A 69,170-nucleotide genomic window follows, 5' to 3' on the forward strand; every position below is an offset into this window, starting at 1 on the left:
AAAATTTGTAGGACAGTGGCCTTGATGGCCAGTGTGGCAAATCAGCCATGATCCAGTTCTCAAATCATGAAGATGTAGTGGCTTTCAATGTGATTCTGTGGACTAAATAATTCAAACTCGCAGAAAATGTGCACAAAAACATTTACACATGAATTAATGATAGCATTTACTGAAGTCAAAGATAATTGATAATTTAAGACAGTTTTCTCTACAGATTTTTCCACATTGAATATGATTAAATTTACATTTATTTTTTATTACATAACACAATAAATGCTATTTGCAATCCTTAAAACAGGAACAAAGAAGCTGAGTGGCAAAGTGGAGCAATAAAATTATATTTTATATATTTTTCTACACCAGCCCTGTCGCCCTGTCCAGGGTGTACTCAGCCCCCCCCCCCCCCCCCACCCCCCCCCCACCCCCCCCCCCCCCACCCCCCCGTGACCCACGTTTGGATAAGCGGTATAGATAATGGATGGATGGATGGATATTTTTCTACACCGTTTCACTATGGGCATACCGTATGCCACTATGCATAGTAAATATAAGATAATATGTGCCTATGATTCACATCTTGCAAATACACCAGTCCCACTGTGCTTTATGTATCAGGCACCTTTAGGCGCCACCAGTTGTTCAAAGTGCCACTGTTGTCTGGGGTGATGGGTGCAAGCGCGTAGGAAGAGACCTCCTGTGCTGGTGTGGGTGTTGACCTCTCTTGTGCTGCTCTGCAGGTGCCCTCCTTCCATTACAGCCTCCAGACATAACTGAGACTGTTGGTGAACGAGTTGACCGCTCAGCTGAAGCACAGAACAGACGCTGCATTATCCAATCAGCCTGCATGACCATGTCAATCTCTTCAGATGCAGTATAAAACAAAATAGGTTTAGTTCTCTGCCTTGCCTTTATGAAGTTCCATTGGAGTCCACTGCTGGTGGTTGGTCTGTGGGTGGGGCAGGGAGAGAGAACCACCCTCTCTCCCCTGGCATCCAAACACAAAGCCCCCATTGGACCCCATCGCACTTCCCCCTCAAGGTTTAGATCACAGTGCTGCAATGGCAACAGAGATCGTCCGTGTCATTGTGTGTGTCTTTTCTACTTTCACCACTGAAAAATCTATAGTCATGGTTACCTGGCCGCCCGTCCCACTGCACGGTGCTATGTTCATGGGCCCACCTTGTGCTCCCTGCCCTCGAGGGTAGTCTGCACAGCTGCCAGTGCCCACATTATACAGCTTCAAACAGGCAAGAACGTGACACATCAGTTTGTCATGCCGCCATTGAGTAGTGTACGTCCTGTGTGTGTGTGTGTGTGTGTGTGTGTTTGTGTGTGTGTGCTACCTCGCCTGACAGTGCAGGTCTGTCCTGGGGGATGTAGAGCTGCGGATACACCGCAGTCAGGTACCAGTGGAAGTTCCTGCAGCCCAGACTCTTCTTCAGTCGCAGACGCTCTGTGATGTTAGGGCTCTCAGACTGCGCAGAACAGAGACGATTAGATTTCCTTTACACTCACCAACCAGTCTCTTGAACAGATCCCCCCACAACACAAACGCACACACACCTGCCTGATGAAATGAGCCAGAGTGTCTCTCCTGTAGAAAATCTTCCTGTAGGCATCCATCCAGGTGTCTGCAATGCGGATCTTGTTTCTCTGAAGCTGCTCCTGGTCTGGGAAGAGGTACGGCAGGTGGTGGTGATCGAGGTGGGCCACACGAGAGCAGGGAACTACCTCCATGGAGCCCCCGCATGACCACACCTAGGATAGCATGAATGATAAAAACAAGTTTACAACCCTGTGTTATTTATTTGATACCCTGCATAACACTTAGTGACAATGGTTTTGGGGAAAGAATTTTATTAGGGCTTTTTATTATCTGTCAAATAACTTGAAATATTTGTAGAAAATGTGTTAAAAGCGTACGATTTCTACAAGTATCTGAATTTAGCATGTTTTAATGGTCAGCTAAGTGGTTTTAAAACATTTCGCTCTCACACTTGTGTATGTGTCGACTGGCCAAGACATTCCCAGACCTTAAACCTGAGATTTCCATTTGCAAAAGGCATCATGTCCCAGCACAACATTCCTGAAGCCCTGACAGAAGGCAGCTGAATCACTCAGGGGTAAGCATCACTAAGATACCATATGTGTCTTCAGACGAAAAACAAAGACAATCTGTCATCTCTCTGTGCTGCGAGAGCGTGTGAACCAGAGGATTTAGCTGGAAAGTTGATAATAGATCACTTTTCCGTTACCCTGATTGAAAGCTCGATTTGTTCCGCGCCCCACAGCAGCATCCCTGGGTCGTAGCCTCCCACACTTTGGAAGAAATGTCTGTCGATGGCCACAACTCCGCCTCCTAATGCTGGAGTCCTGCCACAGTCAGAATCGGCATCACTTTTAAGAACAAAAATGTTAACTTTGCAGTGATACAGATCTAATTTACTGTAAAAGAGATCACAGCACATCCCACATTTCCCATGAACATAAAAGGACAAAAGTGTATTTAATTGCAGCTTCCTCTTTCGGTTTTCTCAACATTACTTCAAGTCTGCTGTTTTACATATATACCCATGTCATGAAAGCCAAGCTAAGATGATCTTGTCTTGTAAGCTCACCGTAAAGGTTGCACAGCAGAGTCTGGCTCCTTGTCTTGCAGTGGAAAGTTTGATTCCCAGTGGAAGTCAAGTCTCCAGTCAAACACTCCTCGAACCGGCCACTGGGTGGCATTGTACTGAAAGGTCTGCCAGTCTATTACATCCATGATGGGGGATACCACTTTGGTCCTGCAGAGCGACACCACATTCATCTAAACAGTCATTTTTATATTCAAATTAGTCTTTTTTATTGACATTTATCAGGTAGAGGGACCCAGTGAATGGTAAGTGTGGCACTGTCAGTCAAACATTTGGAAGAATAAGGACGTTAAAGATTCTTCACCAGCCTTCCCTGAATAAATTCTCACTTATTATTCAAAGTTAGTGCATAGTGAGATGGGTACCAAGAAAAGGAAAAATTGTTCCTCATCAATGTGTGCGTATGTATGTGTGTGTTTGTTTTCATTACAAATGCCCATCTTTGATTGTCTTACAGGTTATGTCACAGAGGCCAACTTGAGAAACATGCACAGTCCTTTGTTGGGGTGTGTTCTGGTCCACATATGCTATTTAAAATATTTCTACCGTGAGGCCATGTGTGATGTGATGATCAGAGGAAATGAAATGAAAAGAGAGGAAGAAATGGGAGAAGGGTCAAACATGTGGCTGAGAGAGTTGAGTAGTTGCAGATTCCAGGCTGGAGAGTTGAGCCTAATTACCTAGTCTAATTAGAACCGCGCTGCAGGCAGCCTGAGACACAAGACTAAAGCCAAATCATGAGAGCTGAGGCTTGGATACACACAGCACATGTATACCCCTTCTCTACTAATGAGTCAGGACAACTGATAAATCTGAGCCTCTCATCTTCTCACTTCTCACAAGCGGTTCTTTCAAATAGCAGAAGATAATGGAGAAACAAGCAGCCCGAGTTTGGGCACAACTGCTGGTTGGGTTGTCCCTGTGCAAATGCTTATGAACATCTTAATTATTCTTATTTTGCTGCTTGTTATTCTTATAAGTAATTGGAGTGAATACTACCTGTCCTGGGCCACTCTCTCCAGCAGTGGTTCCAGCCAGCCTTTCTGGCATTCACAGTGGGAGTCCATGAACACCAGCACCTCCCCTGCAGCCCTGGCAGCACCCAGAGTACGGCACCCCCCCACGCCCAGGCGCTTGTTGCTGCGAATCAAACGCACCCGATCCAGATGAGCCACATACTCACTCAGCACACTCTTCAGGTGACCTGAGAGACAAGAACATGTGGTCAGTACAGGATGGATGGATGGATGGATGGATGGATGGATGGGTGGATGGATGGATGGATGGATGGGTGGATGTGCCAGGTGGAGAGACGCACCGTGCTGGCTCAGGTCGTCCACCAGCAGAACCTCCTGCAGATGCTGTTTGGGTGCAGTATCGAGGACGCTGTGCACAGTGCGCAGGAGCGTGGACCAGGCTTCGTCATGGAAACAGATAACAACACTTGCAGACGGAAGCGACTGGCTGTACTCCTCCCCCAGACACCTGTCATGTTGGAGTCAAAGACACACTGTCAAAACAACAACAACTTCATCGACTTTGAAACAACCAAAATGGGATCCGTTTCTTTCCTGTCGTGCGTTTTGGCCACTGTGCCGAGCTCTCACCCAGGTTGGCGCGTCTCTGGCAGCCTGCGGTGCAGTGAAATCCTCTCGCTGACCACCTCGTTGAACCCGTACTTCAGCACTGTAGCCAGCTCCGCTTCCTTCTCCAAACCCTCCAGGTGTAGCCGCACTGCTTTGCCCATATCACCGTGCGTCGGAGGCGCTGGAGCCGTGGTGTCCTTATTTGCTCCGGGCAGTAGCACCTTGTAACTCCCCTTCTTCTGCGGCGGGCTCTTGGTGCCCTGCGTGGATGGCACGAATAAAAGCTGGTCTTCTTGCAGAGATTTTAGGGGGGCGAGATCCACCCCGAGCTCGAAGGCAGGGTCTCTGGAGTCCACGATGACCTCCAGGTCCACTGGACTGGAGAACCGCTGCAGGGGGCGGCGGGGAGGGCCTGGTTTCTGATGACTTTGACTTCTGTCGCGGTTGAAGAGGTTCGATAGCGCCAGTGTAACAAGAGCGAAGCCGAGGAGCAGCAGCCAGAGGCAGAGCATCCTCCTCCGGGCAGCTGTAGTTCTGCCCCACAGCCTCATACTGGAGAGTGCACAGCAGAAGGGGCGGGGGGGGGGGGTGCAGCGCTCAGAAGTTAGCCCAGTGCTGTCTTGGCTTCCACATTTTTGAGCATTGCCTTAACTTTGAAGTCGATTGCATTTCACCAAAGTGTTGAGAGTCGATAGGGAGTAGATCCAATAAACAGAAAATCGCACACATTCATCAGTCCTCTGAGGAGCAGAGCTGTATCCATGGAGCACCAGACCTGGGACACGAGTGACAAGACAAGGCAGGTTCAAGACAAACCCCCTACTTCAACAAATGGTGGAGGTGCGCAGACTTTGCTTCTCATCCAGCTCATCCCGCGGTCCTAAAGCCTGCGCAAATTTGAGCTCCCAAATAACCACTGTAAGATGCACCTGATACATCCACCTGCTCCTACATCTGCTCAGGGAGCTCATTGTCAAAGTAAACTTTCCAGCTCAGACAGTAACAGGGATTAAAACACCTCTTTAGACAAACCCTGATGTGAAAAAAAAAAAGAAATTCCAACTCCCCTGGGACGCACAAATTATCAGTCAGAGTGAACGAACTTTATTGTTTTTTATGGTGTTTTTGGTTGTTGCATTGCTATGAAAAGTCTATATAGGGATCTGGGTGTATCTGGGACTCATAGTGTCATTATCCCTCCAATGACTTGTACGGAATCCTAAAAATCCCAAAAAGTTATTGCAAGTGCTTTTAATGGAGTAATGGCATAGATCCATGTCAAAGCTCAGTATTTTCTCCCAGCAACATCAGTCGGTTATAAATAAGCTCACATTGCAGTGGAATGAGACCAATGGAATGACTGTTTTATTTTTTTTATTATTTTTTTTTTTTTCTCCTCCAGTTTGTGTGTGAGAGAGAGAGAGACTGCTCAGTGCAGGCGTCTCCCCGGTGCGTCACACATCAAAGATGCTCTCTCCGGCCAGCTGGCGGCGGGCCCCGTGGTCCCATGACCGTCTGTCAGTGCCGGGAAGCGGGGCGGTCGCAGCCTCGATCTCCCCGCTTCTCCGAGGAGATCTTGGCAGCCGAGGCTGCTGTTTTCAACTGAATAGAGACAAAGAGCTCCGTCCGCCCCAGTCTGAGACACTTTTTTTCTTTCTCTTTTCTTTTTTTTTTTTTTTTTTTTTTTTTTTTTTTTTTTTGACAAGTGGAAACTGTTTTTTTTCACGAACTTGTTTATCGTACCGCGTCAAATGATTTTTAGCACAACCTCCACAGCGAGTGGCACCAGCCTCAGATTGTAAACAAGAAGTTTAAGGGAAAATGCCCAACAGTCATCTAAGGATTTCAGTGGAAATCGCTAATAATTTCCTAATACATTTTCCAAGCGACCTCGGTGTGATGTTTTCTTTATGGGGAGGGCCAACAGGAGGTCAGACTGTACCCAATTTCCTCCACCACATCACTACAAATGAAGACCTTCTGCTTCAGCCTGCTGCACAACCTCTGCTCTGTGCTGACTGGAGCTGTCAAAGGCTACTGCATGCAACTTGGCAGGACAGCCTGTGGAGCTTTGAGGCCAGTTTGGCTGCAGTCAGAGACCAGTTCCCTGCCCTTGTGGTGGTGGTGGTTGTGCTGCTGCTGGTGGTGGTGGTGGTGGTGTGGACTGTCTGGCAGGCCTTGTGTCTGAGTGAGTGGGTGGGATGTGCAGATCCCTGCCTTCCTCCTATTATACACAAAAACACTCACCTCCCGTCTGCTCAGGATGACAGGGCAGAATGGATTCTCAGGATTATGATTACAGTACACAGAGGAGGGGGGGGAGGGGGACACCTGGAGAGACAGAGGGAGAAGTTGAAAGAGCAAAAGGAGGGGTTCAGAGGGCAGGAAAGAGAGCAAGATGAGGGTGTTGTAAAGAGGGTGGAAATGAAAGAGAGACATGAAAGAGAGAGAGGGAGAAAAGGAGAGAGAGAGAGAGAGAGAGAGAGAGAGAGAGAGAAATGACCGGCTCCTGACTCCTGTGTTCCTGTGGGAATATGTTTATAAGCCTCGAAGATTGAAAAGGAAAGAAGGTCTTCATGTATTTCCAGAGCTGCACACTGAACACTCCCATATGTTCCATCCTGCAGCCAAAACACACAGTGAATTGAAGTTTCCACTGCCAGCACATTTTCAGACACACACACATTAACACCAAAAGAACATGGACACACACACACACACACACACACAAACTAAAGAGGTCCAGGGTCCAGTCCACATTCCCGGGAATGTGCTTGCATTCCACCATCCGACTAGGAGCCAGAGCTGTAAATGAGAAGGCACGACAAGTACTCACACCCCCCCCCCCCCCCCCCCCCCCCCCCCCCCCCAGGCACACATACACACACAACAGAGAGAGGGAGAGAGAGAGGGAGAGAGAGAGAGAGAGAAAGAGAGAGAGAATTAAATAATAAAATAGAGACATTTGGCATGGTGCATTTTCGGGGCTGTTGTTCATTCATATTTCTGTTTTACAACCAGTGATGTGTGGAGTGTGGAGCAAAAGAGAGCAAGAAGAAAAGCACATACACACATACACACACGCACATATTCTACTAAAACGATTGATTAAGCTAAGTCAACTGACAGAATATTAATCTGCTATCAATAAATCCAACAAGTCACTGGTTCCAGCCTCTGAAGTGAATATTCACTGGGTTTTGTTGTCTTCTATGACAGTAAACTTAAGGTTTCGGGGTTTTGGGCTGTTCAACAAGTCTCCTTTTGGTAGAGAAATCGGTGATGGGAATTCTTCACTATTTTCTGAAATATTACAGAATTATATAGCCTATTGTAGACATGTTATAGAAGATGAGTCCATTAATCAATAAAATAATCAGCACATGAACTGATATGAACGTCACAGTTAGTTGCAGCCCTGTAGGATATGTTTGAAAGGACTGTACTGTGTGAAGCACCTGTCAATTTTATTTTGTATTCTTATTCTAAATGTGTGATCACTAATGTGTGAGTGAGTTTTGGCATTCATGATGGAGGGGCTTCAGCTTCTCTCAGCTTGACAGCAGGCTGTCTGAGAGGCTGCGGAGTGGTGCTGCCCTCTACTGGACAGTGGGCGGTGCTGATGTTCATTGATGTTTTTGTTTTTTTTCTCTATTTTATTCCATGTTTATTTGACAAAAAAAAAAAAAAAAAATCTGAATGCAGTGGCCTCGTATTATATCTATTGGGGCGCATTATGTGGCCTTCATCAGCGGATGTAGTTTGCTCGGTTGTCATGGAGATGGGATGGATGAACTAGAAGAAGCTCAACAGTGGATGTTGTGTTTCCCAGCAGGCTTCGCGGTTATTGATTTACATGACCAGCTCTTATTGAAACATAACTGCCCCTGATAGACCAACAGCAGTCACATTTCATACAACACATTTCGTTATTTGATCATTACAAAGTAGGCTACGGTTTAACGGTGTGGGTTTGATTTCCAAACATCTGGATCGATTAGATTAGGTGGGGACTTTATCAATCATTCATTATCGATGTAGCTATTATCATGATCATGATCACCAGCTTGGATTCTGAATAAGCTGGTAGGCTATATCTTTTAATAAGATGGACGTGTTTTGACTCGGGATTTGAATTTATTCGACTCTGAATATGAAGTTATCAAGTCGCTGTCTTTTGTTTCATAGTTTACAATTTTTTCTTTCATGATTTTGCCCTTACAGGAGGATCTAGCCTCTAGCTAAGAGGCAGCCGGCGTCTTTCTTCTGAATCCAACCTCCAGTATTGTGGACATTCAAAGCCTCCTCAGCTTCCACTTTGTAAATGTAATATCATCACATGTTTTGAAGCTACTGACTTTGTCCACATGGTTTCTCTCAGTTCCAGATGAAACCAATGCTTTCCTCGGCTTTTGATCAGAAATTGAAATGAGAGTAAATGTCACTTTGCAGTCTGGGAGCCCTTTGCTGCACTTTCCAAACTCTCTCTCTCTCTCTTGTGACAGCAGAAGAGCCGCTAAAAAAAAAAAAAAAAAAAAAAAAAAAAAAAAACAATCACATGTCGAGCTGTGCTGAAAACGGACTCAGCAGCGCTGCGTATCAGGCGCTTTCCTTCTGCTTTTTGCGGATGCCGCTGCGCTGTGGCGCAACCTGAGCTCCAGGTCTGTCTCCGCCGTGACACAGCTCCATGGGACACACACACACACACACACACACACACATCGAGATCATTCACTCGTGTGGTCAGCTGTAACACACACACGGACATCTAAGGTTATCGAGAATTGAACGAAAACATAACCCACAATCACACAATATCATTCTGTCATTTCAATATGTTGAACATGATTCGACAAATTCAGCCACACCTTTGTCTCTTTCATTCAACATCTGTCCACTGTCCAGCCTGAGAGTCTCCTCAAAATGAATCTAATTCCCTTTCTCAAAATCCAACAAAACAGCATTCATTTTTAGTTGCTCGAGTTTGAGAATTATATTGTAAATATTAACGTGGAGGAGAAAGTTGAGGGGAAATTACCGTTATCACATAACAGACATTATATCCACAATCTATTCTCACATTTTTTTTTAAAAACAGGCAAACAATAAATGGGTATGAAAATAGACAGGTAAACACGGGGAGGTGGTCATACAGCCTGAAGCTACACGCTGCACAGCCCCATAACTTTATGATTATTGAACGAGCAAACGAATTAAAAAAAAAAGCCTTGTTAATTTCTTATCAAGGACGGGTTCGGGCAAAAGGCTGCGGGGGGGGTGGGGAGGGGGCATGATGCGCAAGGGGCATAATGAGGGATGAGATGCGTCTTGTTAGGAAACATCACATGTTTGTGCGCTCAGCGGCCCCAGATTAAATTAGTGAGCATCAGGGCAGCCAGGGGAAGTACTGGGAGAGCTGGACGAGCAGAGAGTGGGACAAGCTGCGTCGGTGCAGAGATCCACTAGTTTGGGAGGTGGATAGGCAAGGCTACTTTAAAAAAATATTTTTTTTTATTTTTTTTGAAGATATAGTGATCACAGTTTTTTTTTTTTTTTTGTTTGTTTTTTTATTTCCTTCCCTGCTGAACAGTGGAAATGGAAGCCTTGCCATATATTTTTCTCTTGGCTTGTGCCTGCTTTGTTTATCAAGCTGATGGACGCAGAAGTAAGTGGTGCTGCTTTAAAGTTGGACACTCAGTTATCATAATAGTAACCGAGGTCTGCTAAGATAGGCTAGAGATATTAAATACAGCCTCGTATATTTACTAAATGTCTTTGGCTGAATTTGAACATGGAATAGGCTGCTGAAATCGCGGAGCTGCTGTGTGTTCCCATGTGTTCTGACTGAAAAATATATCGGGGCATTGTTATGTATGAATTGGGCCGTTTTTCTCAGAGTTTCTGTATCACCTGTCCTGTCACCAGCGCTCTGCAGTCAGAGTCCCATGAGCTTGATTAAGGCGTGCGCCCTGGCTGTCTTCCTCCGGCCACACTGACACTGAGCAGCGCACATTCACTCAGAAAAAATGGAAAAATCATCTACACAAAGGAAACCATTTGAGATTCATAATATTTATATATACAACACATCTAATTCTTCAAACGACCAACTAATTGTTCTTATAGTGATTTCCAACGGATTCAAAGGAGAGAGAAAAAGAAACTTTCAAAGACACATTTATGACACTTTATTCATTGAAAAAAAAAAAAAAAAACAAAGGTTCAACTGCATAATTAGTAGCCTATAGTGTGTAGTCTGCGTGTCTCATGACATGAGCTGATTGGCCGCAGATGTCTGTTTACACAAAGCTGCTCCGACGCGCTCCTTTAATTCAATTATTGACGGAATTTGTTGTTTTCCTCTGCCGTCCATATTTGATCGTTAAAGACATGTTTCAATGAAGAAGCGAGGCGGAAACAAAGGTAAGGGGCGAGCTTCAGAGAGCAAGTCAATTCGCAGATTAAATGAATTTGACAGGATCAAAAAAAGATTATAATAAACGCATATAAGCTCATGGCCAGGCACCATTATGTGCCCGGTATGAAAGATATTATCACCACCTCCAGAGAGCAGCTAGACTTGGTGCCCAGCCCTTTTTCATGAGTTTTGACTTTTTTTTTTTTTTTTTTTATCTCCAGTAATGGGTGTATTGTGTGCATCCATCAGCATCTTATTCAAATGGAGCTTTTACTGAAATATTTCATTTAAAACCATCTAAGGGAAACCCGATGTCGTCGTTATTATTTGACTTTGGACTTTAAAAAAATCTTTATGCCATCTAAAAAGATTTTTTTTTCAGATGGGTGTCATAGATTCACTGGATTTGATGTTTTTCTACACTGCCTGCCTGCCAGGTGATAGGCTACAGCAGAGATGCTTCAATGTCATAAGAGAAAAAAAATATTATAAAATGAGAAATCTATTATTCAAAGACTTGTACCATGTGAGCCACTATTGAGATCATTAGTGACATTTCAAAATAAACCTCAATTAAGCAGTAAATTACCTTGAATTATAATAAAGAAGAAATGAAGAATTTTCCTGTATTTTCTTCAAGAAGGAAGTTAAGGAAAATTTCCAGTATATACATATATTTGAGGATCCTGACGTTTCAGTTTACCTGGGAGTCTTAAACTGTGCTTTGGTCTCTGTCTCCAGCATACAGTGACATGTTCCCCCACAAGCATGCCATAACAGGAAAGTTTCCTTTTCCAATTCCACCAATCCCTGGCTGGGATCCTGACACAAACCCATGGGATGATTACCTCTACCCACCACTGAACCCAAAGCCAAAGGAGCTCATGCACCGAAGAGGTGAGCGGGGTCATTTTTCTTCACGAAAATATATTATCATGTTTTAAGTTGTTAACCTGGAACATCCACCTCCCTGCAGGGAAACCCAAGGTTCGTCTGACCAGTGACAGTCCAGCTCTAAACGGCTCTTGCATCTCCTTCACTGCCAAGCTGGAGTATCCTCCGTGTCAGAAGGAGGATGTCAGCGGGAACCTTGTCTGGGATGAGCACTGCGAGGACGGTATGGAGCTGGAGGCCTCAGGTGCTGCCAAAAAGCCAGGCCAGGCCACACCCCCCAAACACATCACATCACACCACCAAACACCATTGTACTTTATTAGACAGCTGCACAATGAACCACACAAAAACACTATCACAGGAGCAGAGTAATAAAAATAGGAACACAGACACAGTTGAAGGTGTTTTATTTGATTACTTGGCCACTTGGGGGCAGCAAAAAAAAAAAAGCTGTAAACACAACACTGGCAAAAAAAAATGACCTGATAAAGTTGATATGGTGAACATATCAACTTTGTAAGGTAATATATCAGAGAACAGACAGAGACCAACATTAGCTCTCATTTGGAGTCATGATTTTGGCCATCCCACTAATGTAAGTCCAATATTCTTTTTTGGTCTCCACCAATTTGTTGCTAACTTTGTCTGCTATTTGGTGCTGGGCAGGGAGTGCACAGTGGCTATATCACACACATCTTGCTAGGACAACTCACTGCTGGTGCTGGAAACAAGGCCAGTGAGACTGAACCAAAACAATAAAGCTGCAGCCTGTGTATCCGAAATAATGAGCTGAAAGAGGCTAAATTGGTCTGCAGAGCTGAGTGGAACTGCAAAGTTAGGAGATAATTACGTGTGGAATTAGTCACTATGAGCAACTGCTTTCACATTACATGTACTCCTCGACCCATTTTTAATATAAAAATATGAGTCAGAGCAGCTTTAAATTTTCTAGTTCTGGAGCAACACAAGCTTTAACTTTACTCTCTTTTCCTCTGTGCAGCCAATGGACAGGTTCGTTCCGGCTACGTGTACAACTGGACTTCTTGGTTGGACGACTATGGCTTTGGAAAGTGCACAGACATGACAAAATGCAATGTGTTCCCTGATGGGAAGCCCTTCCCTCAGAGCAATGACTGGAGACGCAAGAGCTACGTCTACGTGTGGCACACGATGGGTGAGAGACACAGGTTTACACAGCTGCACACATGCATACGCGTAGAGCAAAATAAGAAACTGTTTTTGTCTCCATTCGTATCCTCTGTTTGTCCTAGGCCAATACTATGAGACATGTGACGGCTCATCCTCCAGCGTGACCATCAACACCACCAACATCCCACTGGGGGCAGACGTCATGGAGGTCATGGTCTACAGGAAACGTGAGCGCAGGAAGTACAGTCCTCTCACCACTGACAACACCGTCTTCTACGTCACAGGTGGAGACAAATCTTTCGCACTCAGCTCATGCATCTTCATCTGTTTACGTTTCAGCCAAACAGACAGAGACAAACACAAGGAGAAACCCAGAGAATTCATTATTTATCATTCCCGTAGATAAGATCCCAGTGGCAGTCAACATCTCCCAGAGGGCTGCGTTCAACCAGTCTAAGAATGTTTTCTTCCGTGGCGAGGACGTGGTCTTCAAAGTCCAGCTTCATGACCCCAGCGGCTACCTCAAAACCGCAGCTGCCATCGACTACATCTGGGACTTCAAAGATGGCAACCAGCTGGTAACACACCGCGACGTGACCACGCACAGCTACAGCTCGCTGGGGAGCATAAGTGTGAAGCTGGTGGTGGAGGCGGCGTTCCCTGTGGAGTGTCCACCTACTGCTGCTACCTCGACTCCGAAGAGCTTCACGCCACCACCTCCGACAGGTGCTGGTCAGGGACAGTCACTGAGATTTAAACACAGGAAGACAGAGTACATGTAGTGTAGTAGTGTGAAGCATTTTGAGAAGATTATTCATTCATCAAAGTTTCTCTTTTTAATGTTTTTAGTAGAAAGTGGGAAACTTTCAAAATTTTCAACAGTGGCTTTAAAGGAGCATTTCAACATTTTGGGCAAATGAGAGTTAGATGAGAAGATTGTTACCACTCCACAGTTTACAGTGGGGCCTATGCAACACAGTCGAACCACACAGACGTCACACCCTGGAGTACGCCTCTACCTCACTGCAGCAAGTTGAGAAGTTGCACCACTGGAGGTCAGCAAAAACAAGATTTTCAGCTGATGGCAAATCTTTCTTTGCTGCCTTCACTGAGCTGGTTCACCCAAATATATATAAAAGAAAGATTCTCTCACTTCAATCAGTCAATCAGTCAAACTTTATCTGTGCAGCACTTTTCGTACAGATTAGTGAAAACAGAAAAAGGACAAATCAAGGAAGAAGGCTGAACGCGAGATACAATAAAATAGATTTAAAAAGCTATAATAATTTTTCCAAAAGAGAAAAATAGAAGAAGAACACATAAAATAGAATAAAGTACAATTTACAACATAGATACATTAATAGTGGACAATAAAAACGACAAAAAACCATGTTTAATTAAAAGCCAGGCTGAAGAGGTACGTTTTGAGTTTATGTTTAAAAATTTCAACAACTCCGGCTGCTCTCAGATCCTCGGGGAGACTGTTCCATTGGCTCGGAGCTAAAAGCTAAAAGCCGCCTCGCCGGTTTTAGCCCTGCACTTTGGAACAATTAACAGACTTGTGCCAGAAGACCTAAAGAGCTGTACTGGTTCATGCAGTGCAAATAAACAAGTAAAAGATTTTTAAAATCAATACAGAAGCTGACAGGCTACCAACGTAGGGACTTTAAAACAGCTGTAATATGTTCTCACCTTCTGCTTCTCAGGCAGCAGAGTTCTGAATCAGGTGCAGCTGATTTATAACACTTAGCGATGCAGATATTTTTGGTTGTAACTGCCCAGGCTTTGAAACTCTTCACAGTGAGGTCTGCGTGGAGGCAGAAATAATATGAGAAGAGACAAAATATCTCAAAACTTGAGCAAACAAAACTAAAAGTATGTGTATGACTAGAGAGCAATGGATGGAAGTGAGAAAATGGTCTTTAAACCAGAGAGCCAGGGGGGTCCTGGTGGGGTTAAGGCACCAACCAGGTGGTGTCTGGCCTGGGACCTCTTCTCTCTCTCTCGCTCTCTCTCTCTCTCTCTCTCTCTCACTGCTGTTCCACAACTTGTCCTTCTTTCTGAGTTTGATGGAGACGACAAAGAAATGAGCGACTTTCCCAGCATAGATCATTATAAAATCAGATTATAAAGTAGAGATGTGTCTGTAATACTCATATCTTTATTCCCGTCTGTCGTCCTCCAGTGGCTCCCACACCTCCACCCGGTACTCACGCTGTTACTGTCAAGATGGAGACCACACAGGGTGAGGTTTCACAGCTAACACTGTGTTTCTGTTAATTAATGTGTGTAGGAGAGAGAAACAGAGCGGAGCAGGCAGAGGAGGTGCATGTATCTGAACAGAAGCTCATTCTTTTTTAATAAAGAATCAATATCTTGATACATACGCACATGATTGTGACATGATTGAAATGAGGCCAGATCTTCGCCTTTTGCTTCCTGGTTCAGTGTCACGCAGCACCAGCCGGCCCTTCCACCCCTCCTCTCCCGCTGCCACAACAGGGTCCCCCACCACGGAGCCCCTCCCCCCTACTGTTGCCAGTGCCACACCAGAGGCCAACCCCACCGCCATGGCCTGGCTCCACAAAAGACGCCTCAACACCAATGGGTGTTTCCGCTACGCCTATGGAACCTTCATGGACAACATCACCATTATTGGTAGGTGGGAGGCTGCAGTTTCCTTTTCACTCTAAGCTGATGGTGTCTGGTGTCTGTCACTCACGTGGTCCAAACTGAAATATCTCAACAACCATTGGATGGAAAGTTTGTACAGAGATTAATCTGTTAAACGTCAGCACATTTGTCTCTTTGAGCATGTTAGCATGACGTTAGCATTTAGTTAAAATCACTAAATCACTGCATGGTCTCTAAAGCCACATGGAGCCACAAACACATGGCAGGAAACACTTAGGGATGGGGTGAGGATTAAGGGTTGTTTTTATATAGTCTGAACCCCGAACCCTAGTTTTCATTTTAATTCTCAAGTAAAGAAGTAGACAACTTAGAGAGTAGAAATTTGACTTTGCTGTTAAAGGAAAGAGCTCCAGTCAAACAATCAGCAGGGCAAATACCCACTCTGTGGCTCTCATACCAAACTGGCCTTTTGTGTTTTAAGTTGAATTCTATACTGTTTTTTTTTTTTTTTGAAGATATATAATAAAAAAGAAGGATTATGCTTTTAAATCAAAATTGTTGATCCTTACAGTTATTTTTTAGTCCTTTGACCTTCATCGCTTTAATATTATGAGAACATGATTACACATCTAAAACCAGTTGCATTAATCTGTTCTCTGCAGAGCCCAAGCACCCGCTCAACACCCAACCAAACAGTCGCATCGTGGACGTGTCGGCTGCCAGAGTGACCAAGACTGACATCAGCTTCCTGGTGAAATGTCTGGGCAGGTGAGTCTATAATCATTTTTATTTGAATTTTAAACAGTCTAAGTTTATGTTAGTGTTGTTTTTTTTTAAATCCAAAAGCTTTAATATGTTCCTGTAGTGACAGTGCAAACATATACAGTTTGTTTGAAGCAATTTAATTTTGATTTCTTGCTCATATAAATAAATCAATACAACACAAAGATTGATGCCTTTCCTGTAACTTGGACATAATTCATTTAAGTTTACAATTGGCAGGATTATGGTGATACAAAGAAAGCTACCATCAAGGCTTTGATAGCTAAAGTAGGAAATAAGTGATTTATTAGATAATCTGGTTAAGTCATCACACAATTCAAAGTACTTTAATAGTATTACTGTCCTGTCATTAGATTTTTGGCTTATTTATAAAACTGTGGTCCATTTTTGAAGAGCTGACTTTCCAATCACTACAAATGTAATACAGTTATTTGGTGCTATGGCACATAAAAATGTTTAGGTTTGAGTCATTGTATTTAACTCTTCATCTTTTCATTCCTCATCCTCAGCCTCCCCACTTCGGCCTGCACCATTGTGTCAGACCCCAGCTGCACTCAGGTGCGTAACATCATGTGCGATGATGTGCCGCCGTCGTCAGCATGTGAGGTGCATCTGAGGCGAACGTTTCTGGAGCCTGGCACCTACTGTGTCAACATCACCCTGGAGGACTCCAGCAGCCTGGCCCTCGCCAGCACCACCGTCACCATCAACAAGTCCCAGGACACACCTGGTTAGTTACACATACACAGCGGTATGTTTTTATATCCCATGCATGTCCATAAATTATTTCTTTAATTCTTTTTTTGGTTTGTCTGTCCTCCTCACTTTTCTCTGCCCCTCAAGCGTCCAAGCCTTCTCACACAGCAGAGGTGGTCCTCTCATCGAGCGCTGTGCTGGTGGCTGTCTTTGCATTCATTGCCTATCTGGTCTACAGGTGAGTAGTCATGACATGCAGGTGTATAAACAGCCCGTCCTGTAACATAAGGACATGAACATATTCCTAATAATATACACCAGAGAAAGGTTTGGGCCCCCACATTCACACAATATGTGCAAGTGTCATGTCTCCCTCACCTTTCATCCCTCTTATCCCTTATCATTATATCATCATTATCTCTCTTTCCCCTCTCTCCCAGGCATTACAAGGTGTATCGACCCATTCGTAGGTCACTGGTGGAAGACGCCTGCGACCACGCTGGGGTCGGAGGTCCTATCGTCCGCCTGAGGGAGGCACTCTTCCCCTCCAGTGAGGAGAGCCGTCACCTGCTGACAGAGAGACGCCCCCTGTAGGCTTTAAAGAGCTACACCAAAGTGCTTCTGCCCTAATGGAAAATCATGATTGCCCTATGAAAATCTAAGCAAAAAAAGTAATCATTAAAAAGTCCAGATAGCAGGAATAGATTTATGTCTGTGGAGAAATATTAATAAATAATACTCATGTCTTGTTTTTGTCCTAAATTAGTTGCTACATCAAATGGCTAATGCTGCAGCAGTATGTGACTGGTAGACGATTAACTCAAAGAGGCTGTTAAATGTCTGGCTGCTCATTTTAATTTCAGTGTTGGATGAAGTGGTCTCTAATAGAGGGTTCAAGTCCCAGCTGTTTTTTTCTTTTTTTTTTTTTTTTTTTTTTTGGTAAGCAAAAGAAATGCTTTTTGTGCCAAGCATCACTTTACAAAACTGTGCCTTATTCTGCACTAATAGTCTAAAGTTAAGTATGAAGTCCTTGAGACAGTTTTGAGGTGAGTAAGATTTATTCTACTCTCCCTCAGTTGAGTAAATTACAATGGAAATTTTCAAAGCTAAACCAAGGAACTTAGTGGAGACTTGACACAACTAATAAAGATTGTGAACTAACCACTCATCTTTTGAAGACCTTCAGTTTTGTCCCTGTCTTTATAATATGAATCATCTCACCAACTTTATTTCAGTGCAACCACACAAACCAGAGTTATTCAAGGTTTGGTGATAAACTGGTTGAAATTTTTTTTTTTGCTTTTTAAACCATTCTTTTCAATTGAAGGTTGAGCAGATTGAAATGGTAACACATTCACAATGGCAAGATAACCTGTCTGTAGCCTATTTGTAGGCTACAGACAGCCCAGCAAAAAGGGATTTTTCTTAAAAATTATTATTTTATTATTCCATCCATAAGTATCACAATGACAGAATGTATGGCTAAATTGGTCATGAGTTTAAACAATTTCTGTAAATAAATCTTACCAGATGGGGGACCCTAGGACAAAATTTTATCAAGCAGGGGTCCTTAATGCGAAAAAGGTTTGCGAACCACTGCCCAATAGTAACTGCAAGGAAAGTATATTGTAAAAGGATGGCAAGTAGTAAATTGTATACAATTAGTGGGCTGTGGAGGATAGAGTTCGATACAGATATCACTGCAACACATACTGCAAATATAAAATTCTCAGCAAGTTTTAACAAGAATGAGAAGGACAGTGCCATTTCTCAAAATCAATTTCCCATTAATTCTACACCCACTCAAAAAAGGTGTGTTGCTACTTGTCCATCCCTCAGCTGCAACTACCGTGAATAAACATGGAAGTTCCCTCTTTTACTTGAGCGAGAAATGTCTTCACAGCAGAACTTCTCTTTAACCAAGAAGGAAACTTCAGCAGGTAAGACTCACCTCACCTGCTGATGGTCTGCCCAAACCAAACTTGTTCCTACAATTTGTGAACAGCATCATCTTGTCACCTGGCTTTCAGCCATTAAGAAATCTACCTTTGTATGACAGTCAGTTTACCCCACATGGCCCAAAAGCTAACGATATGAAGTTATATTAACAGTTCAAGTACAGTAAATGTGAGGATTTATAGACATGTCCAAGAATAAGAGTTAAAGTTACCATGAGAACAGTATTGAAACCAAACTGATGCACACAAATACATTAATAGGAACAGTTACAAAAAATAAGAAAAAAATAAATAAAATAAAAAAGGATAATCACAACACAGTTTAATTAACTTTTTTTTTTTTATTCAGAGGCATTTGACAAGTGGAGCTGTGTGTGAGGGGGAGGTGAAGGGGCACAAGCATGGTTGCAGAGAGGGGGAGGAGGGAATATCATGCTGAAGTTAGATCACTTTTCCAAAAAACTCTGAGACCCAGTCCCTCAAATCTGTTCCATACCAAGAGGATGTTCCACGTTACACAGCCAAGAAATGCTAACAGAAGAAAATAGCTATCAAATCAGTGAGTGAGTGTAGCAACTGTGAAAGACAAAAGGGAAAAAAAAAAAAAGACAGGACTTGTATCTATTTTGAAGTCTTACAAATCAGAAACAAAAAGGCAGGCCCTTTTGGGAAAAAAAAAAAAAAAAAAAAAAAAAAAAAAAAATGTATTTTCTCGTTTTCACTATTGAATGCAAAAATCAAACACGTGATTTGACCTTTTTCACAAAAAACCCAAGCAAAAGTTCAAATACATGTAAGCCACACCACCAAAAATAGAAAGCAGAAAGAAATAAACATCATTGGAGGATTTCAATTAAGCCAAAAAGAGTATATATAAACACTGGCAAAAAAGAAAATATTTTTTGATCACTTTCAATTATTCTCTCAATTCTAAAGAGTACATGATTTTAGTTTAAGTTCTCATTCATATCTGGGGAAGCATGGGGAGGCGTAAAGGCGGGGAGGGAGGGGGGGGCTAAATTCTAACAAATAGAAGAATGCCTCTACTTCAAATATGTGTCTAAAGAGGTAGATCAAAACAAACTGCAGAGGGGGGGTTGGGGTGGGGGTGGGGAGGGTGGTTTGGCAGGAAGAAGGCAGGGAATCGGGAGGTGTCGGGGATAATTTTAAGTATCACTTGTGCCCCTCAGTTAAGCGCGGTGTTAGGATGGCGCGCCCATGTCAAAAGAAGTGTTCGGGGGGACTGAGGTATCAGTGCGCGCTGGCGCTCAGTGGGGGTAGGGTGGGGTGCCTAGTGCCACAACAACCCCCCACCCCCTCAGCTGAGGTAGACGGCGTTCTGCTGTGGAAGCATGGATACACTCAAGCACTTTTACCACAATCAACATATTTACATTCGGCATGAAGAGACAAATGAAATAAATTGTATATGTAAGTTTTAAGTTTTCCTTTCCTCTTACTCTTACCCCCAGTCAGGGATCATTCAGTATTTTGTTAGCCTTTTCTGGCTTGTTTTCCCTGCGTGAACAACAAATTGAAACATCATGTTACATTTGTGGGTTACAGAGAAATGTCATTTTTGTTTAAATCATTTATTCTCCTAAAGCGCAAAGGAAAAAAAATAACAAAAACAAAAACAAAAAAAAACAAAAAAAAAACTGCGTCTATCAGTGTGACTCCCCCTACCCTCACCATGCAGTGAACGTTGCCTTGATGGCCTGGCTACAAGGGCCACTCCGAACTGACAAAGCTTGCTCTATGAAAATAAACCTAGTCGGGCTTGAACCTTGCTAAGACATTATCGTCAAGAAGGTGGCAGATGGCCTGGGAACAGAACAGATAAACAGACGTTCTGCTGACTCTAGGACAGATACAGAGAGGACCATTACAGTCCGCCCTGTAGCGTCCTGACCACAGCCCTCGTAGGAAGGCGAAAAGGATTTTTTTTTTGACAAATTAAAGTACCATTACCCATAACGATGTCAATCCCAAAACTAAATGGCATTGCTGCAATTATGTACGGTTGGCATTATTTGCATGTCTTAGTTGTTTTGTACTTTTCAGAAGATGGTGGACCCTCAGGGGAAAAACTGAGGCGATTTTCTCTCGATACTCCTGTCAGCCGCCAGCTGAGGGGGCGCCAACTCTTGCTCCAGCGCTGCTATGTACAAATAGACTTTATGTACAGGGTCATCTTAAGTCACACATACACATGTACAATGCCACCTAAAGCACCAGAGTTGAAAGCAAGGTCAGTTGGCAGCTGACCAAATTTTAAATTTTCTTAAAAAAATAAAAATGTTCAAAGACTATCAGCTTTATAAAGTATACAAAATACCACAAAAGCAAAATAAAAAAGAAAGGAACATTTTTCATATATATATAATCATTTTTTTCTCTTCTGAGGTACTAGATCCTGAGGTAGTTAAGTAAAATGCATATTAAATTGGTTTTCCTGGGCAGCAGCAGTTCGGCACCGTTTCCCTAAGTGTCAGTCGTGGCGCTGCCCTCACCTCTAAATATATATTCATCTATGTATATAGGTCTATCTATAAAATGCATCCGAATTTATAAAATGCCACTATCATTACAGGGGCAGGACGCCCAATATAATCCACCCTTTCAGGGGTCCTGTCCTGAAACAAGAATCTTTCCCCTAAACATGGCCCACCCGATCTGAGCCAACCCTCCCCCCAAATAAACCTCTCTTGGTCCGACCAGGACCTTGATAGCAATGCCTTTTCCTTTCCACAGAAAACTCATGAGAAAGCTTCATCAACCAATTAAACGCTACCAAAAAAAAAAAGAAAAAAGGGAAATAAAAAAAAAAAAAATAAAAAAAATCTGAAGTCAACCAAAACATCTTGTCAGGATTGAAGTACCACACCAAGGAGGTGATAGGAGGGGGATCCTTATTTCTTCTTTGTGTTTCTAGTGTTTAAAAAAAAAAAAAAAAAAAAAAAAATTCTTTTTTGAACACACCCGTGGGGGGAGGAGGAGAGCGGTCGAGGGGTGCGTACATGTGAGGGCAGGTGACATTGTTGGGAGCCCTCAGAAGTACATTCTCACAGAGATGCAGAGAGGTGAGGAGGGTGGAGGTTAAGAGGCGTATGGTCTCTTACTAGCCACACTTGAAAGTTCATCAAGTAAGACAAGGAGGGGTGGATGTTCGGTTGGTGAAAACCTTTGACCCCTGAGATGAGCTTGACGACCCCTTGTCTTCTTCTCCCCCTGGACTCTGCTGCATCTGTCCATCTGTCGAGTCTTCTGGCAGATTCAGTCACCATTCCTCCAGGTCCGCTGGACCTTTACTTCCTGCGGGGCTGTGGAGGTTGTGCTCCAGATGTGGGCTTGGGCTGCTGCTGCCTCCTCACCTGGGCCAGAATCTCCTGAATCTTTCTCTGGGCCAGCTAGATGACATGGAGGAAATGCTCAGATCACAGCACAACATAATCTAATTAGGAGTCTATAACAGATCCCATGACATCCTCAAGTCATGCGTGATGGTCAGTGCATGCTCTTCTCTGCATGTAGTGGACAACTACTGACGCTATCTGGAAAACCTTTTTGAATTAAACTCGATATTTAAATAAGATGGATATTAATAACACCAGTTCATATCGATATTACTCAGGTAGCGTAACCATACTTGCTCTTACCGTTAAAAAAAAATACTAATGAGTGGTGAAACACTTAGTTCTGTATTTATGCAAAAAATATCTTCCTGCAATGACCTTAATTCAAAACAGAGATCACGTGCCGCTGGGAAATCAGATCCAAGGCTTTTGCCTTTCTGAGGTACATCTACGTTTTCTTAATAAACACCCACCTGGCATGCAAAGAAGTGTCCACTAATCTTGACTATGACCTGGTCATTCTCATCTGGCGTCTGGTCCCTGGGTACTACCACCTCTGCACACGTCAAGTTCTGCAGCTCGTTCACCTGCAGCCACAACAGAGAGAGAAGGAGGTAGGGAGAGAAAGAACAAACAGCTTAAGAGTCAAGATTTGGAGAGTACCATCATCACTTTAAGCTTCACTTTTTTTCTATTTGAAACAAACTTCATGTCGGTGCCAAGTTAGCTTTAGAAAAGAAACATTATGGTTTGGGTCTGTTCAATTATTGTAGTGATTAATGAATCAGTATCTCTGTTTACAGTTTTTCCGCCCTTCCCGATGACTCGTCCAGCAGCAAAAGAGGGAACCTTGATGTGAGCCTCCAGCTTCACCTCTTCCTTAGGTCCAAAGAAATTCTCTTCCTTCAGCTTGCCAAAGATGCGACACTGAGCCTGCAGCCAGACAGGTTGGAGTACAGATTAGTCATGCTGCACTTTAGACATTTTTCCAGAAAAAAAAAAAAAGCCTTGGAAAAACTTATTTCTGGCTATAGAAGAGCCACTAACAGACCTAACCAACAGCTGCTACCTTTAAATTTAACTATATGGCTCTTTTTTTTAATTATTATTATTATTATTATTATTATTATTTCTACCAACAGTGTTTTATGTGTTTCACAGCTGTGAACGTACAGCACCTTAAACTGAGCCTCTGGTGGACCAACGATGATGACCATCCTCTGTTTGGCATCCATTCCTTCTGCAGGGGCAATCTAAAGGCGGGCAGACATCTGGCATTAAAAAACAGCAACCTTCACTTCCAATGCCTATCAGTCAAGTGACAACAGGAAGACAGCCGGCATTGACATGTTATCATTAAGATTCACAACTTCACTGCCTGTCCGTCACTCACCTTGATTGAGGCTCCAGCAAAGTGTGACAGCTGTTTGATGTGTTGACCCTGTTTTCCAATGATGGCTCCAACTGCAAGTGCAGGGATGAACAGGTGAACCGTCTCCGACTCTGGGTGTCCCTGCTGGGCATAAACATGTTAGAACTCCTGTGACCTGGAGAGCATCACACAGACACGAAACTGCAGACCATTTGTCTCAGCTACATTGGAGCTCATGCCCTCTACTTCAAACTACCAGTCGGTCAGAAATGACATATCTGTCCTGCAGTTGTACAAACGTAGATACTACCTTCATGTCCAATGGGACTTTTTTTTGGTCATTTCTCCTTTATTTACAAGACAGTGGAGAGTGTCAGGAAACGGGGCAGAGAGTAGGGGAATGACATGCAGCAAAGAGTCCAGCCGGTCAGAAGTCGAACCAGGGACTCAGCTGCTCGCAGCATTTGCAACCACATGGCATGCGCCTTAACCATTTGGCTATCAGATCGCTCCCTAATGGGACTTCTTAAGGCCACTGGGTATTTAGTCATTTCTGGTAAAAAGAGCACACTCTGTATTCCTCTATATAAACTTTTTTTTGTGTGTTTTACACTGTGTTAATGATTTTAAATATTTAGTAAATAGCCACTTTCATTCAAAATCCACAGTCTGAATTTGCCACATGCATCTGTTTAGTAATTCCATCTGAAAGACAATTAGGACATGAGTGGCATCTTGACATGTCGCTCATAGTTTTGCCATTCTACTCAATAATGGAAAAAATGTCCTAATATAGATGATTATTTACAGATGCCTTGTTGCAGACTGCTACAGCACATCACTTGTGTTAGCAGGGTGTGTGATTGACTTGAGCTCTGGAAGGGGAGGTGGCTGCATCGTCAAAGAGGAACAACAAGTAGCACTGTTGATTTTGGATGGAGCCCAATATTCCAGTCAATGTGTCAGCTGAGGGCACGCCAGCAACTTGTTTTGGCTGCTCCCAAATTCTGGAGCGGGGCTTTCGGCGCTGAGGATGTCTCACTCGCCGTTTTAAAAACATGCACCTTACCAAACAACAGCAATTGCTTCATATTTGGCAGAAAGACTGTCAAGCAGGTGAAGCTGGTATAAAATGTGACTAGGAGCCAAGTTTCTGTTGCCCTCCAGAACTGGTGCCTCCCCATCCACCAGGTTAACTGCACACAGACTAGGGCCTGGCTAAAGGTCAAAGATCAATGAGCAGCTGGAGAAGAACTTGGATGTAGCAAACCCTGACCCCCTGACCCTGCAGCGAGCAGCCACAAGCCGTGCAAAGCACTTTGGGATGGGTGACTTACAGCAAGGGACTGGCTGCTCGCCGTTGGCACAGAAGCCCAAAATTGCCCCTCACCCCCATATGGACTGCACTAAAGGAAAAAAAGAAACATGGAACTGAGTTGCTTAAGACTAAAGGCCTCTGCGTTAACACTAAACTGACCCAAGTCAGTACAAGTTCAGTGAATTTAAGATTAGAAAACACAGCCAGTTGTGGGTTTGTAATGGTAATGTATGGGGCAAGCCACTGTACAGTATGTGACATGGAGACAAGTCACTTACTCCAAATGATGAGCATCCACCGTGGGCTCCAGGAGGTGGTACACTGGACATGGAGGGACCCATGCCTGGTGCTCCACTGGGAAACAAACCCAAAGCATTTAGATTCAAGCCTGGAATCAGGTTGGACTGGAGCTGCAGAGAAATGAGAACGTGTCTATTAACAGCATGCATCTGAAGTTGCACACTTGTTCATCTACACCATTAATCCATTATAACTATCCTAAGTCAATCCAAACAATTTGAGGTTACGGTGTTTACAGCTGTGCAACATGCAGTGTGGTTAGGTAGCTTATAAGGCATACTCCTGCAGTGCTTTTCCTATATCCTTTGGCTGAAGTACTATTGCAAAGAAGAAGCTGGTTTATTACACATGCTGAGATAATCTCTGGTAACTAATATTATTCACACAATGGGCATTTTGAACAGCCAGTCTCAACACTAACAGTCTCAGAACAGCTTGATATTTGTAGAGATGTTTTTTTCAAACCCTAGACAGGCAAAATATATCAAATTGTGAGCCTAGCCACAGATTCTTGATGCATCTTTTTCTGTATAAAAATCAGGTGGTAAATTTATGTCCACCTCATAAGAAACATTCACATTGTGTAACAAACTCAAGACACAAATTCCAGAAACAGTTCTGACATTCCTAGTCAATGAAAAAAATATTTTTTCTTTGAAGAGAGGCATTACAAGAAACCTAGTGAACAATATAATCCTGAGAACATTTTTTTAAGTGTGTGTATTTATGATAATTCAGGATTTAAAAGTGCTGCTATTGCAGCAGGTTTTCCAGACCACAGCTGTGTATGTAAACACCATTATCTGATTTCCTTCCTAAAGAAATAGTATAGGAGCAGACCATCAGAATAGAATTAATTCTCACTTCCCATTTGAAGGCATCATCTTTTTTCTGGTTTACTAAGCACTGAAAAAGCTTACGTTCATAGCAGCCATGTCACTGTCATACGATTCCCTGATCTTCTTCATCACCTCCTCTTCAGCTCTTGAGCACGCCTCGATGGAGCCCTTCACTGTGATGGTCCGCTCTGGGTTGTACAAGGTCAAGTCCTGGAGACTGGACAAAGCAGTGGGGGGGGGGGGGGAGACATGGAATGAGAACAATTGTGTCAGAGTGTAATTTGTGACACCACAGTAAACACTATTAAAAATGCATGATGTGCTAAGTGGCACTTTTATGAATGGGCTGCAGGGAATATAAATACTATTCAATGAGAGCCAGGGGTAAACTTAGAGAGTCTGTCAAACGCCCTTACGGTGAGATTGTGATCTTGGTCCCCGTGTCCTGCTCGATTTTCTTGAGGTTGCGTCCTTCCTTCCCAATTAATCTTCCTACAAAGTTGTTGTGTGCAAGGATCTTCAGTGGGATCTCCTCAGTACTGCACAAAACAAACAGGATGTCAAGTTAAATGTTCCCTCAAATCCAGATTAAACCTCTCCACCAATATGTCAATTTTTCAGCATGTTTCCAACTACCAGCATCTTACATTATGCAATTTTCATACTCTATGAACAAGCTGTGAAAGTAATTTTTCTTGGTCAAAGTATTTTTCAATGCATAAACAGGCCTAACTAATAGGTCATTTGCATTTATTTCCCATCCACAGCTGCCAATTATAAACAAACACAGTTGTGCATCAAAACATGCATACATTACCATTATTTTGACCGGATTGTAAAGAGTGAAAATATGACATAAGAATTTTAAATAAGACCATTACATCACCATTATTTTAAGAACCAAGTTGAATGAAAGGCACATATTCTGCCGCCCTTGTTTTAGTTTTTGCACAAAAACAAGCAAAGACAAACTTACAACTTTGTGTCAAGGGCTTCCTTCTGCATAATTTCCATGATGGTTCTGCAAGCATTCGAACAACCTTCAGGGGTGGAGTGAATTGTGATGGGCTTCTCTGCTGCGCCTGCATTTTCTTTCCTATGGATGTCAATCCTGGAATAAAGGAAAGATGGATTGAAAAAAAAAAATCAATTCTGGAGATGAATACAAGCAAAGGAGAGGACATAACTCACTTGTAATGCTCAGTATAATTCCTGACCTCTGTGTACGTACTTTGAGTGGGTCTGTTTGGTGATGTTGCGTATAGTGGCACCCTCCTTGCCGATAATTGCACCTACAAACTGCGTTGGAACCAGCACGCGCAGCGGGATGTCTGACTGCACTTTGGGTCGGGCGCCCAGACCTGGAGAGCTAGAACGAGGGGGTCCGCGTGCATTAAAGCCTCTCCTGCCCCCCACTGAAGGACCTTCTTGTGCAGCCGTCTCATCTGGGATATAGGACACTTTCAAGGCATAGTTCTCCATCATAGATCCATTCAGCTTCTCCATCGCCCTGGGGAATGTAAAGAGATGTCAGTCTCTGACTAGATCTCTTGATTCCCAGTCAGTGGAGTATAATTTGACACAGGAAGGCTTTCAGACAGGAGTCTGAAAGCTGCCAAAAAATTCTGTTAATGCCATCAACAAAACTTTGGGTTTGATTTCCCTCCTATCTCCTTATCAATCCAACGGACTGGGACATAAAAATCACAAGGCTCCATATCAAACTGAAACAGTTTCTTAGGTGATGGGCACAAATGACAGCAAGAAGGCTAGAGCTCCTTACAAGTCCAACAAACTGTGGGGCAGTGAGCAATAATCACTTTTATTGAGCTAAAAGAAATTCACTCCAACCTCCTGACAGCACTCACACTTTAACACATGTCTGCCTTGTTGGCCTCCAGGATTTAGGTCTGTGGTGAAACAATTGTGCCTGGAGACTTCAACAAGCACTCGTGCGGAGAGAAACATTGTAGTATGACTCATGTACACCAGGGGGCACCAGATGGCTAATTTAACCCCCTCCCTCTCCAACAAACACACACACACCCCCCTCCTCCCCATCATCATAGCATGTCAAATTAAACTGGACTGTTTTTTGGAAGGAGGAAATCAGGTGCTCTGTATGAACAGTAGACAGAGGAAGTTGATGTAATTTCCAGTAGGGGATGCTGGGTAAGGTGAAAAATTTCAGCAGATCCATGACAGACATCAAGACAGATGAGTTGGAGGTCAGCGATGCGAATACAGTGTGTGAGAGAGTGTGTGTGTGTGTGTGTGTGTGTGTGTGTGTATGTATACACTCACAGCCTGGCCTGGTCCTTCGCTGCATATCGAACATTGACGACTGCAGTCTCTGTGTCAGTGTTAACTGTGGGAACACGCAGCAGAGTCAATTCACACACATTCAAACAGTGACATAATTTACCACCATGCTGGTATTCTTTTATATACAATTACAAATTAACTGCTTTGGAAATTCTACAATGTATACATTTTTTTTTTTTTTTTTTTTTTAAATAAACCCAATAAAACGACATTGAACAGTTGTCACCTAACATGGCACAGAAATTCTGAAACCAGTACAAGGAGTGTGTTGAGGTGAAGTGGTGGAATTGCATTTTAAGCAGTCTTGCAACACAAAGCTTAAACAAGTCTGTATTTACCTTGTTCACAGCTCTCTACTGCACCATACTGAGCAAGCATACTATCCAAAACCTGAGAGAAAGAGAGAAAAGCCATGATTACTCAAACACTTTTAGGGGTTTGACCAGAACCTGTTAGTGAGCAGAAGCTCATCTATGGGAACCAGCCCAGCTCGCTGCCAGGACACACTCCATTAATTCTGAACCCCAGAGTTCAATGCTGAGTTACGTGGATAAATTTGCTGCCCTCTTGTAAAAGCCTGTCTACCTCAAATTATGACTCTCCCCTTAGGGCACTGGGCATGGTTCTGAGCAAGTTTTATAATGTTTTACAAAGTCTTTATTTAAAAGTACCAATGAAAACAACCATTTCTGTTAAAAGTTAGATTTACAAGCAGCAAAATAATCCATCTAACAGTACATGTGATTTAAAAAAAATAGATTAACCATTTAAGAAAAAAAAAAAACCCATAAAGCTATTGTTGCTTTTCTTGTTGGACCTTTTTTTTTTTTTTTTTTTTTTTTTTTTTTTTTTAATACATTGCCAAAATTATTAAATACATTTAAAAATCTCTTCATGTTGAAATCATACACATAAAAAGACAAACAGCAACAAATATAAAATGAATCCAAAAGACAGCAACACCAAGCTGGCCACCTGCCCAAATCTGGAGACCAAAGGATTTCAATTCATAGATGTGATCAAATGTGGGCGAGAGGGGGAGCGAGGGTTCTAAGCTAAGCTAAGACCTCCGACCATGCTCAGTCAAACCCAAGGCCACACCCCCAAGAGCTCAACCCCACTTTCTAGCCAACAAGACTGCGTCCCTGCCCCCCCTCTCCACCAACCCACCAACCAAGCAACCTCCCGCCTCCCTGCCATCTCCACTCCCCATCATTGGCTGCTCCAGCACAGATATGAGTTCCCTGAAGCCAAGAGTTGCTGGCTGCTGGCTGGCTGCTCTGCCTGTCCATCTGCCAAGCCTAGCCAATGGGAATCCAGGCCATTCAGGAAAGGGTGGGGTACATTCCAGCAGGAAGCAGTGGCTGGGGGAGGGGTACGAGTTCATGCTACACATTCTGTGAATCGGCGCACATGGAAGGGAAGGGGAAGCAGTCCAGGCCCACCCACCCACTACAGCTTGTGAACACGCCACTACTCTCACCACTGTTCTTTCGCTGGAAGGCTATACTCACACCATGACCCATTGTCTTATCAACCTGATAAGATACATACAAGGCCTTTGCATCAAAAGATCCCATTCTGTTCTGTTCCTCCATTCTTCTAACCCCTCCCCCTCTGAGGAGGAGAAACCTCCATGTCACCTTTTGAGAAAGCAAACCGCTCGCTCACTACATACTAGGAACATGGGTGGATCTAGAGCTGCAGTTGAGGGACATGCGTAGGCAAAGCGAGCCCACCATTACAAAACACTGAGCCTGTCTGTAGCCATTTGATCACAGCGAGGCTGAAATCTAAAGACATGTATTAAACTTACAATTTTGAATAATACTGAACAATGGTGCAGTACACTAACAAAATTCTCATTAGGCTTTCATAGTCTTTATGGAGCAGAAAATTAAACTGAACAACACCACAAGCACACACTATCACTGCTAAACCTCTGCGGGGGGGGGGGGGGGGGGTCACGTAAAGATACTGACACATGATTCCACATGCAAGTTAACAGTGGGATCTTAAGTCTGACATAGGATTTTTAAAAAAAGATTCAGTGTAATGTCACCCTTTTCAAAGTTGTCGGATAAATTTAAGTCCAGAAAAATTTTACGTATTCCCAGCAGATTAGTATGTACTCAGTGAATACCAAGGAGTTTTAAATTAAACGCTTATCACATGCAGAGAAAGAAAGACATGCAATGCACGGATACACACACACACACACACGACTGTTGCTCAACACTGACATTCGTTTTTCACTAATCAGGCAGTGGCCTTGAAATCTGACCATGTTACAGCTCACCATTTCTATTGGTATTATTCATTTTTGCATGACAGCTTTTTGCCTGTTAACCCTTTAAGGAACATGAAACAAGTGGACTGCATTTGAGATTTAACACTGAGCTTGAGCGTAAATTTTACTGCCTCAAGTATGTTTAAAGCCACTGTAGAAACCTGCTACAAGAACATCCAGTGAGCCACTACTTATGCAACTGAGGACAGTTTTACATAATCAATTCAAACGAGGTTTTCTGAAGATTGTTGTCACAGAAAATTTGTGGGTGTATTTTTGCCTAAAATACCAAGGCTCACTTCCAGGCTTAATCCAAGATCAAGTCAAATAATTAATGCAGTTTAAAGGTTACCTGCTTTGGAACTGTAGTGTGTACAACTGTCATTTTGGAGGGGTCTAAAAGTCATTAATTTTTTATTTTAGATTTTTTCTTCTGTATGTGTGACCACCCCCCCCCCCCGCTCCCTCTAAACTGTATGTGAATGTGGTAGGGGGCAACATAATGGACGTGAAAACACCACATGTATAATTTCATCTGACTCAGCACAATAACCCTGAAACATGTACTTTGAGTTTACACTGCTGTGTTACATTGATACTGTCAAGCAGCTTCATATAGCTATGATAATTTAGGAGGGAATTTGTAGTGGCATTTATGGCTTGTTATTTTATAAAGTGCGACTTAGTTACAAATTAACACCTTATAATGTGTTGTCCAACCATGTCCTTAAATTCCAAAACCCTGATATCAAAACCTTTAAAACTGTAGTATTTACTGCAGGGGGAACACAATGGATTGCATTTAATTGTAGAAGTGCATATTTTATTTTGTCCACCCTCTATATGTTAAACACACACCGATACATGTGTATCTTAAATAAATTCAAATTATATAATTTCCAGACTCACTGTACAAAAGAAACACAAAGACAACTACAACACAGTACTAAATAAGTAAATTGACTTTCTAAAAATAAGAAGCTAAATAGAGATTTCCCCATGAACCATATAAGGACTTAAACAATTGGGCAGGCCGGGTCAAACCCCCCGTCGCATGAATGTTTCACAACTCCTCAGACAATACCCTTGGTTTATTTTTACCTCATTTCCACACGAGGTTTTTGGTGAAAAAGCTTTCAAACATACACGTCAATGTTGAAGGACATTTAAGTCAAAAGATTCCAAAGAACCAAGTCAAAGCAAAAAACAGCTTTTTCAAAATGTTTTAAAAACATGTCTCATAAGTAACCAATACACGTAGACCTAATGCTACAATCATGTGATTTCCTTCAGGTTTCCTCCTAAATCTGAACCAGCTAAATCATCAAGACACCCAACACAATCCCTCCACATTTTTACAGCATCAGCAAAACGTCACCACCTCTCTCCTGTTGTTCCCAAGCTCCTGTGCAGATAGATGGTCAAAACTCAACCTTAAAAATCTTCATTAAATTCCCAGTGACATTACCAATCATTTCTACCAATTGCACATCTACCCACTGGTCTGAGCTGCAACCTTCTTCAACCAAAGCATCAAACGCATCATCAACTGAAACCCAAAGGGAGGCCAGGTGACTCCAGAGGCTACTAAATGAGAGCCCAGTTGGGCTGCCCCATGGTGCCCCGCCCTGGAAGCAGTTAGCACACTGTTAGCACTCACCTCCCACTGCATATGAGGCGGGATGTTCCTGATCTGCAGCTTACAGCTCCTGGAGAGAGAACAAGGGAGGAAGAGGGTGGAGGGGGGTTGATAAAGGATGAGGTGGAGAAAGGAAGAAATTGATGAAGGTAGATGGGAAGAGAGATGGGAAACAAGAGGGAAGAAAGACAGTTAGCAGCAGAAAACACCAAGGGCACAATGATACATATGACAGTAAAAAAAGATATTGTAATCAAAAAATACGCAGGTCCTAATTCCCTCCGCCATGTAAAGAGAGAGCCTAGGGTGGAGAAGCTGCAGATATGACTTCTGCTTTAATTCCATTCCCATCTCAGCAGGCAGCAGGTGCACTGAGACAACCTGGGTAAAAACGTGGGAGGAAGGGAGGGAGAAAAGTGGGTAGAGGGGCGATTTGGAATCACCACTGGGTGGCCTAAATTGAGTTGAGGGTGCTCAAAATTAAAATTAAACTTAAAAAAAAAAACAACAAAAAAACCCATACCACGCCCTTTCTCCCAAATCGCCAGTTGTGTCACACAGAGCGCGAAGGACGAGATAGGGAGGAGAAATAGGACGGTGAAGCTGGAGAAAGGAGTAGGAAGAGGCATTAAGGAGGAAACAGAGGGGTGGGGGGGGGTTGAAAAGGCAGAGATATGCTATCCAAATGTCTTGTGTACACACTTTGAGTCAAGCATGTGCCCTGTAGCATTGCATCATAAGGGTTTCAACCACTGCTAGGCTCAAGCCCACTCTTTTCAACCAAAATAGACACTTATCCAGGAGCATCCAGCTGTTGTTATCAAAAAAAGGAGGGAAGAGCAGGAGGGGCGGGTTGGTGGCAGTGCCAAACAGAAACTAAAGGGAATCTCCATTAGCTGCTTCACACTAAAGAGGAAGATTCAAAATTGTGTGCTTGTTCATAGAGTGTACACACAGCAGATGCATGTGGAGACAAGCAGCTACAATGGTGCCGGTGTATGCACTGTCACAAGAAACAGCAAGGACAGAAATTCCCATTTTTAATCCTTTTAAAATGAAGGTTTCCAATTTATTGACATTTTGTGTACAGCAGCATGAGCATAGTGGGGCTATGTGTGGAGGTCATGCAGACAATGGAACTTGTGAAACTCTGACTCATTGATCCACAAGTATCTGTCTGCATGCGGATGTTGTATTTATTAAAAAAAAAAATAAATTCAAAGTGAGAAAAGTACAGTCCACTCCAAAGTCCACAGCCTGTTGACACGCACACAAACCTATGGGATCAAAATGTACATATGGCTGAGAGCTGAAGCATGAAAAAACACACACACACACACACACACACACACACACAAACGTGGAATCACAAACCCTGACCCCATCCTATTTCCACACCAGCCTTACGCTCTTTCACGCATACCTGATACATATGCAGCTAATAATTGTGCAGTTACATTGTGTGTAGACTGCCATTTTCCATCTTGTGTGTAAAAACTTTTAGGTAAAGAGTTACGTTACACACCTCTTGTTCTTCTGCTCAAGCTTCAGTGAGCTGTTAAATGACGTTTAAATGCAGCTCATCTACTTGCACAAACTGCTCCTCTTCTAATGGTTGTTTTGTAATCTGCAAACACTTCACAACATGCAGTATTTATAAACTTACTCTTTACACTAGCAACTCAAATTCAACAGGATACGTAACAATTTAAAGAATTACACACAGGCTTATCTAGGCAGTAAAAACGTACTGCACATGTGCAACAAGGGCGGCAGGAGTTGAAATTCCTCATCTCAGCCACTACGGCCTTAATCCAGCCAACAGAAGTTCAACAACATATTTAATTTGAGACATTAGGGAACTACTTAATTCTAAATGGACAAATTGTAAAGAAAATTCCCAAATAACTTCCAAGAGGAATTCCAGCCGTTTCCGGCCCAGTGTGCCATTCCTGGCTGATCCGGCCCCCTCTCTCCCACTCTCCGCACATTCTGTATGCTCTGCATTGCGGTGGGAACGCCATGCGAAATGTGCAAATGCACCAAGCACTTCCAGTCGGATTAACCTATAGCTCCACACAGCACACAGAAGAAGTCAGCCAGGGTATAGAGTGGGGTGGGGGTTGGGGGTGGTATACATTCCCTGGTCCCAGCCTTTGAATTGAGGAAGGGGAGGAGGTGTATGTGAGTGGGGTGTGGTGTTTTGGGGGTAGGTGGGTGGGGGACTAGCCCCGTTTCAGGCAAGGGTAACAAGGGCCCTCTCTGCCCTGTGGGGGTGGGGCCCTGTTGCCATGGACACGGACAAGTCCACTGACAGGAACATGTAGAGCAGGGTTAAAAGTGGGAGGGGGAGGGAAGGAGGGGAGGGCCAGGAGTGACTGGGGTTGGCTCGTCATGTGATGGCCAAGTGGAGGCCTGGCTCCTTATTTACTTTTAAAATGGACCAATGTTTTACATGTTCGCCCCCGTCCTTCGCCACCCAGCTGACACCTTCAGGCCTGCACCGTGGAGCTTGAGCACACAAGCGGGTGAACAGACACATATGCAAGCGTGCACACGTATCCATAAAACCCACACGAGGATTCACAAATCAAGCACCATGACACTGCACCACACCTGTATTCGTCGCCATTTCTTAATTGTCCAGCCATACTGGAGCACTCAACGTCAACACAACCACAGACAGTGTGGTACACACGTGATCTGTGCTCATCGCCCATCCACAGCCATTGACTATTCAGTATGCAGAGGTTCTGAATGACTGAACTCTACAGTCTGGTTTCCGCTGCCCTCTCACAGGCCTTATATGCACACTGTGCACCCAATAAGCTACATTCAACACTTGCGTTTGAATAGATTGGTTTGGAATTCCCTCAGAGAATTCCAGTGAGTTGAATATCAACAGTTAGAAATGACTCAACTTCTGCAAAGGCTATTACACATTTGTGTCTTTCCCTCCCCCACCACACACACTAAATTTCATGTATATTTAAGAGAAAGCAAAAACACAATGTGATTCTGATTTGAGCCTAGCAGGAGGGAGAGTTAAGGAACCTTTGCCTGCAGTCTGGGTAAAACAAGGGGCCACATTCATAATTCTCTGGCACCCCAAGTCTCCATCCCAAATCCCCGTTTTTGCAGGTGGGGCCCCACAGTGACCCCATGACCCAGAATTCTTGTAATAAGAGCCAGGAGCCATTTCTACAAATAACGCTGATACGATCTACACTATTGTCTAAATTTATAGATGTTTTTATAGTGCTAGGTTTGAGGGGAAAAAAGCTGCCATTGAGAATAAAAAAAATATATAATAAAAATAAAGACAGGGCAAAACAGCTGAAACTTTAAACCACTCAGTGAGTGCAACTGCAACGCTATATATGCTGTAAAATAATCAAAGTTGTGCACCTTTGAACAAAGTATGGTCTTTCTCGCTCTCTCTCTCACACACTCTCACTCTCTCTCTCTCTCTCTCTCTCTCACACACACACACACACACACACACACACACGCACACACACTTTGAGGCCACCCCTCCTATAGCCATGCCATTTTCTTTTTTCCTTCCTGTACACGTGACTAAGCGGGTACATTTATATGAAGATGAGCAACCAACTTTTTTTTTTTTTGATTTTATACAACAAGCATAAACTGAAGTTGAGCATACAATAATAAAATAGCTGCAACTCAGTTTGCCTTTTATAAAAAAGAAATGAACTAAATATCTGGAATGACAAAAAAGCTCAATTAGTCACTGTTGGTAAAAATACATTTTATCTGGCCTAGTTGCTCCAACAAGAAATTCAATATACTTTTGCAAAAGCTAGGTCAAAAGTTAATATATAATTGCCATTTTTAAAACCATTACATCAATTGTGGGAAAATGTGGGTGTTTTAACTTAAATTTAGATACACCTGTAAGATTCAGATTAATGGCCGATATCCTACTGAACAATTTACATGCTTTCATAGAATAGAAAATAAATAAAAGCACAAGATATTGTTAAGAATGTGTGGGCATTTTCTTTAAATTCCAGATTTAAAAAAAAAAAAAAAATTAAAAAATCTAAAAAGTCAGACAAAGTAAAATGTAAATGTTCATTAGATGACTGAAAGGTTTAATAACCATGGAAAGAATACAATGCATCCATGGACAAGATGTTCTCAATTAACAGAATTTTGTTGTTAATGCACACAGAATATTTTCAGGAGCCACTGCTGAACGCAGCAGATGTTTAGGTGCTGCATTGGTGATAATTTTGGTGGCCTTTTCGCCACAGCCATGACAAATTCAGAGGAATGTACACCAAAATCTAATTACAAGATGGAATTTGGCCAATGTGAAACGCCACGCTCCACAGCACGTCACCCTAAGCAGTCCCATCTTTATGAACCCCCAAACTGCAGCCACCCCACCTCGATCCCCGTCTGCTGTAGCACTTCCCCTTCCTGAGGGGTTCAAAGGTTAAGCCATGGTGATTGGCCAAGCCCCCAGCTGATATTTGCAGGCTGGAATGCAGAGAGGGGCCCCAGTGCACAAGTGTGTATGTGCAGCCTATATTCAGAATACTGCTCCTATTGACTGCTGCCATGTTCCATGTTGTAAAGGGAGGGCACGTTTTGTACTTTTTTGAAGTGTGGCTGAAACTCGACTCTGTTGCTGCCATAGCCAACACAGCAGACTTGCACTGAGAGACAGAGCAACGTCACCAGTTTTTTTTTTTTTTTTTTTTTTTTTGTGTGTATGTTTTTTTTTCGCGATCAGGAAAATATTTGGAGGAAGGTCTCAAGATTTGACGCAAAATTCCCACGTAGCTCACCTGGTTTATTCTCCCCCCATGCCCGGAGCCACAGTTTAAACCAGCAGCCCACTACCTGCCAGGGGAGCGTTCCTGTGACGTTCAGGTGGAAAATACAATTTACGTGAAGGTGTCAAAAAATCCACTGCGTACTCCGTTTTCACATCTGAGCACTTTGTAAATTATTCTCAGCCAGGTACAATAGGTCAAAAAAACTCACACGTTTCACCTCGACTTTCTGATTTCAAACGTAGTTTCTTGCTTTGCGTAAAAAAAAAAAAAAATAATAATAATCATCGTCATTTAAACCTTGAAGAAACCAAGCTATGCATATTGCGTGTAATACCTCTCAGAAACAATCACGTCAATTAGCAAGCAAGGGGCCATTTAATTCAAAACACAGAATTAACCAGGACCAAACTGCGTCACCACCTAAAAATCCGCACACACTGCCAAAAAAGCCCCAGTATTTTACGTCCTCAACACACATAGCGTAGACCCCACAAAATACATTTACAGTAGGCTACACTTTATGGAAATTATGCACTGAAACAACTGTCCAGTGTGGCTACGGGGGTCTAACTCTGAAACTAAGGTTTTCCGTGACTTGGGCCCCAAACCTCCCATTCCACTCGCGTTTGGGAGTCCATCTCATGCAACAGCAGCACAATGTGCAGAGGAGGGCGGAAGCACAGGGCAGGCAGGGAGAATGACGGGCAGATCCTTCTCAAATGGACGACTCCACAAGGCCTGTACGCCTCAAACGCAGCCTGCACTCACTCGCAGACGTTTCAGCCAACACACTCAGGCTTTACTAATCGCCCTGAGGTTGGAGCTCAAATAATATCAAGTGCTGTACATATACAAAACAATGCTGAGGTGTGGGCGAGCGACAAAATGCAGGCATGTGCTAGTTAAACCCAAATGCACGACGGTTTTAGGAGCACCCCACTGTCATGGCGAGAGGAGGGAGTACACCACCATACGCCCCTTTCATTTGACCCCTAGGACGTCTAGAGAAAAAGGGACACCTCATTTAAGCAAAATACGAACACTTACACCACTGAATTAACACAGCTACACAGCAACATGCATGCACATTTCCAGCACCAGGCTACATCTTGAAAAAAAAAAAACAAAAAAAAAAAACACAACACACACACACACACACAAACAAAAGGCTTCTTGTAGAAAATGGCTACAGTAAAGAGACAAAACTGGAGCTCCCACGAGTTGAACCCAGCACTGGATAATAAAACTCGACCTACCTTTGACGTTTAGGGACCGAGTGCTCCACTTCGAGAAGTTTCCCATGAAGTTCAACTTTACCTAGAAAACAAAATGCAACCATTTTAATTTCTCGAGTCCTTTGACCTCTCAGGCAGGCCTCCTTTCTTGCCTTTGGAAATGTATTCAGGGTTAGTGTTTACTCCTCATTTTCTTTTCTTTCTTTCTTTTTTTTTTTATTTTTTTATAAATGGAGTGTGCTAAACCCAAACATGCATTATGTAGACATGGCAGCGTCCTGGGTATTCTCAGCACTGTGTGATATTAGCAACACAAAATGCTGATTGTGCGAGCCACTAATAGCACGAAGACACAAAATGAGCCACACATTCGCTCAATACGTAGAATTACAGGAGTTTAGCGAAATTGTTACGTGTCCTGTGTGTGTGTGTGTGTGTGTGTCTGTGAGTGAGTGTGTGTGTGTGAGTGAACAGGCGTAACTTTAATTTAATAACAAGCCATGAGACGAAGTGAGGAATATACAAAAGCAAATGGTCGTGGGGCTCAGTTAGTTGGCCTACATTTGACCAACACAATTAAACCACCTGGTGTGTCAGCATGGGCGAAAAGGCTTCGCGATGTAGCGAGTTGTGGCCACCGGAGAAGGCCTATACTTTGAAGCTGGTCTAAGAGTGCAAGTTCAAATTGAAACTGGTAAAAGCAGGAACCCACCACGGCCCGTGCTCCTATCCGTGCCAAAGTGGACCGTGTGATAGAGCCCACAATGAGGCTCACTTCACGGCGTCCACAGCCCGCTGCCTGTGCGCCCCACTGCCCTGAACGGCACATAACCTGAAAGCCTTGGTGTTCTCATCCTCATGATTGTGTTTACTCGACCATTTTATCAAGCTACACTCAGTGAAATTACAACAGCAGAATTTCACTCAAAACCCCGGGCAGCTATTTCCCTGAGCCGACAGTGTCAAAAGGCCAAGTAAAGGTTGTGTGAGAGAAAGAAACGCTTGGATACACCCCCACCCTACAGGGCTATACATGCATTTCTCATACGGGGCCTGAAGTAAAGGCAATCTCCACACAATTGCAGCAGTTAGTGCGTCTTTCCAAATGCCACTTCTTTTTTTTTTTTTTTTTTTGTTTCCCCCTCCTGCTCAAAATGTCTCACCTGAAAGAACATCGATGGCCTTCATTGCAGCCTTCTCGTCCGGGCAATCCACAAACGCATAGCCAGTTTTGACAAGAAATGGACCACTGTGCGGAATCTTCCACTGCTCAAAGATAGTTTCGAAGTCCTCCTCGCTCGCTTCTGCGCTCACGTTGCCAATGTATAGCTTATTCATGTTCTGCGCCGAAAAGGGACAATCTTTACGCTGAGGGAGAGATAGTTATTTGCTCTCACGGATGTGCAGTGTTTGGAGTAGCCTAAATCGCCTTTACTACTACGGAGTGGCTGTGGCGTGCTTCCCGGTCGTTCAAGCCACAGATAGATTTAAACTGGCAGCCTCACAGTGCGTTTGCGCTCCCTCGCCCCTCTGTCTCTATCGCGCAATAAATAAATGCTCAATTATTAATCTCGTGTCTCCAAACGATGGCGGGCTGGGTGAAAAGGAGGAGAAACTACTTTGTGTCTTCCTCCAAACCCCTTGGCAAAGAGACAGAGAATGTCACACACGGTAAGGCTGGCGCCCGCCTCTAAGTCTAGAGCCTAGAATAAGAAGAAGAAGAAGGGGGAGAAAAAAAAAATCCTCTGCTATTCCGGCTTTTTTTTTTTTTTTTTTTGAATGAGCCACGTGTTCAAACTACAAATCAGCCCACACGTGAGGAATCCCAATTGCTCAATTAAGTGTTTGGGATTGGGGAAAATTGCACGGAATCTGGGGTGGGGACAGCAGAGGGGAGTGGAGAAAAAAAGGAGGGGAAGAGTGGATTGGTGTTGGTAAAAAACCTGGCGAGCTATGTGCGTAAAGGGATTCCGTGAGAACCCAGTGTATCTTTACTAGAATCACATTCGTGTGCCTTTCTCTGCAAACCCTCGATCCTCATTGGTCGGTTGAGGAATAGTAAAACGGCAGTGCGCTCACGCACGCCCATAGCAGGGAGACGCTGATATTGCGGGGGCTTGTGCGCACGGCTGTGCTAAGTGCGCTGTACTGATGACACAGTAGGAGGAAAAGGGGGGTGGGGCCATTCATAAATGATGTTGCACTTTATTGTTAAATTGCACACTGAACACGTTTAACTTTAAAAAATCTTGAACAGGGGGGACCGCTCGCTCCTCCTCGGGCCCTCACGCAATGTGGGAATGACACGTACTCCTATCCACATGACGGCATCCATCTTCTCCAACTAGAGTGGAGCCATGCCCTTCCCGTTACACAGCTCAAAGTCCAACAGCAGGCCCGACTTGCCCATTATCACACAAAATAATATTGAGGGGGGTGTCTTTGGGCGAGGTGAGTGCCGCCACGCCACTTGTTTTCATCAACTTTCACGCCATTTGGCAGATCGAGGAAGGTTTCGCCATGTGGGCAGCATGCACATGGCGAAGCCTCACCGCTATACCTCCGCCGTGGATGTGCATTCACTGAAAGAGGGAGGGGTCTCCTACACCAAAGTGCCCCTGGTGTGCTATGTAAAGGCACAGCCCAACTGGATCACATGTGGAATACTAAAATCTTACACAACTGTCAACAAGATCTTTCGTAAATCAGAGGCGAAGGCCGACAGTTTACACGCAGGTCACTCTGCGGAGAATGACCGTGTTTACGGGATTAATGGATGTCTGAATCCTTACCTGTTGATTGGACAGAGGTCGATATACAGTCAGAGCACAACTTGGACCAAGCACCAAAACATGAAGATGTACACACAGGGTCTTGCTTATCAACGGATCCAAAAAGACAATAGATTTGTAAAAAAAAAAAAAAAAAAGGATAATCAAACATAAAAACATAGTTTCTTAAAGCATTTACATTTTACAGTAGATCTAATTCATACTAACTCTTTAATTTGCCACTCATAACTCATATAAGACAAGTCACATAATTATAGGAATTAAAAGATGTGTCTCTATATATGCCCACACATGATCCAGCATATAGTGCACATAGGCCTATCTCAAATAATACTGTCACATGTCCTGTATGTGGAGCGCGTCTAAACACTTATGTAGCCTAAACCCTGAGTCTGACTGCATTGTGAATATGCTAAATATACACACATACACCCAGTTACCATTTTATTTGGGACACAAATCTAAAACTAATGCAGTATAATAGAACAGTTGTGTAATGAAAATTTGACCTTCACGAAGGTTTTTGTTGAAGTTTTAGGTGTACTGCTTATTCACTGAGCGGGGGTTTCTAATATTCAGTCTACCCTAATGGATGTAAATGGGCTGGACAAAATATTAGAAACACAGTATAATGCGGTATAATTCAAAAGCATTACAAGTGTAGCTCTAAAACTGTTTCCACAAAAACTGAACATTAGAAACTTTGTGATGGTGGACGCACATACACAACTGTTTGTATTGGACTGCATTGGTTTTGGATTTGTGTACCTAATACAGTGGCAATCGAATGTACGCATCTATATTTAGCATATTCACAACATTCAAGTTCAAAATTCAACTTTAATCCAGTACCTTCAGACTGAGGGGTTAGGCTACACAAATGTTTACATGTGCTCGGCTCCCAGCACATGTGATAGTATAATCTGAGATACGTGTGCTACAGTATTCCTGTGTGTCAGGCAGTTCTTTCTGGATCACAAGTGGGCATACTGAAGGGCACCATTTAATTTCTGTAATTATGTTATATGAGTCATCTTGTATAAGTTATGAGGGGCAAATTTAAAACAAAGTATTAATCTTAGCCAAAAAGTAACAAAGTCAACTATAAAAAGTTACATAATAGCATTCATTGTAGTTTCATTTTCCTGCAAATGTGTGTTTTTCACTGTAACCAACATAGCCTTATATTAGCATATTTACTGTGTCATTTTGAAAACTTGGCTTCACTGTATTTCATGGAGAAAAAGTGTTGTAAAAGTGGGTTTAGGTGGGTGTAACCTCCGCAGCAGCCAGTGCACAAAGCTGTGCTCTGGCCTGAAATGATAGCACTGTGTCCCTGCAGTGTCTGCTGGTGAACAGGCCTAGGTGTGCATGCACATGTAAAGCAGGTTACAAAGGGAGTGTTGGTTTAGTGGGCCCTTCAGTCACTGGCTTAGACTGGGGCCATGGCTGTCTCAGTGGGTTTACTCCTCTGCTGCTGAACAAACACACAGGGCTCTCTGATTGGTCGGGAAGGCTGTCCAATCAGAGGGCTGCAGACCCGCTCCGTACTACTGCTGCTGGCTCGGCCTCAGCGCGCTCATTCATTGGCTCCTCGGCTCGACTATTCTATATGAATCAGCGCGCCAATTATGCGTTTCTCCCCATGTTTCCTCTGCTGGGTTTTGTCATCAGCCATAAAGATGGAACGAAACATGAGCCAGGGAGCAAATCCGCGGCACTCTTTTTTATAACTGCTCTCAACTTTTCAGGAAGTTTTAGCTTGTGTTTACATATGTGGGCCACTCATATAAATAGGTTAAACGGAAAGGGAATAAAAGAGAGTGTTTAAAATTCGCTATAAGTGCACCTATAATCAACTTTTAATCGTTTTATTATTTGTTTTAAGTTTCAACCCCCGAAGAGTTTCTCAACAAGTTTGTACTCAGTGGTTAGATCCATATATTCCTTCTGTATGAACCTATATGAGGAATGTATTAAACCCGATCGCTTTCCGTTGGCCTATTTAGGCTCCTACAATTTTTTGAACCCGCTCTACCTGGCTTTTATGGTTTGCACTGCGGACTAAATATCGAAACGCACACGCAGGAGCTCGGCGTGAGTGTGCCTGCGCCCGCTGGGCAGTGCCCCGCAGACGGTCGCTCTGAGGAGTGAACCTATAGAGGCAGCAGTCATGGGAGTGCTCGCCTGGCTCTGTCGGTTTAAATGAACTGATGCATGGCTGCCGCCTGCCTGTGCGTGTGTGTGTGTGTGTGTGTGTGTGAGTGTGTGTGTGTGTGTGTGTGTGTGTGTGTCTGCAGGGTCTGCAGGAGGAGTAGTGAATGTATCGCTGAGGAATGTACAGAAAGTCTCCCCGCCCCCAGTTTCAGGACTCCTCGCTATGGACAAATTCCATAGGGGCAAACTGACATAAAGTTTCAGAGCAGACTGCATCCTATGTGGGAAGATTTCTGCGGTTAATGTCAGTGTAGGATAAGAACTGACAAAATCGATCCTGTGAAACATAGTCTAGGTTATTTCTAGAGAGAGAGAGAGAGAGAGAGAGAGAGGACAGGCAGGGAGGGAGGGAGGGGGGAGGGGGGGTAGATTGTTTAAGTAAAACGCAGCTTATAGCCCAACTTTGAGCTGCTGACCTCACTCCAAGATATAGATAGTCTACGTCGCCAAGCGCAAGGCTCCTTTACAAAGCCCTTCAGGCTACACTGAATCAAGGGATTCTTTTCCGGTGAGATTGCTTTATTATTATTATTATTATAATTTACTGTTAGGTGATTCAACTCTTCAACAGTGTTTCCTTTCCAGCTGACTTGTAACCATTAAATCCACTGGCTGACCGCTTCGGACAGAGTCAGGGAACAGTGTGGTGTGCGCCATGTTGAGGGGAATCTAGAGCCTTACAGTAACATTAACTGATGTGTCTGTCGATGCTAATGCAAAGCCTGTCTGTTTTCTCTTTTAGTCCAGACACTTGTTTTATATTTAAACCAACAGCTTTCACGCAGGCTGCATAACAAAAACGTGGATGTTTTTTTGTTTTTGGTTTGTTTTTGGTTTTTTTTTCCTCCACACATTCTCCTATGGGATGACACCCTTCATCTCATCAGAAAATGGCGGTTTGTGCCCCCTCAAAACACATGCCAAGGAACATTTCTTTTTTAGCAGCAAATAATGAGTTAATGCTTGCTGGCAAAATCTTAAAAAGGCAAATATATTCCAGCTGATATAGCAGCAATTTATTTTTTTTGGTTTTGGTTTGTTTTAAAAAAAAGAATAATACTAGTAAAGAAACTGCAGTTTTTCTTGTTTTCTCCTCACTTAAACATTTTTTGCAAACAAAAGTTAAATCCAGGAAATTGGTATGAAGAAGTGAACTCAGACTAAATCAGTAGTTATAGAAAAGATTATTTAAATGTGAAGACATTTTAGAGGAAATAATTAGTCTCATGCTATGTTGAAAACAGCTTTAAAAAGCTATTAATAGCAGCCAAACATAGTTTCCGTCATACTATTGTTTTGTTTCACACATGACAACAACTGTGCCTATATTTTTTTAATGAAATATTTGTTTAACTGAAAGTAATTTGGTAAAATTATCTACAGACTGCATTTCACACGCTGCATGGTGTGCGAAAGAAACAACTTGAAATCCTTGTTTGTTTTTATTTTTCAGGATTTCAAGATAAATGTGTTTCTTTGTAATAAACAGGTTGATTTTTGTATTTTTTGTGATCTTCAGTTGGACGCATTTTCACTGTTGTGGAGCATAGGATCAATTAGTTTAACAGCACATATTCATGCATGTACCAAAGTCTGATGAAAGTGGGTGTTTTCACGCAGAGTCACATGAATATTTGCAGACTTGGTCACACACTGCAGCCACACTGCATGGCCATGCTTTAGCATGCAGCTTTGTCTCTCTTGCAGGAGAACTTCCCTCCTGGCTGCTGTTGTTTACTGGTTTCAGCACCTTGATTGATTAGTTACACTGTGGTTTGTGTTGAGAAAAAATCTCTCTTAACAGCTCAAAAGCAATCAGCTTCTTCAATATCTTGTTTTCTAAAAGAGGAGGGAAACATGATTTGTTGTGCTTTGAGTTTTCACACTTGTAATTTTACATTAGTTTATGTTTATTGTAAAATAAAGTGCATGATTTGTTGAATCTAGAACGGAAAATGTAATATTTTTACTCAAGTGGGAAAACTTCTGCAAATTCTTGTTTTAAATGTTGCTGTTATTTATTGTATGTTAATGTTGATTTCAAGTTAAAGTGTTGGAGGTAATTATCTTTCAACTTTATTAATTTGGGAAATAATTTGAAAACACAAATACAAATTATTTAATGTGCATGTGACAGGGTTTTTGAACTAGCAACTTTTTAAAGTGTCACAACAGAGTAATTTACATTTCCGCTGTCTGTAGATCATCACTTGTATTAAATTCTTAGCTGTACTTGCACACAAAACACTGATCACAAGCTTCAAAAAGTTTTTGAGTTGATAGTAAAATATTTTACCACACTGAGACAAAATAGCTAACAGTCAAAAAGTAATATTAACTCATTCCTGGCACGGTAATGTACTGATTATTTGTTGAATGTGGGCAGATATAAATAGATACATGCATTTTAACCTCCAAAAATGTCATCTCCAGAAAACGTATTTCAGTCACTAAGATCAAGAGCTGCAGATCAGCCCAAACTAAAATGAGGTGATATTTCTTTTAGACATCTGTATCATCAACAACTCTGACTGGTAAATAAGATAAACAACGTGTGCTGATCAAATAACGGACAGTTGTTAATATTTGTTGTTCCAAGTGGACCCGCATGTGTATTGGTCCGAGCTCAGGAGGTGGGGAATTTAAGCCTACACCCCCCCCCCCCCCCCCCCCCCCCCACCCTCCCACCAGTCATCCTGTGTTCAGACCATATAGAACACATGGCCTTGCTGTTGCCTGTTAACCTTCAGACATTGTCCTGTACGTTAGGAGCCATTTATTCTGATCACAGATACATGATGGTAAAGCTACAGGTTACACTTGGTGTAGACCTTGGGCGTGTTCAGTTCACTATTATAAATCATTGACATCTGCAGTAAGACTATATGATAAAGTTGATGGATAATTGAGAAAAGATGGTGGTAGTATACTTTATATAGACTCAGAATGCGCTGCATGTGTTTGGTTCCAGAGTGCAGTAATAGTTTGACTCAATTTCTTATTGTTAAGAAGTAGATATGGACTGATTCCTCCAAGCAAATAGTTTGCACTACCCCTGTTATTGCCCTCTCTCTGAACCAGAAAATAATGTACTTGTATCTGTCTTTTTTAATATGTGAGTCCAAGGTCTATAGGTGAGCTATCGCTGCAGGAAATCCCAATATTATGAGTACCCAGTCTGTCCCCTACTGGTCATCCTATAGGTAGATAGCTGTGGCCATGACACCTGTGTCACTGTGCAACTTAAACAAAGAAATAGAAATTCATATATAATGACGTGACCTCACATCTAACCCCTGAATTATGAGAATTATATGCATTTTCTTCAATCTGTACACCTGCTCTATTCAATGAAAACTGCTCTGAAGCAGCTTCACCACACTTCAGCTCAGGGGATAACGACTCAGATTTTATAGTTTACTTGTTTTATGACACAAACCTTAACAGGCAATGTATAGGTGTATAGGTCAATGTGTTTGATGTATGCTGATCAAAGTTCACACACAAAAAAACAAAAAAACAAAAAAAAAAAAAAGGTGAAAATGAGTACAAAGGTACAGACTAGACATCTGACTGTGGCTTTGAGTGTCTTTATTGAGATAGACCTCAAACTTTGACCCTTGAGAATTATCTTGAAGTCAGTGTGAATGAACGCATAACTCTGAGGGGCCCCATGACATGTCAGGAGTGATTATTAACCCCTTTTGAATGGAGTGCCTTATTATCGGGTCGAAGGTCTATTGATAAAGAGCCCTCCACTCCAGGTTTACTTTTGCAATTAAGCTACTCAGTTTCAAGATCTCATTTGCCCCATATATCTAAAACCTGTATCTATTTGGGACAAAAAAACAATTCTGATGCTGTGTTGATGCAATCTGTGAAGATTTGTTTAATTCAGGAACATTTGACTGGTATCAGTGCCTTACAAAGAACAAACTTGGCCTCGTCCTTTCTTTTTATAATGTAAAGCACGTTTGGTTACTTTAAATAAGGAAATGTTCTAGTAATGTCTTTGTTGAGGTGAAGTACATCATCGTCACATGAAATTGGAAGTCCTTCTGTATTTTCATGGGCACCATGATAATGAAGTTTGAGTAACGCAGAAGCTTTTGGTGCTGTTACGGTAAATATGCATTGAGAAATGCCTACAAATCATGTAGTAACAGTATACTCTGAACTACACACTTTCACTTTTTTTATGTGAATTGTGAATTTATGTTATGCAATGAAAGCCAACTAATAAAAGCTTGATTAAAGTGCATGTTTCTTCATTTGTGTAGACTGAATGAGAGAAAACTGAACTTTTTTAGAATCTATTGTGGTTTCAACGAGTGGCTCCAGATCAACTACTTTAAATCTGTATGAACATAAACTTATCATGCACAACATCTTGGCGCTGGTCTTCTTGTTCTGTAAAACTCTCCCAGCTCGTTTTCCCACCTCACCCACTCGACTCAACAGTATTACCTCCCACCTATACAACCAAAGCTCAACTTCAATTTCATGCAGATTAAGTCAGAAAAACACCGAACAAACTTTGGAGTTTTCATATTGTTATATTTCCATACAAAGAAACAACAATTTTTAAAAAATGCAATACATAAAACTCTGGAGAAACTGAAAAGATGAGTTCCTCGACTAAAAGAAAAAAAATTGAATGTGAGCAAAGAACCAACCACTGATAACATGGTAACACTTTATTTTACAGCACCATTTTACCTGCTACTTACCAGTAAACTCACTTAGTGCTAGGTAACACTGAGATTGATCAAATTTGTTACCTTTTACTGCACATATACAGACTTTATTCTTACATTTACCTACTTAGTCCAGGTTGTAAAATTAAGAGTCACCATTTTTTACTAAAACCCAGTTTTCTTTCCCCATCACAATTAGGACAATGTTAATAGTAATCAGTGCAAAATATCTTATTAACCATCACTTAACAGGAAAAAAATGTATCACTGCTGCTGAAAATGAAGAGGGAAGGAAGTAAGTCTAAGAATGAAGCAACAGTAACCAACAGTCGCCAAGTTCTTTGCTCACACTCAACATGGATGCTTGAAAAACATCTAAAAATTAAGACATCTATTGCATGTAAACAAGAACTATCGCAAACTCAAGAGTTCTGTTGATAAACACATGCTAGTTCAAAATGTTTTCCCTCTCCCTCTGTCACACACACCATCAATCACTGGAGGGAAGCTGAATATTGAAAGATGCAACTTAGTATCGTCCTGCAAAAAGAAAATATAAAATGCATGTTAGTAGTAGTAGAGTCAGTGAAATACTGAAACAATCAATCAATCTGCTTTCACCAGTGAGTAAGGTACATCAATGTGTTTAAATACGCAACCTTGCAGCAGTCTGATTTCATATTCAAGGATGATACAATAGATGCAGTTAGGCAAACTTTCTATTGTATGCATTTCTGTTCACACTTACGTGGGCTGTAGGAGCGAGACCGTGAGCGAGACCTGTATCGACTGTAGTAGGGTGATGGAGAGCGCCTGCGACTGCAAAGAGACAAACAAGATTTAATACATTTTCGCCCACAAAAGAGCAGAACATTGACTTTGTTCTCACAAATTATTACTCACCTATACCTATAGTCATACTCATCATATCTATCATAGCGGTCGTAGCCACGGTCATAGTACGAGTCCCTCCCTCTCCTGCTGCTGCCGCCGCCGCCACCACCCCCACCGCCGCCACCGCCGTTGCTGTTGAAACAAAGGGAAACAAGGCCATGACTTTCAAGCATCTTTATCTCTTGTGAGACACAGCACCATGTCAAAATCAGCATACATGGTTACAAATCACAAATTTAGTTTCAAGAAAGGATTCACAGTTGGATACACAGATGATATGAGTAAGCTCTGATATCAGAACGTTACACTATCCCAGCTCTTCACTCCTGATGGCTCAAATGTACATTTATGCTTCTCGGGGACTTCAAACATGCGATGTAAATCAAACGCTACATGGGAAACTGATACGTCAGACTAGACATTAGTGTTGATCTTACTGAGTAGGTCGGCCCATGTAGATCCCTGGTGTAGGGGTATGGGGACGCTTGGTAATGGAGTAATCTACTCTGATCCGCCTCCCGTCCAGCTCCATGCCGTTGGCTCGCTCCATTGCCTGGGGAACACAAGAAAGAGGACAAGACAAAGATGTTATCAAACTATTGCAAGCTCTTTGGCAAATACTAATTAACTCACAACAACCCACCTACATTACATACAGTAACCCTTGCTATGAGATGCATGACTGCAAGGTGAGGGAATTTGTGGCAAGGCAGACACCTAGTGGTGTACTCAAGTAATCACAGCTGAAATAAATTGGAAATAAAGAGACAAAAAAAAAAAAAAAAAAAAAAAAACCCAGCAGGTGGCCTTATCTGAAGTGGAGTACCTTTGAACCTGCATGTACTACAACTATGAAAACAAACTGCAGAACTATATCTTGTTGCTAATGACCATATATGGATGTAAAACTTATAGTTAAAAAAATATTTCAACTTGAACTAATGGAAAAAGTGGCAAAGGGCAAGAATCAATGCTAGGATTAGACTAAATTTACTTTTTCTCGAGACCCAAAGCCATCTAATCAGTCAATACTTTACACTTGAAAAGCCAGTGAATATAATTAATTGCATTGAAAAACAGAAAACAAATGAGTCTCTGGGACCAGGTCTGAAGCTCACTGGGCATCTGACCGATAAATAAAACATTTCCCATACCTCTTTGGAATCCTCGAGTCTCTCGAAGTAAACAAAGGCAAAGCCACGGGAGCGACCCGTGCGCTGGTCGTACACCACGTTGACCCCAGCCAGAGGACCATAGCGCGAAAACACCTCCCTCAGGTCACGCTCTGTGGTGTACAGGCTCAAACCAAACACCCCCAAACATGTGCTGGGGTCAGGGTTCGCCTGGAACGGTCAACAATAAGGGTCAGAGTTGATGATGTGGCTTACCCTATCATCCATCTAATGTTTTGCATACAAATTCCCATTTACTTTAATATGCAAAACATGATTCTCCATAGACGCAGCATTTTACATGTGTAATGCACTGAGCACTTGACAGACTGTAGAGGTTTCTCTTTCCAAAACCAGAGCACGGGAAACAATACAGCACTAAAATCTTACATTTGTTTTTCACTGTTGAGGGAATGTTCTCTCACATTATGACTTCTGGCTTACAACAGGCAGTATGAATCTATGTAAATTTTTACAACGGGGTACTAAAACTTTTCCCTCCAAGCATCTCCAGTTGTACCAGTGCAAATAAATGCTCAGTGGGTAAACTGTGACAGCTTTAATAACCCCTTAAACTGCTTTCAAAAAGATGCCCTGGGGACACCTATACAAAGTACAAACCCATTGCATTTGCCATCTGCTTGCTTTGAAAACTCCTGCTTTGCATTATCACATGGACCTCTTAAAGCAGCAGTGTGCTACAAACATTACTGACCTTACATAAACTGTGGTCAAACATGGTGCTGCAAGAAAATTTCCATTTTATGACATTCCACGCCACATGGAAGACTAAGGGGATGAATTTATTTTACTCTTTAATTACTATAAATATATACGAGTTTAGATTTATTTATCACTTCCTGCCTTGACATATTGCTAAACATCAATGTATCCAGGTGTAGAATTTTTGTCCTTGCAATTTCCCATGGCAGTTTTCTCAAAAATTTAAAGCTTCTTTGTCACAGAAAAATTTTAGCATGCATTAACGTAAGAGGTATACATATGTAGTATATTATTTAATTCATTCATTTGTTGCTACTTATTGTCATAATGAAAAAGATACAACACATTAAAACTAAAAATACATGAAAACTGCATACACACATGCACTAACTGAAATCCTCCACATATCATATTGGTGCAATAAAATGAATATACAATGATTTAAATCCCGATCACATGTTTTATATCCTAAATACCGATACGCTGTCTAATTTTTGCATTTTGGTGGACGATCGAATGATACAGATATCAAAATCAGTGTAATATACCATTTTGGTTGCAAATAAGCTCCACTGTCTGAATGTAACAAGTTTTATTTTCTTTCCACCAGGTGGTATTTACCCCTATATCCGTCACCCAGTACTACACTGGGAGCAGCACCTTTGACCCACACACAAACATTACATTGTTCTTTTCCCAAAATATGTTAGAAGGTCCACATACCCTAACATCAGCATCACCGCCATGACTGCATGCTTCTTTTGTGAAGTCATGGCTCTGTTGATATAATGAGAGGAGGGGAAGGTTAATGAAAGGGGTTATTAAATGTCACATCAGAGTGGTTTCCCACAGCATTAACCACAATCTTCTGCAAAATGATAAATGACAAATCCACTTGCACCTGACTTAAAACTTAGTGCTACTTAAGTCATAAAATCCTTCTAAATATGTTTCCAATGATCCAACTCAAATCCATATGCAAAACATTGTGTTGAAGGCATGTAAGTCATAGTCTGTTACTTTCTATAGTGACTGTGATTTATCTAATAAACACACAAAGTGCTGAAATGATGAGATATTAAAAGGAAACTTTAAATCCAAGTGTGTCTACTTGTGAGTGAGATTTTTTCTTCTAACTTACAGGCATGACTTTCTTCTAAAAAAGTGTCTCTCACCAAAACATTTAGAGTTTGACTAATTTTGTATTTAATCCATCAAGTAACAGGTCATGCACTATATTCTCATGTCCCCACTAATTACGGGCTAAGATGTTCAAAATCTTCAAAATGTCAGTACTACCACCTTCGAAATATTTGTGAGCATACATGGAGTGGTCTTTGGTTCTCCTCAGTTGTTCTCTCTATCTTCAGATCCCATCACACTCACCCTGCTGCCAGTGTGGCGGCGCCGATTTGACATAGGGGAAGTACTCTGACTCCTCCTACGGCGGTATTCTGGGCTGAAGGAACGAGAGCGGGACTTCCTCCGATGGGAATAGGACCGAGAGCGTGAACGGCTATAGCGGCGGTTTGAGTGCCGCCTAGATCGAGACCTGAAAAAGATGGGGTAGAGGAGGAGAGGCATTGAATTTATTGATACAACAGATGATGACAGAAAAGAGGAGGAAGGGGAGGCTTCAAAGTAACTGTGAGACATTTCAGTCACTTTCAATGAGCATTTGTTCATTTGCAATATGATGTGACTACAATATCACAAAGGCCATTACAAAATGGAGACAACATACCTAGATTTTGACCGAGAGCGGGATCTGGACTCAGAGCGTTTGGAGACCTGGGATGGGCTCGGGGAGCCGGACCTGCTCTCCGACTTGACCCGAGCTGGACTCCCACGATCCGATTTAGATGGGGACCGTGACCCCTATTGCCACAGCAGCATGTTAACAATCGTCTCATGGACAAATTCATTTATTTCTTTACACAGAAACACAGAGTATGTTGCACACATACAGTTCACCTGTCTAAAAATGTACAGCTTATGTACTGTAAAGGAAAAGGTTAGTAATCTTACAATTCCAATAAATAAATATTTGGTGTACAATGTGGCATGTCATTAACTTTATATAACAATTGTACATGACAGGTCTATTTCCATGTCCACCTGGGCCATCAAGGGAGAAATAAAACATGCATTTTATGTTACATAAAGGGAGAATAGTAAAGAAAAGACATATGTAACACAAACAGTATATTTACTTAACCTAGAGACACATTCATTCTTCCAGATTCTTTACACGCTACTCCCTTCTCTCAGGATTTCTATCCTTCTTCATTCTTCTTTTTTCAGTTTTCTCATTTTCTGATTCCAGGTCTGTTTTTCCTCTCTTCACCCAAACTGAAACCAGTTTCATTTTAGCCATTATACTGCAAGCGCTTCTATCTGACACCATTCTTCCGTCACATTTCCTCCCTTTCCACTTCTATGTTCTGCTCTGTACATGTTTTCATTAGCCTTCTTTTATCTTGAAAATTTTCTTCATCATTCTTGGATAAAACTCTTCAAATCCTTCACGATCAATAACCTTAATGAAAAAAGAACATTCAATAAAATTAAGATCATAGTTTTAAGGGAAGGAGAAAATCTTAAATGAAAAGAACACTGAATGCAGTACAATTACATTAAGTTTTAATATTCCAGAAATTAAATAAATGAGAAAAGTTACAACAATTTCAATTATATGGTTGCAAGTGGAGATCTTATGTCTTTTAGCAGTGTTTCAGATTGCTAGATCAGAGCGTGAAAGCAGGGCAGGAAGAGTGGCTGAAGGACTACATCTAATTCATGCTAAAACAGACAAAACAAAAACCCAGGTGGCCGATGTGCAAAAACGTTTTCAGCAATAGCAGTGATGCCTGCATAAAAATGCTGTCATACAAACGTCGCAGATGGCTCGTAATAAATGTCACATACCAATATGTCAAGTGCAATAAATTTAGTTGAAAACGCAAAAAACAGTACAGTGTCCTCCTCCAACGTTGCTAGCAGAGGGATCCGTAAAACGTGAGGTGCTAGCAACGTTGGGGTAGTTTGGATGAAGCTGTCTCTCTCGCAGAGCGGGAACCGTTCACGTAAAACATTTTTGATTTCATGGTCGAATAAAGGAAACTGGAGTTGGCTCGGTTAGCGTAACGTCGACGTTAAGCTACTAATTTAGCATTAGCTCAAATTTACATTAGCTAGCGGCGAATTCCCCTACAGTGTCCTTTATCGGCAGCCACACGGAAGAGAAAGGAAAAGGAAGAAAGGGAAATGTTTGGTATCATTCGACGTGCCTACTTACCCGTGCATCGCAGTTCCCATCCTCAATATCACTCATTGTTCAGTATAGCTAACACAACCCCGTGTTTTGACAGAAATAACCTGCGCCGAGGCTTTAACAGTTTTTGGTTCCGGCTGTTTGTTAGCAAGAAGATGGCGCGTTAGGTGGGTGTTGTGTTTATGTGCTGCAGAATCTGACGTCACCTCCTCTCTCGTCGCCCACGCCTCCTTCGTGTAAAAATAAAAAACCGAGGCGCCCTTGAACGTCTCATAACACACCCTGAAAACTCTCTTTTAAGTTAGGGTGGTAATAAAATACCAGCACACCATGAACATCACAAGGAGAAGTCCTGCATTTAAATCCTTCACAAGTAAAACTACTAGTCATGGAGAATGCTCCATTCAGTGTTACTCAAATAATATTAATGATTTTCTTTTTCTGTAAGAGGCATTTAAATGATTACACAGTGCTGGTGGGTAGCCTTATTTGTAACAACTGATCATGTTTTATAAGCCAACCATATTTTGATATGTAAAATCCACTGCAAAGTAACTACAGCTGTCAAGTAAATGCAGTTGAGGGGAAGCAGAAAATGGCACAAATGACTTCAGTAAAGTCTAAGTAAGTAAAACTGTACTTAAGTAAATGTTCTGTTACTTTCTATCACTGTCCATTGTCCTAGATTTGACTTGTGAATAATGTCAAGTACCTCAGCATTTTGCAGAGTGGTCAGTAAAACCTGATTTGTCTTCATACATTCACTTATTCATTCAACTTCATTTATAGAGCACTTTCATACAGCAAATGTAGCTTTAAGTTCATTTATAGGTATTAAGTGGAAGGCAATGAGGGGATCATTTTTCCATGTGGTCAATTTATTAGTAAAGCTATCTCACAGCAGTTGACTGGCTCACCATCTTTTTTAGTTCAGCATTATGAACCAAAGTACAATTATGGTGTCACTCAGTGTAACCACAGTCAAACCAAAGGTCAACAAATTCATTATAGTGAATTACAGTTTGTAATATGTTAGCAACATTGTGAGGCAAATTAAATGGGCAATTATGACTACTAGTTTATATTTGAATCGCAATTTTTTTTAATCATGTTTTAGTTTTCCACCCACATTGACTTTGTCTTATACAATCCTCAAGTAATATTGATTAAAGTATTGTCCATTTTTGTGGCAGGACAATCTCCTCATGTAAATATGCATCATGATGGGCAAATAAAAGACATTCTACCTCTGGGCAGGACAGGGTGAGGCATTTCAAAATATTACAGAAACCATACTCAAAGCCTAAAGTATACCAAAAGTCAAAGTTGGATGATCCCAGTATTTTTAGAAAATCCCTAGAGTCACAGTGCAACATGAACCCTGAACATGTGTAAGCAGTAGGTCAGCCATCTTAACGGCACTGCAGGGCTGAACACTGACCACGTAGTACATTCAGTCTGTTCCTTATCTACATTAAGACATCTCTCATTACCGGGCATGGGAACTATTGGATTACAACTGAGACAAATCACACACACGCTCATGTTTACAGTAGCAAATCGACATCGTCTCATCATATTCTGCATATACCCCAAATTGTTCCGCAGCAATTGTACACATTTCTACTTCCTTCAGATGGAGTGCAAATAACATTCTTTGGATTATCTCCTACAGTTGAACTATACAGTTTAATTATCCTTAAAATAACTACATGTGTAAGCTAAAAGAAGACTCTTATTCATATGTATTTAGCAACTGCACCAGCAAAAAATGGAAATGTTGCTATTCCAGACTAAACATGACTGTAATGTTTAGCTCAGCATTTTGATATGTTGAAGCAGTATTGTAATTATTTTTAAAATGTGGACAAAGAAACATTTTAAGCCATGTTTTATGAAACAGCGTATGAGATTCAATTTGAGTTCTGAAAGTTTATACCTCTTTGCATTCGCTTGAACAGTCACAAGATTCAAATATGGCATTATAAAAAAAATGCTAAAATGTAAGCCGAATAAAATCAGCAATGAAAATATAAAAATGCACTGGATAGTCTTGGTAAAAATAAATAAATATCAGAATATGATAGGAGAGAGCATGAGAAAGTCCTCTCTCTTCTCAGATGCATCCCAAATTTGAAGTTTCTGGATGTCCATATGTCTCCCTATTGCTTTTCAATTGTCTGATGTTGTTACATCAGTGATAAATGCTGGAAAAGTGTGATGTGCTAAAAACAAAAACTCTATTTATCTGTCAAAGCTATGCTCCTTGATGTGATCGAGGCCTATTCGGCATGTGTGGGTGAAGGCGGGATGTCCCTGGGTGGCTGGAGGCCACGACGCCCCCTGCTGTGTGGGAAGTGTTAGTGGAGGAAGCGTTGACCACCAATTCAATTTTCCCCTCCAGCTTGACCAGCCGTGTCAGGATGTCGTCCAGCAGCACAGCTATAGTCCTCTTCAGATCAGCTGTGTGTGTATTAGAGGAGAGAATAAAAATACAAGGGAGGAAATAAATCAATGAAACACACAATGTTCATACAGGAGTAACCAGGTCAGAGGATGGTAGCCCCATATATTGTACAGCACTCCAAACTTCCTCTTAAATACTTACCATAACCAGCCATGGAGGTTCCCTGTGGCCCACCTGGTGCGTTCTGGTTCTCCTCTGTCAGGACCTTGACATATCGCCGACTGAGCTCCAGGATCTGCTCACGCAGCTCAGCGCTGCTCTGATGTCGAGGCTGCTGCACGGTGTAGCGCAGCAGCATAAGACCCCATGCCAGGCCGAATACCAGCAGCAGCACACTCAGCTTCTGGGACATGTTCCTCCGCAGGAGTGCACCCAGCATGGTACTGGGGGTGGTGAAGAGGAGGGGCGCTATAGAGGCCTGGTGGCTGACGGTCTTGTCTTTGATAAAGAGTCTGACAGTTTGTTGGATGCTGCAGGGAAATTCTCTTTTCTGCTGTCCTTATCCACACAGAGTTTGGAGGTTGCAGGCCGCCACAAAGCGTTCCTAAAGCTGGTGTGGATCCAGTGTCTTGCTCAAGTGAACCCCAGCAGGGCCTGTGCTGTACAGCAGATGGAGTCTTTCTAACCTCTAGAGCATCCTGTCTCTGCTAAAAATGTGCAAAAGTGATTGAGCAACAGCCGATGCAAGGAAGTGGAACAAGTTACGCCCAAAGACACCGATAGTCAGGGGGTTTTGGGAAGGCCCCACGGTTTCAAGATTTCTAAAACCAAATCAAGAATGCAGATTGGGCCTTCAGGTAGGGGCTCCGCAGACATCGTTGACTATGTTGGAGAAGTACACCAAGACAGACAGAGGAGACAAAATTAACAACAAGAAGGAAATAATATATTATCAGTTTTTGTAGAGTCATTTAGCAGAGATAATGCCATGAATTGGGAAAATAACCTGACATTCTACAAACCAAAAACCATTTAAAGCATCATTTATATAGATCATCTATATTAACTCATACTAGCCTCAGAGGCCTGCTGAGAACTGTGGTTTTTAATGAGAATGACTGGGGATTTCTGGATGGATAAATGCAATATTTTCCAACAAACACAAATACAACCGCATGTGCTGGATGAAGAGCAAAATCCACCTCATCATTATTGGCAAGAAGCTGTTGGCTACATCAAAGTGGCTTTTTTTTTTTTAGACTATTTAGCTATTATAAAAGACAGATTTCTTTTATGCTTTGGGTCAGGGTGCACAATAGCCCACTCATCAACAAATCTTTTTCAGCCCTCTTAGCCCAGAAACCTGATTACCAGTTTAGATTTCATGGGACCCACTTTGCAGCTCCAGATAAGAGAAGCAGCAACAGACAGAGGCATAGAGGGCATTCAGTCTCTAATCCCATCTCAACAATGGTTATTGGACTGACAAATAGCCCAAGAGTGCCCTGTGCACATGCTGGGGAAATTAGACAGTCATTTCTCAGTTTTCACAACTTTGTCACCAAGTTCATTCTCTGCGCTCTCTCTCTTGGGTGTGGGAGTGTCACTATTGAGCTCTAAGCGGGGACAATGACCAAGGGAATAAATTATGAAAAGAAAAGTAACAGAATACGTTTAGCGATGCTTCACAGTGCCAGTGCCAATCCCCCCATCACCCACCCACCCACCCACCCCCACCCCCAGCCCCAGCCCCAGCCCCAGCCCCAACACACACACACACACTCACACAAACACGTCCTTCGTATGACCTGGACACTACTGTGTATCAGCACACGAGGACTAGGTGAAAGAAGGATGAAAGTAACAGCTGAAATCGGCCAGGAAGAAAAATGCATTCTGACAAACATGCAAATTCACTTTCATTTGTGCAAAGTTCTACCACATACAACAGATGCTGCAACCTTTAGCTTCTAGTCTCAACAAGCATTTGACAAGTGTTTTTGGCATCGCCTTCTGACTATTACGTGAGAAGTGTTTCTGTCTCCAAATAAAAATATACATCTCACATTAACTAAGCTAACCATTTACCAAATAGCTGCACATTTGTAAGAAAACAACCAAAACAAAATAAAACCAGCAGAAGCTGTCTTACAGACACAACTCTGCAGATAATGCGTGATACACAGCAACCCTATACACAGCCAAGAACAGATAACATTTCAGGCTGGAGTTAAACAGATAAGAGTAAGCTATGTCAACCGCAGGGCAGAAACTGATAAGCCTTCAGGGCGATTTTCTGCGCCTTCTGAATGTGTCAGTCAATAGATATTCGCCTTAAGGTTGAAAACTTGTTGACAACCAGAGGAGTTGAGGTACTCTGACACTGACCTGTCTTCGCTCTCATGCAGTGCTATTCACCAGACCCTGCCATTGTCCTATGGAAAGGCACACCGTTTAGGCCACAGCCTCAGACAATGAATGTTCCACTTGTTTAAATATAGTGTTTCTTATGGGATGATTGACAGTGATAAGGCACACATTAGTAGTCCACAAACCTCATCTAGAGGTTGAACATTGACCACAGCAGCTGACAGGTGTGATTTAGCTTGCAGGCAGCTGGCAGATTGAAGATGCCGATGTGCAGAGCTTAAACTCAAAATTGAAAGGTTAATACTGTTAGGTTAGAGGAGGTTACAGATATTAAGGGTTGGGTGCTCTGCATAACATGTAAATGTTACTCTGGGACTCCAGCAGCGTAACCGCAAAGTCCTGATAACTAACCACAGACTGACAACTTAGCTAACTATTTGACAATGCCGAACTCAACATTATGATTAATTAACCAACACTCCGGCGACGACGACACATGAAGGATGCACTAATGTTGGAGACTTAGTTCCAGTACTTTTTCGCTGAAAGTTGATTTTTAAAATAAATGTTAGCAGCCACCCCAGCCCAGCCGAAGCTGTTTCCAACTCCACTAACATTTCATGTTAGCTCGACATGTTAGCTCGGCCACACTCAAACTTAGCGGTCAACGACAAGGCGAAACATTGCCTGCAAATGTAGCAATTCCCCATTAAAAATGAGACAGTTTACCCCGGTATGATGGCTTAGAAGCTATCTTGTGGCTGAAGCAGGAATTACCAGGCTCCAAATAATCAGGGACGAGACGTCTGTGAGCTCCAGCTGCTACCTCTGGCTGACACTGAATGATGCTTGTTGTTTGACAACCCTGGGCTGCTCTTGCTGTCGCTGGGGAAAACAGCCCGCTGCCTCCGTTAAAAAAAAAAAAAAAAAAAAGTTAGCTGCCGAGCTTCATGTTCACTCCGGTAGTCAGTTCTGTTTCTTCCGCCACAGTCTCGGGGAGACGATGGGGTCCTTGCAGACGAAAGTCAGCAGCTAGAATTCCGAGCATGCAACTGTGCGGACTGTCATGGTTTCCCCTGAACGTCCACGGTGTGCGTCATCACCACGGCACCCTGGGAAATGTATTCATATTCATGCAGTTGTTATAGTAAGTGCAGGTTAACCGTTAACGTCCAGGAATACATCAACGGTTAAGCTACAGACCAGCTAAAGCTATAAAGTCAGAACATAGAGCCAGCTAGCGTTATAGTGTTCAAGATGTTAGCTAAGATAGATAGATAGATAGATAGATAGATAGATAGATAGATAGATAGATAGATAGATGGATAGATAGATAGATACTTTATTAATCCCTTGGTGAAATTCAAAAAGTCAAAATTCAAAATGCTGCTAATGTTAAGTGTAACTAGCTTAATGTTAGTTTCGTTTTGCTTTTCTATCCCTCTAGGTGTGTGTGTGTGTTTATAATTATTTTATTTATTTGTTTATTTATTTATTTATTTATTTTGCAGTTCACTTTGCGACCGTTAGAGGGAGGTCTACATTCATTTCCATAGCAACCTCAAAGCTGGAGGTAAACAGTAGTTGTTTGCCATGCGGCACAAAAGCTCACTGCTATCAGTTTTGGATTTCTGACAATGGAGACAACATGTCTTGATAAATCGGCTTTAAAAGCAGTTGATGAGTACTGGGAGTACAGAAGGTTTGTCTCAATGTTAGACTGTTTGCTACCAGTATGCGACAGCTGACTTACACTACAAATGCTGAAATAACATATTCATTTTGCTACAGGCTGTTCAGTTCATTGTGTAGGTAAGTATATATTCAACAAGAATCTTTACTGTATTTAATAGTGGTTTGTCTTTTCAAGGATTGTGGGTGATGATGATGGAGGTAGGATGTTCACCCCAGAGCAATATGAGGAGTACAAGAGGACGGTGCTCCCTCTGCGCATGAAAAACAGGCTGTATGTGAGCTTTGGGATACCAGGAGGTATCGACTGCAAACTCATTGGTCCTGAGACACAGTGCTTCTGTACACACAGGTAGGCCATTACACCATTATACATGAAATCAGACATCCTTCAGCAACATACATAAGTAAATAAATACATTTGTGAGTAATATAATCTCATCCAGGTACAAGCAACATAAGACAGACTTTGAAGTGGTTCCCTCTGAGCGGCCCCTGGCCCTGCCATGCCAGGCCAGGGGATGTCATTGTCCTGCCTATCAGTATGTTCCTCGAATTGGGACGACTCCTGTCCGCTGCAGGTGTAAACACTTACCTCAGGATCACAGTGAAGCTACTGGCCACTTGTGCAAGAAGTGTGAGTCAATCAGTAGGTTTAAAGACAGCAGTAGTAGTTCACTTATGAACTCTTACCCAGGTGAAATCATATATGCAGTTAATGTTCATGATGATTTTTTACATATCCGTTTCCTAATAACTCATTTTTCAGGCAGCTCCTGTTCTGGGTTCCAGAGCCCCTACATCTGTGGGTGTGGCCAGCCCTGTTATGCCCACCAGACCTTGGTGAGTGGAGTCAAACATCAAACACAGGCTATTGCTGGATATAGCTTTGCAATACTGCTACCATTTGCCCACAGACATGAAGTTGCACACCTCACATAATTTGGATCCAAATCACAATATTTTTTTTCCAGGTTGAGACCAAGCATGAGAGGGAGGCGCGGGGTCAGCCAGTAGGCAGAGATGTACCGTATGCTGCCATGGGGGGGCTGACAGGGTTCAGCTCCCTATTGGACGGCTACCTCGCACTGGAGGCCTGTGGCTCAGGTATATGACAACCTACTCTCTATGTGCAATGAAAAGCTACAATAATAATGTGCTTGTGCAGTGTGGTAAGTGGTAAGTGAGCAGTGCTTTGCTCTCTGCTTGGTATATGGTGACTCTGGCACATTACTTGCACATATAATCACGTGGAGCAACATCAGCTCCCATACAGAACAAATACCAGTCAATCTGATTCTCAGCAGAGAAATTCTTTGATTTGGAGTCAGTGTTTTGTTGATCCAACCCTTGTTAGACTTTTGTAGCATAGTAGAGGTGTGTGTGTGTGTGTGTGTGTGCGCTTGATAAAAGGTGAAGAAAATTCCCTCAAGAGGCATGTGAGGGCAGCAGAGAGCAGCACAGCTTCAGTATTGAATAAACATGTCTGCAGAGTAGGTATTTGTTTAGGTCAAAAGTGTATAGTAGGGTTTTACCAGAACAGATTTGTAGTACAGCAAAAATACATGTCTGTCATATTGTCGAGAGATTGATTAGGTTCTCTTAAACCACAGTTTGTAAAAAATTGTTGTCAGCATGCCAAGTCAAGTTTGCAAGTTATTTCAGGCCTACAATGGCTTCCTCAGCTTTTGAGAGGTCATTTTCATCTCTTCTGAAAACCATGTAAAATTAATTAATGATTGAATGTGCAACATTAATTACAATTTTTTATCCATTTATGGGTAGTTAATTATGCATGATATAATATGCTGTTGACTGATCACTCCACAATTTGGCATTTGCTTTCCACATACATAGGTACTGAGTTAAAACTCTGAAATGTCTCATTCAAATATCCTGTGCTTCAGATCCTGGTACAGGTGCACCATAACATACTGTGGATATTAAATAAGCGCCATACCTGTGAGATACACAACATTCTCTGTTGGTACTTGTCAGATCTGATTTCCATAAACTCTGCTGTATCTTTTCCAGATCAAGACAGAGAAGAAGGCTGCCAGCAGAGAAGCTCAGCATCCAGGACTAACCAAATGTCTACGAAGGAAGGATCCAGCTCTGTTCTCTGTAAAAAAGAGACCAACAAACATTAAAATGAAATGTTCCTCTCAGGGTCCATCTGTCAAACTGTTATATTAAATACTGGGCAATGAAGATTTAGTATATCAAATAGATCATATTTTCAGATCTCTAACCTTTAATCTCTAAAACTTAAAATCATTTGTGTGCCTTTGTTATTGTTTTAACGCTGTAACATAATCAGCTGTCGGCAACAGTAATGATTACATCTCACCTCACAACTAAACAATTTACTGACAATGTATTGATCCAATCAGAGGTTTAAGTGTAGGGGCCATCAGCAGCATCGCTATGATGATTCTGATTTCAGATTATAACACAGTTTTCTGTCAACTCTTCTGACCTGAGACCAGAAAAAAAATCACAGTTTGACAGAGCCTGTCAGGAGATGTTATCTGTGTCATACTTCATATTGTTTAATAACTATAAAAACTTTGTGAGGGTAAAATTAAGATATTTAGATTAGAATGTGGAATTTAAACATCTTTGAAAAAACAACTTCTTTAGGCTTTAAATTTTCTGGTTACAAAAATATGTTGACACAGGAGGTGATACCCAAACCTTATTCTATGTAAGAAAGATGCAGTCATGTCAATCATAAAATTAATATCTGCCAGCTGATACTCTAACCAACCCATGCTCACTGTTTTTCTCACTGTCCCTCATATTTACCTCTTATTTACCTCTATATGTTCCATAAATTGGTCAGTTTACTCCTCTGAGGTTTGTGTGATTGATGTTCTCTGACGGAGAGAAAGCCACCCACTCAACACACCACCAAAATAAAACCAGAACCATAGAGCTACATGCTCAGTGATTAGCACAGTTTTTAATTTGCAGATAGATGTTGTGTCTTCGATTGATTAATCCCATTCCTCACGGCAGATCAGCGGTGATGAGAGCTGATTTAATCCATGCAGTGAATGGAGATTGAAGCGGGTCATGTTTTCTATATTGGCGGCCCAGTTTCCAGCATCTTTAACTGAGAAATAAAATTAACAGGGATCTAAATGAGGATTCACTCCCACTCAAATGTTCCCACTGTGTGTGGATGGCAAGTCATACTAGATCAACATCTACAATGATGCTGGCCAGTGCATCTCAAGTCACCTGTGTTGTAATGTAATTATTACCCGAGGGAACAATGTGTGTGTGTGTGTGTGTGTGTGTGTGTGTGTGTGCGCGTGTTAGTGAGCTGAACAGGTGGTCTTAAGTGAAAGGACGTAGGGCTACACCTGAAGCATGGCATGGATGCACCTGAGTCCCATCTGTAAGCTGACACTTCAGATTCAGCGTTTGTCTACGATGACCATGGTATCAGGTTGATAAAGTATGTACACACACACTTTAAATCATGTTTCCCCTTCGCTACTCAGAAGAGCTTTGTTGACTGCTTGTATCAAGCATCCTTTACGAAACACTTGACCTGTTTGCACGGCTTACTCCTGGACATTTTTTTTCACAGAGGCGTAGAAGCAGTGGGTGGAGTGGGATGGGGAGAGAAATAGTGAAAACCCAATTAATTTAAGAGGTAAAGGCCTGACACATTAGTCTGGCACAATTACAATTTAGGGTAATTGCCTCTCCATAGCAACCCCATTTAGGAGGCTACAGGTAATTTACTTTGGCCATTGGTTGAAGGGAATGACTACTGCACTTCCTCTATCCCCATGGAAACCACGCCCAGCTTGACTGACAGTTCAGACACTACAAATCAGGAGGCGAGCATGGAAGATTAAATTGGCAATTACTGCGCAAGGAAACACTTAATTACCCTAGTGACAGTTACGGTAAGCACACACACCGACTTCACTGGAGACAAATAACACACTCCCCTAATTTCCCCACAGACAGAGAAAGAGGTAACAAAAACTCATGGGCATGGAGAGACACAACAGACTGACAGGTACTGACGAATCACATGAAACTATCAATACATATTTTAAACCAGAGGCTACTGAGAAAAAAAAACAGCTTGAAATATAATTTTCAAAATGCAAAAACAAAGATGGGGACATCCACTAGCTCCTTTATTAACAGTTTAGCACCTGTATATATATATATATATATATATATATATATATATATATATATACTGTAGTCTGCAGGCCATTTGCATGTTTAAGCTCAAACAAATCATGTGAGTACATAAAATCTGTTGTCCTCAAATTGATCTAACCCTTTGCTTTCATTCCTTTGTTTTTCCTTAAAGTGGCTGGACTTAATATTTTTATCTCAACGATCCACATGTCTGATCTATGTAGTGGTAGCATTAGCTCTACAGTGTTGCAGCGTCTTTCAGCTAACTGTTTTGGTTGTTCAGCCTTCAGCTTTAATGTTTTGGCTCACTCTCGATGGCTCCACATGGCAGGCAGTAAAAGTTAGCAGCCAGCTAATGAACCTAGACTACCACATATAAATATTATAGAATGAACATGAAGTTTAAGGGTGTAACAAACAAACATCCCATAGTCACTATAGTGACTATAGATTTCTTTTTAAAGAACGCATTTCAATATATCACTGTTCACATATCACAACACCACTATATATAAACATTAAAAGATTCAAGGTCTACAGTCCTAGCACCTCTCTGTGGTAGCCAAGCTTTGTATTTTAAGCTTTTAATTAAATAATTGACCTCTGAGCAATTTTCAAAAATCAACTCATCGATTTTCAGGTCTGTGTCCTCTTCTGATTATCCACAGAATCAGCCTGTTTTCTGTTTAGAACAAGTCATGAAATGTAGCTCGTGCTGTTTCTAAGAAAAACAAAAAATCCATCACAGTCTCCCAAAAGTGTAGCACGTTCCCACGTATGACTTTGACTCACTGGATGTGTGTGTGTGTGTGTGTGTGTGTGTGCGTGCGTCTGTGAATGTGCTGCCTCTCTTTTGTGGAAGAAACAGTGGGATATTGACAATGCAGCGACTTCACAGAGCCTCTTCTTCGATAACCTCCTGTGTCTGCAGACTTGGGGAGGAGGATGGAGAGTGAGTCGTGAGAAATGGATTTTGCTTTTTCACAAAGCACTGTGATAATGAACGGAAAGGGATGTTGTATAACTGGGTTAAATCAATAGTAATGTTTGATCAAAAGTGTGTTTAAAAACCTGCAGCCACACACACAAACTCATGCATGTACACACATTAATGGAGTGGATACTTAGCATGTAGTGTGTTTGAAAGGAAGTTAAGGAAGTTAGTGTTCATTCTTGTATCAACAGAGAAGAGTTATCAGTAACACTTAGCAATGACACTTATCAAGGGTTTAGAAGTTGTCATGTTGTATAAGGACTAAGTCAATGGTGAACAGTAGTAGAGTTTCCATGTTACAAAAAGTCAAATCTACTGTAATAAATGTAATAAGTTATTTTTTCCTTTTTTTTCCCAGAAGAGGGTCACACTGGAAGATTTCCTGTACTTAATGTAAGAACAGCCACAGAGACAAAACAGCTAACAGTGGATGTGCCAGAGTTCAGATTCTTGTTTCATCTGAGTCTGAGGAAGTTGGTGTGAAACCGTAAAGCACTTATGGTATTTGACAAATGTTTTTTTATTTTTTATTTTTTTTATAGAAATTGTCATCCATTGGATGTAATTTAGAATCAAGCTATTTAAAAAAAAAAAAAAAAAGAATTGCCTCAAAATACATTGAGTCGTCAGTGAAATAGAAATGCGGAGTTTCACATCAGAGAGTTTCCCTCTTAAGCTGAAGTAGTATTTCAGCCCTAAATAAATATTTGCTTTTCAATACATAAAGAAATTATTCAATATTTTAGGAGAAATGCTTATTTACTTTCTTGCCAAAAGAAAGAGGAGATCAATACCACCCTATTTGTCCATTATACGGCTATCACCAAAAGCTGGTTAGCTAAGCCTATCATGAAATACTGGGGGGGAAAGCTAGCCTGGCTCTGTGCAAGGGAAAAAAAAATCTGGCTACCAGCATGAAGATGTGTTTCTAAGCGAAGTACATTGACAGTGAAGCCCGCCTGGTTTGCACAAATTTTTCTCTCCAGTTGAAACATGTCCAATTCACAGGGATGCTCCTAAGACTCCTTATTTAAACGAACAGAATATAACATGTTAGTTTTAATTTAATCAAATAATAATTTAACAAATGTTGCTACCTTTCAGCAGAGCCAGGCTGGCTGTTTCCCCCTATCACCAGTCTTTATGCTAAGCTAAGCTAACCAGCTGCTGGCTATAGCTTTACATTCAACTGACAGATATGAGAGTGGTGTCAATCTTCTCGTTTAATTGTTGGCAATAACGCTAACAAGTATGTGTTAGCTTTATTAACTCATAGCCTAGCTTAAGCTTAAGACTATTCCTTTAAAAGACTTTAAACTTTGTGCCCTGGTCAAAAATTATGGTCATAAATCTGAATTAAGATTGATATCAATATCAATCTTGACTCTCAAAAGACTCAAAATGAGTGAACTCTCTCATTTTTGACCTTGTCTTAAAAAAAGGCAATTGTTAAACCCCATCAGAGCGATTCCTAATTGCAATATTAGGAATCTTCTCATTAAAATGTATCTGCAGTTTTAATTTGCTGCTTCAGTGTGAAAGTGTGAGTCTGCTCCCTATGAGTCTGTGTTCTTGTGTGTAACTGCTTCCGTTCAGAGAAATTCAGCCTTATGCCTCCACCAGCTACCTGAATGATTACATTAAATCTGGAGATGACTTTAATTTGCAGAATGAGTATTTGGACACACTCAGTGGCTGACTGACAGCCCTGTGGAAAAGTATGTTCTTTCATGAATGCACCGCACACTTGAGAATTGATGCTTTTAACCGCTTTCTAATGCATTAGGTGGACTGCTGAAATCATACATTTGCCCTCCATTATCGGGCTCCTCGTCTGTGAAGCTTGCACATAGCACGGTCTCTAATGTGCTGCTAATATATTTAACCTGGCTGTACCAGTGCTTATCACATTAACTCTTCAGGCCTTGTATTGTCAGTAGTGTATTCAGCAGACATATTATAATGTGAAATCCCAATAGTGAAGTGGTTTAGGCATTGTGACGTCCTCCTTTATTTCTGCTTATTGTCCTGCATTTAAATACATTAATTTCCCCCATAAACATAAAAACCTATGAAAGGATTGAGGTTTTTAAAAAGGTGCTCATGGTTATTTCTATTTTCATTTATTTATTTTGTCTTTGTAATTGCATTTAGATGAAGGTCTATTATTAAAATCATAACTGACATATCTAGACACCACATCTACCATAACCTCTAAAAATGGTCAGCAATTTAACACTGATTTTATAGTTTATAATCACATTCATCATTCATAATAAGAATATATTGTTTACTGGAAGAGGTAACCAGTTTAAAATATTTTCAATATCATAATACTCATTCAATAAGAACATTGCATCCTATTCAAAAAATACCACTAAATTAAAACATAGAAATTATACAGGTAAAAATCTATTAAATGTGAATACAGAGCACAATGCTAATAAACTACACTTAATCATTTGTGTAGCATCTGAATCCATTTATATCCATTCATATTTAATATCTTTGAGGTTCAACAAACACGCTGACAACTCGACATAACACTGACACATCCAGACTGCTGTGGTCCAACGTAGGTCGCAACAGTTATTAAACCAAAGTTTAGTGCCCTTTGACGTGGTTGCAACTTTCATCAGGTTTCCTAATGTTAAGGCTCAGGACTCTGACCTGCACACCTGAGCCGAACCGACCTGTCACAGCTTGGCGGCTTGACCCTCTGTTTGTCTGTCAATCAAAAGACCTTATATGAGGTTTCTCTTGACGTGGTGTTTGTGCCGCTTTCACCCCAGGAGCAGATGTGGCAGAGACACGTTTATATACACACACAGAGGCAGACACACACTGGCACAGATCGCAGACGACAGCAAGGAACATTGAGAGGAGAGGTAAAGACAGGTCAATTAAAACACTGAGACTGGATGGGGTGACTCTTACAGCTGTGGGGGCTTAATCAAAGTGGTAGAGGAACAAATGAGAAAACAACAAAGGACATTAATTTCTTGTTATTTTCCCCATTGAGCAGCTGTCAGCATTGTACATACTCTGAGCTGAAAGTGGAGAAAAGCATGTGTTCTCTGAGATGTTATATGGTTCAGTAATTGCTTGCAAAGGCTGTCAATTAATGTCAAAGCCAAAACAAAGAAGAACAATCTGGGGACATGCTTCTTTGAAGTGATGATAGCTAACAGCTCAAAGAATAGGATAGCAGAAACATCTCTGGTGGTAGACCAGCCGTGTGAAAACAATCTAATTACTGTTAAGGTATTAATGCAAATTACAGTGAACCAATATGAAAATCTGAAGTAGATTTTTTTCCATTTTGTTTAACAACATTGCAACTTAACACACACACACAAAAAAAAAACCAAACAATAAAAACAGTGACAAACATCCTATAAACCTCCAACATGAACCTAATATAAAAACCTCTTGGCTCAAATCACCTTTAACTTGAAGCTGCAGCCCACGGAGGCAAACAAGGGGCTGCCGATGTGCTATCTAATAGTAGTCCCTGCTTACC

The 69,170-nt window shown here is 41.9% G+C and overlaps 6 protein-coding genes across 15 annotated transcripts; 2 read left to right on the top strand and 4 right to left on the bottom strand.

Moving 5' to 3' along the window:
• Window positions 1–459: 459 nt before the first annotated feature.
• Window positions 460–5,210, bottom strand: LOC139634036 (polypeptide N-acetylgalactosaminyltransferase 15-like). The gene is made up of 10 exons (XM_071500261.1): window positions 4,244–5,210; window positions 3,955–4,121; window positions 3,636–3,840; window positions 2,619–2,786; window positions 2,256–2,373; window positions 1,564–1,758; window positions 1,344–1,475; window positions 1,136–1,237; window positions 907–1,053; window positions 460–803 (listed from the first exon to the last, which is right to left on the bottom strand). Exons 1-10 carry the CDS (start codon window positions 4,771–4,773, stop codon window positions 612–614), a joined length of 1,956 nt encoding a protein of 651 aa, XP_071356362.1. The 5' UTR covers window positions 4,774–5,210; the 3' UTR covers window positions 460–611.
• A 4,385-nt stretch (window positions 5,211–9,595) lies between these two features.
• Window positions 9,596–17,964, top strand: gpnmb (glycoprotein (transmembrane) nmb). Of its 3 annotated transcripts, none has more exons than XM_071500008.1 (12): window positions 9,596–9,887; window positions 11,382–11,537; window positions 11,617–11,778; window positions 12,535–12,708; window positions 12,806–12,967; window positions 13,086–13,409; window positions 14,869–14,928; window positions 15,132–15,341; window positions 15,980–16,085; window positions 16,610–16,830; window positions 16,944–17,034; window positions 17,237–17,964. In XM_071500008.1, exons 1-12 carry the CDS (start codon window positions 9,818–9,820, stop codon window positions 17,388–17,390), a joined length of 1,890 nt encoding a protein of 629 aa, XP_071356109.1. In that variant the 5' UTR covers window positions 9,596–9,817; the 3' UTR covers window positions 17,391–17,964. The 3 variants fall into 3 exon arrangements, with proteins under 3 accessions (XP_071356109.1, XP_071356110.1, XP_071356111.1); XM_071500009.1 differs by having other exon boundaries at window positions 9,626–9,887; window positions 11,617–11,757; XM_071500010.1 differs by lacking the exon at window positions 9,596–9,887 and adding an exon at window positions 10,108–10,645.
• Window positions 17,965–18,215: 251 nt separating this feature from the next.
• igf2bp3 (insulin-like growth factor 2 mRNA binding protein 3) lies at window positions 18,216–40,273 on the bottom strand. 3 transcript variants are annotated; one of them, XM_071500011.1, is made up of 16 exons: window positions 39,403–40,273; window positions 38,261–38,321; window positions 32,215–32,263; window positions 28,603–28,654; window positions 28,244–28,307; window positions 27,171–27,449; window positions 26,916–27,050; window positions 26,356–26,478; window positions 26,021–26,156; window positions 25,079–25,210; window positions 24,820–24,888; window positions 23,504–23,623; window positions 23,289–23,363; window positions 22,912–23,043; window positions 22,584–22,697; window positions 18,216–22,164 (listed from the first exon to the last, which is right to left on the bottom strand). In XM_071500011.1, the coding sequence occupies exons 1-16, from the start codon at window positions 39,575–39,577 to the stop codon at window positions 22,063–22,065; spliced, it is 1,818 nt and encodes a 605-aa protein (XP_071356112.1). In that variant the 5' UTR covers window positions 39,578–40,273; the 3' UTR covers window positions 18,216–22,062. The 3 variants fall into 3 exon arrangements, with proteins under 3 accessions (XP_071356112.1, XP_071356113.1, XP_071356114.1); XM_071500012.1 differs by lacking the exon at window positions 24,820–24,888 and having other exon boundaries at window positions 23,504–23,626; window positions 39,403–40,271; XM_071500013.1 differs by lacking the exon at window positions 24,820–24,888 and having other exon boundaries at window positions 39,403–40,267.
• Window positions 40,274–47,784: 7,511 nt separating this feature from the next.
• On the bottom strand, window positions 47,785–54,201 carry tra2a (transformer 2 alpha homolog). Of its 3 annotated transcripts, XM_071499566.1 has the most exons (10): window positions 54,033–54,192; window positions 52,953–53,273; window positions 52,479–52,612; window positions 52,121–52,286; window positions 51,458–51,511; window positions 49,994–50,182; window positions 49,277–49,392; window positions 48,849–48,971; window positions 48,694–48,764; window positions 47,785–48,485 (listed from the first exon to the last, which is right to left on the bottom strand). In XM_071499566.1, the coding sequence occupies exons 4-10, from the start codon at window positions 52,151–52,153 to the stop codon at window positions 48,475–48,477; spliced, it is 597 nt and encodes a 198-aa protein (XP_071355667.1). In that variant the 5' UTR covers window positions 52,154–52,286; window positions 52,479–52,612; window positions 52,953–53,273; window positions 54,033–54,192; the 3' UTR covers window positions 47,785–48,474. The 3 variants fall into 3 exon arrangements, with proteins under 3 accessions (XP_071355667.1, XP_071355664.1, XP_071355666.1); XM_071499563.1 differs by lacking the exon at window positions 52,953–53,273 and having other exon boundaries at window positions 54,033–54,201; XM_071499565.1 differs by having other exon boundaries at window positions 52,479–53,273; window positions 54,033–54,188.
• A 664-nt stretch (window positions 54,202–54,865) lies between these two features.
• On the bottom strand, window positions 54,866–59,884 carry ccdc126 (coiled-coil domain containing 126). Of its 3 annotated transcripts, none has more exons than XM_071499571.1 (3): window positions 59,563–59,884; window positions 56,617–57,297; window positions 54,866–56,471 (listed from the first exon to the last, which is right to left on the bottom strand). In XM_071499571.1, the coding sequence occupies exons 2-3, from the start codon at window positions 56,852–56,854 to the stop codon at window positions 56,266–56,268; spliced, it is 444 nt and encodes a 147-aa protein (XP_071355672.1). In that variant the 5' UTR covers window positions 56,855–57,297; window positions 59,563–59,884; the 3' UTR covers window positions 54,866–56,265. The 3 variants fall into 3 exon arrangements, with proteins under 3 accessions (XP_071355672.1, XP_071355670.1, XP_071355671.1); XM_071499569.1 differs by having other exon boundaries at window positions 59,515–59,884; XM_071499570.1 differs by having other exon boundaries at window positions 56,617–59,884.
• Window positions 59,885–59,936: 52 nt separating this feature from the next.
• On the top strand, window positions 59,937–62,646 carry fam221a (family with sequence similarity 221 member A). 2 transcript variants are annotated; one of them, XM_071499568.1, is made up of 7 exons: window positions 59,937–60,004; window positions 60,297–60,358; window positions 60,656–60,829; window positions 60,924–61,114; window positions 61,247–61,320; window positions 61,452–61,584; window positions 62,512–62,646. In XM_071499568.1, the coding sequence occupies exons 3-7, from the start codon at window positions 60,684–60,686 to the stop codon at window positions 62,625–62,627; spliced, it is 660 nt and encodes a 219-aa protein (XP_071355669.1). In that variant the 5' UTR covers window positions 59,937–60,004; window positions 60,297–60,358; window positions 60,656–60,683; the 3' UTR covers window positions 62,628–62,646. The 2 variants fall into 2 exon arrangements, with proteins under 2 accessions (XP_071355669.1, XP_071355668.1); XM_071499567.1 differs by lacking the exon at window positions 59,937–60,004 and having other exon boundaries at window positions 60,348–60,487.
• The last annotated feature ends 6,524 nt before the right edge of the window (window positions 62,647–69,170 follow it).

Source organism: Trachinotus anak, unplaced genomic scaffold (assembly GCF_046630095.1).
Source record: "Trachinotus anak isolate AG129_WGS33_773 ecotype Australia unplaced genomic scaffold, CSIRO_AGI_Tana_v1 ptg000016l, whole genome shotgun sequence".
In the NCBI taxonomy this organism is placed as follows: Eukaryota; Metazoa; Chordata; class Actinopteri; order Carangiformes; family Carangidae; genus Trachinotus; species Trachinotus anak.

Coding starts and splice junctions, on each gene's coding strand:
- LOC139634036 (XM_071500261.1), bottom strand. CDS start 4,773: ATGAGGCTGTGGGGCAGAACTACAGCTGCCCGGAGGAGGATGCTCTGC. Junction 3,841..3,954: donor GGACGACCTGAGCCAGCACG/GTGCGTCTCTCC, acceptor CTTGTCTCTCAG/GTCACCTGAAGAGTGTGCTG. Junction 1,759..2,255: donor AAATCGAGCTTTCAATCAGG/GTAACGGAAAAG, acceptor ATGCTATCCTAG/GTGTGGTCATGCGGGGGCTC.
- gpnmb (XM_071500008.1), top strand. CDS start 9,818: ATGGAAGCCTTGCCATATATTTTTCTCTTGGCTTGTGCCTGCTTTGTT. Junction 11,779..12,534: donor TATGGAGCTGGAGGCCTCAG/GTGCTGCCAAAA, acceptor TCCTCTGTGCAG/CCAATGGACAGGTTCGTTCC. Junction 12,709..12,805: donor CTACGTGTGGCACACGATGG/GTGAGAGACACA, acceptor TGTTTGTCCTAG/GCCAATACTATGAGACATGT.
- igf2bp3 (XM_071500011.1), bottom strand. CDS start 39,577: ATGAATAAGCTATACATTGGCAACGTGAGCGCAGAAGCGAGCGAGGAG. Junction 28,655..32,214: donor CGCCTCATATGCAGTGGGAG/GTGAGTGCTAAC, acceptor TCTTTCTCTCAG/GTTTTGGATAGTATGCTTGC. Junction 27,450..28,243: donor GCGAAGGACCAGGCCAGGCT/GTGAGTGTATAC, acceptor TACATTCCCCAG/GGCGATGGAGAAGCTGAATG.
- tra2a (XM_071499563.1), bottom strand. CDS start 54,068: ATGAGTGATATTGAGGATGGGAACTGCGATGCACGG. Junction 50,183..51,457: donor GCGGTGATGCTGATGTTAGG/GTATGTGGACCT, acceptor TGACCGTTCCAG/GCGAACCCTGACCCCAGCAC. Junction 49,393..49,993: donor GACTCGAGGATTCCAAAGAG/GTATGGGAAATG, acceptor TGTGTTCCCCAG/GCAATGGAGCGAGCCAACGG.
- ccdc126 (XM_071499571.1), bottom strand. CDS start 56,854: ATGCTGGGTGCACTCCTGCGGAGGAACATGTCCCAGAAGCTGAGTGTG. Junction 56,472..56,616: donor AACCTCCATGGCTGGTTATG/GTAAGTATTTAA, acceptor ATACACACACAG/CTGATCTGAAGAGGACTATA.
- fam221a (XM_071499567.1), top strand. CDS start 60,423: ATGGAGACAACATGTCTTGATAAATCGGCTTTAAAAGCAGTTGATGAG. Junction 60,488..60,655: donor GAGTACTGGGAGTACAGAAG/GTTTGTCTCAAT, acceptor TGTCTTTTCAAG/GATTGTGGGTGATGATGATG. Junction 60,830..60,923: donor CAGTGCTTCTGTACACACAG/GTAGGCCATTAC, acceptor AATCTCATCCAG/GTACAAGCAACATAAGACAG.